The 71934-nt window shown below is 47.0% G+C and overlaps 1 protein-coding gene across 1 annotated transcript; it reads right to left on the reverse strand.

Moving 5' to 3' along the window:
• Window positions 1–43878: 43878 nt before the first annotated feature.
• On the reverse strand, window positions 43879–57750 carry ACKR3 (atypical chemokine receptor 3). The gene is made up of 2 exons (XM_036765753.1): window positions 57630–57750; window positions 43879–45773 (listed from the first exon to the last, which is right to left on the reverse strand). Exon 2 carries the CDS (start codon window positions 45745–45747, stop codon window positions 44659–44661), a length of 1089 nt encoding a protein of 362 aa, XP_036621648.1. The 5' UTR covers window positions 45748–45773; window positions 57630–57750; the 3' UTR covers window positions 43879–44658.
• Window positions 57751–71934: the final 14184 nt, after the last annotated feature.

Below are 71934 nucleotides of genomic sequence, written 5' to 3' on the forward strand. Positions count from 1 at the left end.
ATGAGCTAATGTGTAAAGCAAAGTTGTCAGACATATCAAGGCTGGTCTATAACACTCCACCTGCATGGGACACTCCCCAAAGGTTGCTCAAACCAGATTAAAATGTAATAGGGAAACATTTAAGCAGATAAATAAAAATACAATAAAATATAGATAATGTTAATATGTGACTTTCTAAGTCAATAGTGGCCTGCAAGGATCCTTAGGTACAGTTTTCTTTTCTATTTGAGTTTGACACCATTGCTGTAAAGTTTTTTTACAAACCATAAAGCTCTATGTAAATGTCAGCTAGCATTGGAGAGAACTCACCAGAATGGGGGCTGGAGTCAGCAGCATTGGAAATATATTGTAAACACTTCAGGGATATACCTAGAACCCTGAGGGAGAGATACAGCTAGGCATGCCTTTGGAGCCCCAACTGGTCAATATGAGTAGGGGCTGGGATAAGGACATTCTAGGTCTATAAGAGCTCCATGCATTTTTAAGTGAATGAGAAGAGGTCACTGAGAGAGACAGGAGATTCATGAGAAAGATGTGGCTTCTGTCGTGGTAAGGTTCTTGTAAAGCTGAAGCGGATGAGTCCAAAGGCACAGGTAGAGAACAGGAACAGAAATGCCTCTTTCACTAAGATGGAGGGGAGGAGAAAGGAAGAGATGATGCTAGGGAGCTCTGGAGACTAAAGGAAAGGAGTGAAATAAGTCTTTATGGATGGTCTTTACTTTCTCAGCACAGTTAGAGGCTAGGTCATCTATTGTAAGACTAAGGGGTGGCACTGTACCTATAATCTTGGGATTAAAGCACCTCTTAGCATTTGTCTTTTCCAACTCAGAGCTTTTTAAAATTTTCCTCTTGAATTGGCATGTTTCATGGGCTGCCAACCCAGCTCAAGAAGATAGACACACCCTGTGACAAAAAGAAGAGAAAAGAATAGACTTCAAGTAGAGTTACAAGTCATGGAATATTGGATGTTCTGGGCAATTCAAGGATGGGGTCATGTAAAGGGCAATGAGGAACCACACACTGGGTGTGAGCAAGCAGCAGTACATTACCAATGAAGAATTACACAAGTGGATGTAATCAGAGAGATTTATGAATGGAGAAGAGCATGGGCCAGTCATGGGGTGAAAGCAATGGGTAACTGATGAACAGCCCATGGGCTCCATCTGTAAACATTCTCCATGTGAAGAGATTTAAAGGCGTACTGCCTTGTGGAAGATTATGGGAAGATAAGAATTCAGGGAGCATGAATGGGCTGCCATCTTGATTGTTTGTGGGAAAGTGGCCCCATGGACATGCTCCCAAATCCATCCAAGTCTAAAAGCTTGACCGTCACTCCTGTGCTTCTGGCACAATGGAAAAGCCCTAGATGTGGAGTCAAACTTTCCCTCAACTTATTACTAGCTGAATCACACTAGATATTCCTTCCTCTCTCTCCTCTCTCTCTCTGCCTCTGCCACTGTCTCTGCCTCAGTTGCCTGATCTGTAAAATGAGAGATTTGCACTAGATCTAAACCTATGGTGAGAGGCTCATGGACTCAGAAGTGGAAGAGACCTTTGGGGCCATAGAAGCAAATCCCCTCATTTTGCAAGAAAAGTGACTTGTCCACAGTCACATAGGCAGTCAGTATCTGAAGGAGGATTTAATTCCCATTCTCTCTGGACTCCATGCCCAAATTTTGCATTATATTCACTAAACTGCACTTTCTGTAAAATGAGTGGGTTGGGCTAGGTTGGGGGGTCAGAGACTATGACCAGGAAGGGGCCCTAGACACCTTCTAGTCCAATCCTGCGGATGTGAAATGACCTTCCCGAGGGAGGGAGCACACGTCCATCCTCACGCACTGGCTCGGGTTCCTGATTTCTCAGCTGGGCCCATGGTCAGTTTCCTCTCTGTTTGTACCACCTTCCCTCCCCCCACCCACATGTGCCATTGGGCCTAACCACCCCATGCTTGGGCTACTCAGAGCAAGGCCAGCATCAGCTGCAGTGATTTAAGAGGGCATGAAGCCTGCCATTGTTTCTATCTCCAACACTCCCCCAGCAGTCCAGAGGGGCCCAGGCCCAAGAGTAACACAAATTAACCAAGGCCATGTCTTTCACAGCCCTAACAGAGTCCAGCCATCCCAGGCCAGGTCGGCTCTAAACACTGTCATTATTCAGTGGGACGGACTTCAAAAAGGAAGAATGTCATTCCAAGGCCCAAGGACTTCGACCGAGACTGGGGGGAGATAGACAGGGACGCTGAGGAACTTGACTGGAAACATATGATGGTGATAAATTGCGCTCTGGCCAAACTGCTGAAATGTTTGTAATGGAGAACACCAGGGCCTCTTAGCATCAGCAGGAGCTGGAGGAAAATCCAGCCCCAGCCCCTCCTCATCCCAGACTTCCCCTGCCTCCTTTCTCAGGGAGACGATTTCTGGAGGGGAGAGAGCGCTCCATCCAGGCTCCCATGGGGGCAGATGGGTTTGTCTTCTGTATGGCCATAATGTCTTTCTCCCTCGGTCTTGGTTAAGAAAAGCCCTCTATTCCAGAAACAGTTGGATTGTAATTTAGTTCAGGGAAGCGGATGCCAGGAGCTGAGATTCAGAAAGCAAATGGGCTGAGGGGGCAGGAGAATTACAAGGAGAACAGGACCCACAGCAACTGGGGACACCCAATTTGCATACAGTGATGGGGTCTGGGGTGGGAGGGAGAAGCAGGAATTAGCTGTGACTTGGAGGTGGAGGGAATTGGCAACCACCCTGTAGCTTATAGCTTTTGACTGATAGCTTGGGATGCTGAGAGATGAAGGAACTTTCCCAGGGTAACAGAGCCTGCATGTGTCAGAGGCTGCCACCAGGCCCAGGTCTTCCTGACTCTGAGGCCAGAGCGCTAACCATTTGAGCACTCTGTCTTACATCAGTTTGTCAGGTTAAAAATCACCTGACTAAATGCGTCCCTCAGTTCTTGGTCTCCATCTTTCCCTTTTCCTTCCTCTGCTTAGCCTCTTTGCTCTCGGTTCCCCTCGTGAGGCCAGCCTCAGAGTCAGGCAGACCTGAGTCCAAGACTCCTCTCTGACATACACTAGCTGTGTGATCTTTTCTCATCTGTAAGATGAGGGTGTCATACCCACCCCGCAAGGTTGCTGGAAGACCCAACCCAAATAGGATAAGCACTTGACAAACCTCAAAGCACCGTACAAAATTAGGCTATTGGTGTTTTATAAAGACTAGCATGCCGTGTAAATGTCAGGAAGAATTTATTCCTTTCTTTCTTGTCATCTGAAGCTGCATTTGGTCATGTTTCATGGACTCCCTTTCACTCTTCTCTCCCTCATCTTGTGTTCTGATGCTCCTTTTCCCTTCTTTTCCTGGAAATGGATCACAAGAATAGTGTAGGAGGTAAGTAGAGTCAAATAGCTTTAAGAGCTGTCCCCAGGGATTTGGCCCCAGGGGAGGCTAGGACAGGCTGGAGAAGAGGCAGATACCCTGGGATACTCATATGAAGCTGCTTCCGGGGAAACTGCCACAGCCTGGGGGAGCGAGGAGGAATTCACCCCCAATACACTAAAGACCTGGAAGTAATAATGTCGGTGCCCTAGGGCAAAGTCCCGTTTGCCTCACCCTAGTACCAAGTGTATCTCGAAAGGGCACAACATTGGACAGGGACTCAAGAAAATCCAGGTTGAGGATCCTGAGCCATTCTGGTCCTTCCTAGGTCTTCTTGAAGTCAAAGATTCATTGGACTGTGTCTTCTCACCCTTAGAAAGTCAGTGCCTGGAGATAACTAGTCTGATCCTCTCCTTCTCTGTCTAAAGGTGCTGAAATGACATGGACTGAGTGACCTACATGAGGAAAGCAAAAAAGGCAAGAGAGGTGGCCCCATGTGACGTCCAGAGGCGGGAAGGTGAAGGGCCGGGACCATGGAAGACTTCCCAGATGGGAGGCTTTGGGTCGGACTCTAAAAACCAGAGGAAGCCTACAGGCCAGGGGAGAGAGGGCGTTCTAAGCAGAGGCGGCAGCGTTCCCGGCCACGGGACATCCCCTTTGCTACGTCCCCAGCGCAATCCTTGGTCAACAACTTACAGCCTCCCGCTGCGTGCCCCTCCGTTGTCCTTTGGATGACTCGGCTTTAGTCCTTTGGAGACTGTCCGTCCATCATTTTTATTGGGAAAAAGATATAAAAGGCCAGTAAAAGCAGGCAAAGTTCAGAGAAATCGTGATGAGGGAATCCAGTGTTTGTCTTGGCACGTCTGCCGCTTGTCTCCTGCAGATGATGGTACCCATACGGGTACAAAGAACTTGGCTTGCTCAGATGCTGCTTATTCATCTTCATTTTTTCAAACATGCCTTGGCAAGTCTCTGAACAATGGCTTTAGGCTGGCCAGAGGGCACTGACCGTCTCAACTGTCATCGGTAACTTTATTGCAAACCCAGCTCTCTCTGCCTCATGGGGCCTCCTACATCTCTGACCTTTTAGAAGCTTGAATCCCACCCTTATTTCTACCCACCCCACCATCCCAGGCTGACCCCCTCCTCCCTTCCCCACCTGGATCCCTCGGTGAAGCCGCTCAAGCCTACACTGTCTTCTTGAGTCCCTGGTCCCCTTGCGCGATCACTGATCTTGCCTGGGTAAGCTCTGGCCTTGGATCCCTCCCATCACCCACCACCTTTGCCCCAACACACAGGCTGCAGAGAATCCCAAGGCAGTGCTGACTAGGTCTACCACAGATTTATGTCCCTAGCCTCCGCTGGGCCCGGCTGCTTCAAGGCAATCCTTTTACACCTCACTAATGGCCTGGCTCTCCCACTCACTTTTCCCAAACCTTTTTGTCGCTCCCCAAACCTCCCGTGGCTCTCCCCCCTTGCCCCCTTCTCGGCTGAGACTCTTGCTTCCTATTCACCGACACAGCGGTGGTCGTTCGCCTAACAGTCTCTCTCCCCTCCGCCTCCTCCTCCCATCCCTCCCATGCCCTCTTCCCCTCTCTCCTCCTTTGCCCTTGTGTTATGGGGCTGAGTCCTCCGTCTTCTTTCAGCTCACTCTTTCATTTGAGTTTGGGGCATTTAAATGGGGAATTCCTGAAAAGCTGGATTTCTTCTAGACAGAAATAAACAAACCATCCCATGAAGAGGTGGCCTTCTTCCTTGTCAAGGCTAGCCCGCCTGTTTGCACAAGTGAATTCCCATCCCATCCTTTCCTGTAGCTCACCACCTCAATCATCCCTTCTCTCCCTTGTCTTCAACCCTTCCCTGTCTCCCCCATCCTTTCTTACTGCCTACAAACATGCCCATGCCTCCCCCATCCTCAGAACCTCTCACTTGGCCCGTTCAGCCCCGCTGGCTATCTTCCCGAATCTCTCCTATCTTTGATGACTAAACCCCTTGGGAAGCGTGTCTACAGTGGATGGCTCCTTTCTCTTCTCACTCTCTAGAGGCAACTGCAAGTCACTTAAGCTCTGTCTGCCTCAGTGTCCTCAACTGTAAGATGCTCACCTCCCTCCCACGTCTGTTGTGAGGTTCAAAGGAGATAATATTCATAAAGTGCTTTGCACAGTGCCTGACACATAGTAGGCATTAATAAATGTTTATTGTTGATTGATTCATAAAAGCTAGTCGCCTTGACCTGACTCAGGCTAATATTAAATTCAGTTTGCATTCCCTGACCATGCATAAGTTAGATCCTGGTAGAGTGCTGAGAAATAGGGACAGAAGAGGGAAGCTGGGTGGTAACCCCAGACTAGGGGAGTCATCGAGAATAGTAACATTCCTATTCTCAACATGCTGTTGTCCACACAAGCCCGGATGTTGCAGTTATTTACTGACGTCTAATATGCCCAAGCCACGCTTGGCAGCCTAGCTGCCCCCTGCCCCCTCTCTCCAAAGAATCTGACTTTGTGGGTAAATCAATATTTACACATAGTTAGTAGCTGACTGTCTGAGTTCAAGAGGCTTCCTCAGCATGGACCCTTCTCCCTGCTTAAGGCAGGAAGCCTCAGTGAGCTTCTGCCATAAAACAAAGGTGGCCATCTCTGTGTACAGCTCTAGGAAGAGCCGATGTGGGGCACGACTGAGAATCATGGAACCACAGAAACGCCCAGGGAGGCTAAGCACCCTTCCCACAATGCAGCTGGCTTTGAGAAAGATGACTTCCCCACCCTGAGACCGTCCAGAAAGCCAGCCCAGATTCACCTCCTCCTCCAGCCTAGCGTAGGGCTGACGGAATTGGAATGGGCCAAGTCCTCGGGTGCTGTCAGGCTTTAATATGGGTGTCAGTGGATGGTAGCAGTCAGAGGTCAGCTCAGGTGACAGGGTCACCCCATGGATGACCAATGTCAGACCAAGGCTCGACCTCTCCAGCAGAGACAGATATGGGGAAGCAGCTAGCCAGGCATGTAAGAGCAACTACAATAATAGGGAGTATTTACACGGTACTTTAAGGTCTTCTTACAACAACCTTTGAAGACAAGAGCCATTGTGATCTCCATCTTACAGATGAGAAAACTGAGTCAGTGAGTGACTTACCCAAGTTACACCACTATTCAGCATCTGGGGCAGAATTTGAATTCAGGTCTTCCTGACCCCAGGCCCAGCCCTCTAGGCACTGTGCCCCTGAGCCACCGAAGAAGGTGAATAATAACGATGTCTAACACGTATGCATGCGGTGCTCACCGTGCCGCACTCTTCACAATCATCACCTCCTTGGAACCTCGCCGAAGTTCTGGGAGCTATTATCTGCATTGTACAGTCAGGGGTTAATGACCTGCCCAGAGTCACACAGCTAATAAGCTCTTGAGACTGGCCAGACTGGAGCTCTAGGCTCTAGGACCCGCACCAGGTAGGAAGGGGCAGTACAAAGCATCTGATGCCCAGACCTCATGCTGCTCAAGCCTCGTCCTGGGGTTTACCTGCAGCCTGATCTGCCATCTCCCCTCTGCTCTCCTTCCCCCACAGCCCTCTGCCATTTTCCCTCACAGCTGTCTCTACGGCTCCTCTGCTGGCACCTGCCAGGCCTCCTGGCCTCTTTCTCCTCCTGACCTCACACCCCATGGGGCCTTTATTTGTATATGCTCTTGCAGCTGCTGGGCCTTTTCAGACGGTGACCTCCAAGAAAGCTCCTGGCTCTCCTCCCAAACACCTCCTCCTTTAAGCTGGAGGCAGGGGGCTCCCCTGGGCTGCAGCAGGGTGTCCTGTGAGCTCAGGGAATCCACCAAAGAGCCCTGTGGGGAAAGCCCCCTCCCCCCAAAGCCACGGAGACTGAGGTCATTCAGTCCAACACTTTAGAGCTGGGGAAAGTGAGACCCACGAGGGGAAGTGAGTTTGCCAAGGGCCCACAGATGGGATCACAGACACAAACTGGATTAAAATGAATAGATGCCTGCATTTTACAGAAATGGAAACTGAGGCACACAGAAGAAGAAACGTACTCATATAGGATTATAGATTTAGGGAAGGAAGACTACTTAGAGTCCATCCAGGATAACTCTCTTGTTAGTAACTCAGCCTATGTCTATGTAGTGCTTCCTGTGTGCCAGGCACTGTGCTAATGCCTTATAATTCTGATCTCATTCAACCATCACAGTGACCCTAGGATATGTAGGTGCCACTATTATCCCCATTTTACAGATGGGGAAACGGAGGCAAGCAGGATTAAGTGACTTGCCCAGGATCACACAGGCTAACATCGGCAGAGCTGCTGACTCTGAACCAAGTGTTTGCTCCACCTCACCAGAGGGGCACAATTACCACGGTTGGGCTTGGTGCAAACCAGACTTAGGGAAGAACACGTCTCCAGTCCAATCTCTTCCCTTTGCTTCCATGATGACCACCCTGGTCCAGGTCCTCATCACTGCTCTCCAGGCTCTCACAGGAGCCTCCTAGCGGGTCTCCCTGACGCCAGCCTCAGCTCTCTCCCACCCAGTCATGATGAGGTTGGGCCTCGATGCCCTAAAATGGTGTCATCTGTGTGGAAGACTCTGGGTGGCTGCTCCCGTGAGACATCTGGATCTGGCCTAGAAGTGTGAGCCTATGGAACCTGAGCATCCAGGAATCCAGTCTATATACTGAAATAATCACATCCCCTCACCCTAGAAAGCAGAGTCAGGACCCCTTGCTAAATAATCCAGCATTGAATGTTTAGAGGGGTTAGTTACTGGGCCCAGTGGGGGCTGGGTCTGATGGCAAACAAGAGACAGCCCTGGGCTTGGAGAGCACAGAGACAGGCCAGTATAGCAGGGCTTGTCCTGAGCTGGCAGGGCCAGAGCCTCTGGGCCTTTCCCATGGGCCCCAAATCACCTTCCGTTGAACACCACAGTGACTCCCCATTATCCAGTCTAGTGGAGAAACTACACATCCCTTAATCTGGTATTTAAACCCATCCCACCTCGGCAGGGTATTTAGTCCTGAGTTTGGAGGCAGGGGAGACCTGGGTGCAAATCCTGCCCACCCCCAAGCCTCAGTTCATGAATCTTTAAAAGTGACGGTGGCGACTTCCAGGGTCCTCGTGGGGGTCAAATGCCAGAATGTCCACAAAACTCCAATGAGATGTCAGCCCCGATTATCAGCCCTGCTCCAGCCTCCCTCGCCATCGTCCTCCTTCCCGCATGCAGTGCCCCGGACAGACCAGACTGCTCCTGATCATCTAGGAATGAGCCCTGGACCCGGCCTGTCCTCCAGGCTCAGCTCAGAGGCCGCCTCTTACAGAAAGCTTTCCTTCCCCCAGCCTCCACCTCCTCCTGCTGCTCAGAAGGTTGTCTCTGCCTGCGCAGTGATTCCTCCTCTGCTCTCCTATAATCTGTATCCGAATAACTGTTCTGGTTCCCTCTCCCCCTCCCCCTCCCTTTCCCCCTCCAATGTGGTGGCACAGTGGACAGATGGCCAGCCTGGAGTCATCTTCCTGAGTTCAAAGCCGGTCTCAAATACTTACTAGCTGTGTGACCCTGGGCAAGTCACTTCACCCTGTTTGCCTCAGTTTCTCCTCTGTAAAATGAGCTAGAGAAGGAAATGACAAACCATACTGATATCTCTGCCAAGAAATCCCCAAATGGGGTCACAATGACTGAACAACAACCTGGTTCAAATGGAATGTCCTCCTTGAGGTCTGGCATGGCACCATTTGTATCTCTGTAACCCTGGCACCTTGTATACAACAGGTAATTAATAAATCTTTGCTGAATTGAAGAGTTTAAGTTAGATTTCTGGCACTTGGGAAATTCACTTAAACTCCCTGGGACTCAGTTTCTCCTCTGTAACATAAAGGAGTTGGACTAGAGAGACTCTGAGGTCCTAAAATCTACCACATTAAATACACCTTTGAGTATGCCGCAGAGAGGGGGCAGTGTGGCATCGTGAACAGAGAGCCAGCCTCAGAGTTAGGTGGACCTGAGTTCCAGTCTTATTATGACACAGACTGGCTAGATTACCCTTGGCAACTCATTTAACATCTCAATGTCCAAATCAACTCTGTGAAGGTATAAGTCCCAAAGGAGCTGGCAATCTGCATTGGGAGAGGGAGTTTCCTCTCCGGGAGTTCCCTATCCCCATGAAATCAGTGGTTTGGATAGGAAAAAAGGAGGGGATTCAAACCTGCCAAGCTTTTGGGTAAATAGAAAGTCCTACCAGCACTGTGGTTAGGGCTTGGGCCACCCCAGTTTCAGGGAACTCAAGTTACTTCAGTAACTTCCCCTGGATAAATGCCCGATGGGTATCAAGCCACTTACTCTGGATACATTCTTATGGATCAAAGTCCAGTGATGCTCCTGGTGCCGTCAGGGCTCAGCAACTGACTTCTGTCCTTAGACACAAGAACTACCCTTTGGCCTCTTCCTTCATACATGTAACAGCTCCTTGTCATGGGGTATGATTACATTTATGGCTCTGAAACTGGTTTTTTTTAATCTCCTGTTTAGAGTGGTCAGAGTCAGGTAGTTTTCTTATCTGCATAGATTCTGGGTGACTCTATCCTTATATGGCTCCACTTACCATGGCTGTCACTTCCCCAACCAAACCTCTCCCTGGCCACGGCTCTTCTATGTGTCGCGGTCTTTTTATTTTAGAGTGCAAGCAACTTGAGGGCAGGCCTTGTCTTCTCCTTCGTGCTTGCATATCCCCAGTACTTAGCATGCATTTAGTGCTTGGCATATAGCATGGGCTTAATAAATGCTTTTCCTTCCATTTATTAGTCAGTCAGTGAAGCATAAATTGTACTCTATGACCTTGGGGATTCTGGGAACTTCTGCCCAGTGCTCTCACCCAGACTTATCACACACCTATTTACAACTCCTGAGTTCAGATTAAAGTGTAACATGTTTGTAAATCTTTAACAAAATAAATAAAAAAAAAATAGAAAATGTCAGATGTGGTTTTCTAAGTCAATATTATGGTTTAATGCTTCCCCTTTCTATCTTGAAATAATGCTCTAACCTGTCAAGATTTTTTTATTTTGATTGCATTATCTACTGCAGGGCTGTCCAAAATGCAGCCCACAGTGCAATTTATGGGCCCGCCTACAAGCATAGAAATTTACATAAATGCCTTAGTAAAGGAAGCAGAGCTATGGCAGAACTCTCACTAAAATGGCAAATCAAAATATATTGTCTCTTGTTTCAGTAAAAACCTAAGCTTGGATAGCCCTGATCTAGTGTATTCATTAGGTCTCCCAGCGTTGGGCCTCTGCAAATTTGAAAAACTACAGAATGTTGGAAATGTCATTTAGTCCAACCCATACCAGAAAAAGAATATTTCTGCCACACACACACACACACACACACACACACACACACACTCATACATCTTTGGCCTTTGCTTAGGACTCCAATGAAAAGGAAATGCATTGAGCCAGACAACCTGGTCCATATCAGGACAGCTTTCATTGCCAGAAGGTTTGCCCTGACATCATGCCACCGGTGACGTCGTTATCCAAGTCACTGGTACAGGCATCCTTTGGTATTTTCGGTGAATGTCATAAATAGTCCACATATTAATAAACTCTGAAGAATTATGGTTAAGTGATGTGCATTAATCTCTATTCCTTGGAATCTGGAGCCAACCTAATTTACTGCCCTACAGGGTTACTGTGAGATCAAATGAGATAATGGATATACAGTATTTTGCAAGCCTTAAAGCCCCATATAAATGTCAGCTATTATTCATTTCCCCTGCTGCTTTGAGGCAGCCCTACTACCCTGCACTGAACTGTAAGATGAAATTGTCCAGTGACTTTCAAATGTCCATAGAACCAGACTTTCTGAAGGGGGATGTCATAGTGACGTCTCAAACAAGATATGCTTTCCCCTGGATTCCTCAATTTTTTTTTTCTAAAAGAATCTCTTAAGGAGAATCCATTGTGTTGATTTATTGAGGTCAATAAAAGTGTCCTTCACTCCCTACTGGGGTTTATCAGATATTCCTGGATTTTCCTAAAAGAATTCCAAAGAGAATCAGTGTCTGGTAGAAAAGGTCTGACCTCCTTGGCATCATCCACTTCACTGCCCCGCTCCTCCCTCCCCCTACATTTCCCATGATACTGTAGTTTTGAGAACCTGAATCATTAACTGCCTTCTCTCAGCTTCCATTTCAACACCTTAGAGTCTGAGAAAGAAAAGGCTGACCCCCTTTTTCTCACTCCTGTATAATTTCCAACAAGGTAACTTTGCCATTCTAGGTAGGGAGACTGAGGTGCCAGGCAAACCCATAGTGTAACCTCCAAGTGTAAAAGAATTCCAGAGAGAGGATGGTAGGGGGTGGGGGAGGGGTCAGGGCCACCACCAGGAGAGAAGGGAAGCCAATACTCAGACTGATAATTGTGAAAGGAATTGTATGTTAGCTCCCAGGAGTGCCTGTGAGTAAGCTTGATATGTGAAGACCACACATTATAGATGGGGGAGAAAAACACAGCAAAGGACGATGACTCCGAGTCACCCCGAAGTCCATGACTGCTCATTGTAAATCTCAGGTTGTAAGAGGGGCCAGATGGCTGGCCATGTGTTTCAGATGATAAAATTAACAGGATTAATAAAAACATACTTTCCACTGTGTTTTTCTTGGATTGATGCAAAAAAAAGAATTTTTTAAACCTCTGCCTTGCAGAACTTTGGGTCTTCTTGCAGTCTAAATGGCACTACCTCCCTGAGATGCCTTGAGACAACATGGTCTTGTGAATATATGGAGTTCTAGGATTAGAGTGGAAAAGATCTGAGATCAAATCCTGCCCCAGTTCTGAGGGGAAACTCTAAGCAAGTTATCTCAGTTCCTCTTCTATCCAGTGGGCTTACTAACACCTCCTTCACAGGGTTAGCACGAGTCTAAAATGAGACCCCATGCTTTGCAGATCTCAAAGCTATATCCCTGGCAGCTATGATCACTATGTGTCCCCTGGCATGTCTTGGAGCCCCTTCTGGGGTCAGTGACATGGAGCTAATGGTACTTATGTACCCACTCTCTCTCTCTCTCTCTCCATTTGTACCAATTATTGCATTACTAGTTAACTGTATCCTTTATAGAAGGAAGGAGATTGGTAATTGGGTGTGTGAGTGGGGTGTGGGGGAGTACTAAAATCCAAATCGCCTTTCTGAAGCTCCAGACCTGGCTTTAGATTTGGGATCCCCAATCTTGCTTTAGTAAAATGAAGCCCCTGAGCTGGTGCAGATGGGGCCAGGAGAGGGGGGTGAGGTTGGGAGCAGGTCCCCTCCCTGGGGACGGAAACAACTATAATTCTGCCTAAAGCCCACCTGGTGAGGCTTCTTTTACTAAAGCAACATTTCAGCCCATCTTTGCCTCCTGATGGCCAGATCAAGCCCTCCCCAGGAAGGGCTTAGGAAAAGAACCCTCAAGCCTTTTCCAGGCTGCTGAGCTCTACAAACAAGAAGAGATTCTTTTTGTTTGATCGGGAACTCACAAACAACAATGGGGGAGCGGGGATCATCCTGCTGTTCTCTCTATTCCCCTCCTTTTAAATTGCTGCCCAGGTGTAGTTTGCAATGGATTCCTCAGGATCTGAAGTTTACTTCTGGCTTACAGAAGGCACTCTGGCCCTGGCTTGGCCTGCTTTCCCTTGGGTGGTTCACAGAGGTAAGGGCTGATACCAGGAGACGGTTGTGATAAATCCCCTTTCTTAAAAAAGTAGAGATAATGGCTGGCATTCAGGGTGCTTTAAGGTTCACAGAGTGCTTTCCTCACTTCATCCTGTGGGGTACGTGCTATTTTTAACCCCATTTACAGGTAAAGAAATTCTCTCTCTCTCTCTCTGCCTCTCTCTCTCTCTCTGCGTCTCTCTCTCTCTGTCTCTCTCTCTCTCTGTCTCTCTCTCTCGCTCCCTCGCTCTATCTCTGTCTCTCTCTGTCTCTCACTTTGTCTCTCTCTGTGTCTGTCTCTCTCTGCCTCTGTCTCTCTCTCTCTCATAATTAGAATTATTATATTCATTTTATAGATGAGAAAACTGAGGCAAACGGAGATAAAGTGCCTTACCCAGCGTCACCTTTATCTTTTGCAGAATCGTAGACCTGGCTCTGGAGGCAGACAACTTCAAGTATCTGTGTGAGCCGGAACAGGTCATCAATCCTCCCTGGCCTTCACTTACTTCATCAGTTTAAGGCTGAGAAGACTGGACTAGATTCAATACACATTTATTAAGCGCCCCCTATGTGCCTGGAACTGTGCTAAGAACTGACAGCCTCTAAGGTCCCCTACATCCAGCTCTGGCTCTGTCGTTCCTGAGATCTTTATTAGGACAACTTCAGGTGCCCAAACTGGAAGACCTCAGCAGCCCGGGAGCCCAACCACAAATTGAAAAAAGAAATGGAATGTCTCTCCAGGCTCTGCTTGAAAGGTTCCAGGGAGAGAGAACTCACCATTTCTAGAAGCGGCAGGTTCCACTTTGAGGAAACCTATTGTTAGAAAGTTTTTCCTTCTAAAATCTGTCTTTAACACCCAGAGCATCCTCTTGGTGAATGAAGAAGGTGCCCATTCATTCAACCAAGTTCCTCCTATGCCAGGTGCTGGGAGAGAAGCTCACTGCCACAGAACTTCGGTGAACAAGACACAAACTCAGAGGAAGCCGATGCCAGGTCCAACGGCGGCTCCCCCAGCCAGTGGCTGAGTGCTGGGCATCTTGCTAAGGAGACTGTGGGGTGTTGTGAATCCAGCATTTAGCATTGGAAAGATACAGCTTTGAATTCCCAAGCTCAGAGGCTTTGGAGTGGGGTCTATGTGGGCAAGTCAGTGAACCTTCCTCTCTCAACCTCAATTCCTTCATCTCTTGAATGAGACTGAGAGCATCTACTTTATGGTTATTCTGAAGATCAAGTGATGTCGAGAATGGAAAGTGTTTTACTGCTAGGTAAATGTAAGCTAGTATCACTATAGTAAGAAAGAGTACCAAACGTGGAAGCCGAGGACCTGGCCTCCAATCCTGGGTCAACTTCTTTTTTCACTTCGAGATCTTGGCTTATTTACTTCACTTTCCCTGACCTCAGTTTCCCTATCTGCAAAATGAAGGGGTTGGACTGGATGACCTCTAACTTCCCATCTAGACATAAATCTGTGATCTCTTGATTCAGACTTTTCTTTCCTTCTCTGGGTCTCAGTTTCACCCCCGTATAAAACAAAAGAACTAAACTGAGTGGCCTCCGAGCTTCCTCACTCTCTGTTCCTCATCTAGAACTCTAGGACCCCATTTCTCTTGGGCCCCCAATGCCCGACTCTTTCTTATATTTACTGAAGGTGAATGAGCTACCCTGTGGAACCCACCTGGAAGCAGGGCCATGTTCTGGCTCTCATCCTCCTGCCACTTTACATTTAAGCATCTTAAGATTCCCTCTGGACCCACCTGGCCTGGGTTCCTCTGATGGAATTTCCGTGGCTGAGCCCACCAAGGGCACTAGGCTGAAGGCTGTTTTTACAGCATCTCCCGATGCCACTGTTTTTATTGGTTCAGCTGCTCCCCTCCCCCAGCTGCTTCTAGATGCCTGATGGGGGTGGGGGAGGACATGACATGGACAGAGATGAGACAGAAGCTAGATTCATTACCTCCAACTGTAAGAGCTTTTACAGAGGGTCTGGTTTTCTCATCTTGGGCCGGGTTTAACCCAGCTCTCACCCCCTCTGCAGATCAGTGTAGGCTGGAAGGCTTAGGGGCCCCAAGCCTAGGGCCAGCTAACAGACCCCTCTAGGGCAGTAGGACTCAGCCTTTGGGGCTCCAGAGATCTGGACTCAACCCAAACAGGCCCCAGAGGCCCATTGTAAAGAGATCCTGCTTGGTTTGCTTCCCCCGGAGGTCCCACAAAGCCAAGCTTTATTGACTTCAGGGAATGAAGCTCAAACTCTCTCCCTGCTGCAGAATTTGAGTCAACCTGGGTGTGGTAGACAAGCCCTTGTTTGGATCTTTCCTGGCTAATGGGTGGCGAGCCAGTGTTAGGCGTAGAAAGATTCTGGAACGCTGCGTGTGGATCCTCAGGGAGAGAGGTTTAAGCACATTTTCCACATGTTCTGCCCAGATTGCCTTTCCAAAGGGGAAATCATTGCTGTCTCCAGGAAAATCAGCAGTGGCCCCATTTAAATTTGTAAATGTTGTTTTTGCTCCAGGGAGCTTCTGCCCCAGGGCAGAGAAAGAGCTCCTAGGGAGGCAGGGTGGTTAGCGTGGACTCCCAGGACCTGGGTTCTGGCCTTGTTTTGCCACTATCTAATGTGATGGTCATTCTACCTCTCTAGGCCTCAGTTTCCTTCCCTGTAAAATGAGGGATTGGCCTCAGTGACCTACAAGGTTTCTTCCAGATCTAAAATCATGGTGTTGTTATTGTATGCCTCATAAAAAAAACCCAGCATGTGCAGCCAGCATTCTGGTTCAAAATTTGAGGGATGGTGCTCCAGGCCTTGCCAGGTAGAAGAGGAAACAGCTTCTAGCTTGAAGCTCCTTGATACAGCTCTCCGGGTGACAAGATGTGGTCTCATGAGGGGTAGGGAAGGGACATCACTCCTCTACCCCAACAAAATGAGGACAGGGGCTGCCACTCCCCTAGTTCGGATGGGTTTGCCTTGGCACCAAGCTGCCGTTGCCTCTCATGTGTTTTCTTCCTTTAGCATCAAAAAGTCTGGGCAAATGACAGCATGGGCATCTTCCACCAGTCAAGGGTTGGCAGTTGCATTCCCCAAAGAAGCACCAGCTAATGGCAGAAGGAAATACCTTCTATTTGATCACCACCAGAAAGAAGATTAAGATGAGTTGTGTGATCCCACAACGTCCAAAGGAGAGGTGAAATGTGAAATGGCTAATTTGCACAATGACAAAAAAGGCTTATCTAAGAGCCTTCTAGCAGATTGCAGCAGTGGTTGTAAGTAAGCTACTAGATTCTGTTCTAACCATTCTGTAGTGCATGCTATGATTGTCCCATGAGGTCATTGCTTTTTCTATGTGGGTATAAATTACCTGTTCCCTATCTGATATATGTCTGTGCAATGAACACCTTTAAAAACATTCCACCTTTCTGGGAAACCACTTGGATTTTAAACCCTAACAATGACTATCACATAATTAACAACTTTCTCCAGGACTAGGGACAGAGCGATGGGCCGGCAATCTAGGAGACCTGGGAGAAAGATGCTTCACTGCTTCCAGGGTGAGATGAGAGAGTCTATCTGTACTGTGCCTGGGTTGGCCTTCATCTGGAATATTGTGTTCACTGCATTTGGAGGCTATGCAGAGGATGGTAGCCACAATGGGCCATAATGATGTCTCCATGTGAGTCCACAGGAGGATCAGTTGCTTCAGCTGGGGGATGTTTGCCTGAAAAAAGACTAGGGGACAATGCAGTAGTGAGAAGATCCCTGACTTTGGAGTTAGAGCTGTCCTCCTCTCATGTTTATTCCCTGTGTGTCTATGCAATGCACTTAACTTTGCCTGAGTTTCATCATCTGTAGGATGAAGCTCCTCAGAGGACCCTTCCAGCTCTAGATCCAGGGTCCTTTAGAAGCTGCTTAATGAACACCTGTTCCCTGATTGATGGACCTGAAGATGGAGTACAGAAGGCCTGGACAGACCCTTGGCCCTCCCCATGCGTTAGGCAGCCATACTCCCACAGTGACAGAGAGGAAAATGGACAATAGAAAGAAGGCTGGGATTGGGGTAAGGAGAGACTTCGGACAATTGCTAAGTGGTCCTGAGAGAGTCACTTCTAATCCCTCAGCCTTGGTTTTCTCATTTGTAAAATGAGCATGTAAATTCTGGTACTTCTCACCTCCCACTTCATGGCACATTGGGAGGAAGGGTTTTTGCAAGTTTTGAAGTACCCCAGAAATGGAAATCATCGCGATTACCTTAGTTGTCTTTTTTAGGGGGAGTTTCTTTCATTTCATTTGAAATCCCAGGACCCATCACTGACCCTCTCTCCATGCACTCCATGCACATGTGAGATTTCTTGGCTGTCAGTGTTGACTCACTTGGGCTAGAAGTCAACCCAGATCTCCAAATCAGTCTCTTCCAATTAGTGCCAGGATGGGAAAGAATGGATGGCTCCCTCTCTGTGTCACTGGAGACAATCCCTTCATCCATTTGAGTGCATGGGAGTGCCAGAGGCAGGATTCACACAGTCTGCTTGACTCCAAGGAGAGCCCTTTCCATACTTCATTGCTGCCAGTAAGGTGCCCAGACAAGGGGTTTCTCCCAGGTCACGTTTGCAAACCTACCATCCCTCGACACTCAGGGTAACACTCCTTGAGTCTCAGCTCTCATCCTGACCAACAAGCAATCAATCTCTGTTTGTTGATTTTCTTTTGGGGAGCAGGGTGGCTAGACCTGTCATTCCAACCATGTAGGGGACTCTGCAGTGAGGATACTCTCTCTTCCAATGCAGATCAGCACCTGCTCTGCAACTTAGGTTTTAGACAATGGTCTGGGAAATTGACCAGGGGTCACACAGTCAGGCAGTCAGGCAGTAAGCATTCATTAAGTTCCTACTGTATTCCAGGAACTGTGCTGTGTGTATGGGATTCAAAGAAAGGCAAAGGACGGGCCCTTCCCTCAAGGAGCTCATAGCCTAATGGTCATATAGAGGACTAGAACTCAGGTCTCTGTCCATTAAGTTTCACAGCCTCTCTATTTGCAGATGGGGGCCTGACCCCTTGGGACCCTGCCCACATCCTCTCCACATTAGAGTAGGTCAGGTCCTAGGCAGGATTTGCTCTTGGCTGCTTCTGGGGCTGGGGAAAGGGCTCTCCTTGACACCCTTCCATCTGCCCCACCCCTCACTGTCACTCCCCAAAGCCAAAGGGCCTCAATCAGTATCAGGGCAGCTAGTCATTACTCCCTTAGTTCTTCTGAGGCAAGGGGACTTAATTTAGATCCTTGGTGCCCAAAGTGGATGTTCCCACCCCCTGGGGATGCTGGAACATTCCGGGGGACAGTAGTAGCTTTGGGTTCAATTGGGGGGTGTTGAATAAAAATAAGGGGGCAGTGGAAGCATAAGGAAGGAAGAGAAGAAAATTTTGAAAAACCATTTGTATGTGTTTCATTAGTTGTGTAACAGAGATAAAGTCATAGTGATTATGTTATTTTCCAAATACACACACAAAATGCAAGTTTTAACCAATCAGTGATCAAGTCCGCTGACAGATCTTAACAAGCAAGTGTTGGCAGGTAAACATGTTGTACATTGTTGGGAAGATGAATGCATCAGAAGGAATATGTGCTTGTAATGACTTGTTTGCAACATGATACTATATGGTTACATGTCGCAATATTGCATCATCAAAATTTCAGTGAAGGAAAAAAATGCACAAATTTACAACAAATTATTAAATTTAAGATGTGTCATTTTAAAAAGAACATTTTTGAAATGATGCAAATTTTTAAAAACCATTAAGGAGTTAAAGATTTCCAAGTGGGGCACTGATAATTTTTTTTTGAAAAGGGAGTCTCTGATTTAGACCAACGAAGATTTAGATACTGCCAACTCTAGGTAAAGAACTGTGATAGGAAGGTCTTACACACTGTGGACAGTGTCTGGCACCTAGCAGGTGCTTAATAAATGCTTGTGAATCCATTGACTTTGCACATTTGTAGAGGAAGCTGGGTACACAAGGGTAAGCAAAAGTTGCTCTTGATTTATGGGGTGTCCCAAAAGTCTTAAGCTATTAAAGCTTAAATTGATGCTGTTAGAATCCAAAAGGGTCCTGGGACTTTTGAGACCCCCAACAAGGACTGTAAGTTTGGTCACATGCTTGGCTACATGACTTTACTGGAGCCTCCCAAGGACCCTGTGAGATAGGTGCTATCATTAGCCCCCACACGAGTGAATTATTTTCTATATGAGAAAACTTGAGGCTTAATGAATTCAACTGATTTGTCCAGAGTCAATGTCTGAAGAGGGATTTGAACCCAGATCTTCCTGCTTCTTGAGTTACCATCACTCTATTAGCTCTCTCTGGAGCCCCAACACTCCCTCCCCCCAAATCTGTTGTCTCCTGAAAATTTCTCTACCACCGGCAAACAGGGTCCAAGGCATGACAGCCTCACAAAGAGGTGAGAGGTGCCATTGGGCCGAGGCTACAGTTAGTCAGTTAGATTTACAGAGTAGAAAGTTTGAATTTAGAACCAAAGAAAAAGGTTCCTATTTTCCGATGGTCTCTCTGACTGCCAGTCCGATATATTAGGAAGGCAGAATTTATGATTTCAAAGAGAATCTCATATGTGCCTAAAAGGTCTGGAACCGCAGGATATAACGAATTCTCTAGGCAGAAGGCAGGAGAACTAAAGCATGTATTTACACTCCACAGTAACAAGCCCACAAACCAGCGTCCCCATTTTGATATTTTCATCAAAAGCTTCCAGGCCCAATAAGTCCGCCTCACAAGCGTAACCAGGAGGCCACAGAGAAGCGAGATGGTATGAAGCAAAATCGTATACATGCTTCCCCTCTACGGTAAGAAGATTACCCACTGGCCTCCAGTCAGCTCTGCTACCGGCAGCTCAGCTTCGGCTGTAGGCGTCTCTGGCTCCAACCAGAAAAGGAAGAGAGGATTTTCAAGCTGTCCTCTCCCCTCTTATAGAGTTTTTGACATCATCAAGCGCCGCCTGAATGACCAGGGATGATTGGTTCTTGACTTGGCCCCTCCCCCTAGCGTAGACCAGGTTAACACACCTCCCCTCAGCCAGCCCCATGACTCATCACACAGGAAGTTCTCTGATTCCTGGCATGGTCGCTGGGCTTCCTGCCCCGGAAGAGCAAGCCCCAGTGTCCAGGGAAGCTCAATGAGGTAAGCTGAGTCATTCAAAGAAAACAAAGTCCATTCTGGTTACATCCGATCTGACCCTGTTTGGCCAGGGTAACTAAGACCCAGAGATGAGCACAGAAAGCATTCTAGTCCTGGGAGGCAGAGCCATGCAACGGCAGTTAGCCCACCTGAGGTGTCAGAACACCTAATCACATTCTGTAGGAGTGCAAGGGGAGAAGTCCCCAGGTTCCAAATGCTAATTTTGTAAAAGAAAAGACAAGTTCAGAGAGGTTTCCTGACTTGCCTAGGGCCCCGCCTGGATACACCTAATCACCGTATGAGACGATCCTGTCTTTAAGTGTGACATCAGCACCCTGCTTGGCCAGCTGCAAAGCATTACAGAGCAGTAACAACTTTCCTTAGGAGCAGGAAGCACAAGTCCCTTTGGCTGAGTCAGATGGGAGGCAGCTTCCCTGATCTTTCTGTCAATTTATCTGGGCTGACAGGGGGCTAGTTCAAGTCTCAACCCTGAATAACATGTAATTCACAAGATAAACATCGATCCAGTGGATGGAGCTGGAGCATGAACTGATAGAATCACCTTTGGCGCCACGGGTCGCTAGTCCACAGTCAACACATTCTAGCTCATGGGAGTGAATTCAATATCTGAGTGCTTCCATGTGCCATTCTTGTCATAATATAACCAAGGGTAGGAGCACTAACAGGTCCTCCTTTCAATTACGCAATTTCACTCTAAGCATTGGCCTCCATTCTGTTCAACAAGTTTTCACACTGACAACCTTGTACCTGGGGCTTTATACCCATTCCGGCTTTCAAATACAGAAGAGGGCATGGTATGGTGGGCCAGGGGCTCAATCTGGGGACAGAAGCCCTGGTCTCTGACCTCTGATACCTGTGCTACCTTGGCCAAGTCAATGGCCATCTCTCAGTCTCATTTTCATACTGTATAAAATAAAGGAATTGGATTCAGTGGCCTCTCAGGTGCCTTCCACCTCTATGATCCCATTGTGTTATTTTATTTTTTATCCTTTAGTCCAAGAAAAAAAAACAAAAATTGTTAGAAAGAGGGAGATGCTGAACGTGGTGCTATCCCCCCTTATAGAGTATGGGATTTGGAGCCGGAGGACCTGGATTGTATTGCCTGTGCTGTCCCTTGTTATTAGTGTGACTTCAGAACTCACACAAATTCTCTGAGCCTGACTTTGCTCCTCTTAAATGCGAGGGGGTTGGACTAGCTCCTCTCTAAATGTCTTTCTCTAAATCTAAAATCCTTTAATAATAATAAAGTGGGGGAGAGGACCAATAAGTATGATAGAGGAGAGGCTGAGAGCTGGGCAAAGGACTCTTACCAATCTGAGGGAGAGCAGAGACTGCATTTGTCGGGGAGCCTCCTGGAGGAGAAGATAGCAGTTACCAGCTATACCCACAGAGATCATGAAGAATCAGGTACAAGTCCTAACAGGACTCATTAATCCTGCTACCCAACCCTTAGGAGTTTGTTTCACTCGTTATTCATATTTTTTACAAGACTTTGGTCCCTCATCTCTTTTTTTTTTTTTTTTTTTTTGCAGTGGGAGGGTGGGAAAGAAAATAGATTCTTCTACTCGGAAAAAATTAATTAAACAAAAGAAAGGATAGACTTCCACATGTAGAGACTGGGGCCATTACACCCCAGGTTCTGGAGAAGAGTGTGAACATAAATGCCAAAAGGGCCACATAAAAGAGGGGTAGGAACAATACAATGAGTCCAGTCTAGCTGGAATATGGAAGACGCAATGAAATGCAGCTGACAAAGAAGGCTGAAGACAGTTCATGGAAAACCTTGGATGCCAAGTTTAGTAGCATCTACTTTATTCTGTAGACGGTGAGGAGCCCCTGGAGATTTGTGAGCGGAGGAAGACCTGTTCATTGAGCAGCAAGGCGACTGATGGCTTGGAGAGGAATGGATGCGGGGGCAGGAAGACCAAAGCAAGGTGATGACCATAGTCCAGGCAAGGGACAATGACATTGTGAACTAGAATTCAGCAATGGGGAAGGAAAAGAGCAGACAGATGGCAGAGAGCTATGACAGAAATAGAAGTGAAAGGAAGTGGCATCTAATTAGATCTGGGAGCCTGAGGGAGAGACAATCAAAGATGACTCAGAGCTTGGGTGATGGGAAGAAAGGGAGTAAGAGGACCAGAAATGAAAAATTAGGGGAAAGCTTAGAGTTAGTGATCCTCCCTGGTGCCCTCTGGGCGATCGTCTTTATAGTTCTTCAGAAATTGAAGGGTTCTGTGTCTCACAGGCACACTGGAAGTATGTTGGTGCTAAAGAAATGGGCTTGGATTTCTGGGAAAACTTTGGTGTTGTTAAGAAAATTGAGGAATTTCCCAAAGGCAATCCAATCTGCTCAGTCTGGCCAAGATGGGTCTACGTCAACAGACCAGATCACTGGCCATCCATTCAATGCGTGTCATGCTCTGGGCAGCTGGCGTTTTTATCCACTTATTTTTTCTAGATTAATAATAATAGTGAGCATTTACACAGTCATTTAAGGTACACAAAGCACTTCACACAGATTACCTCGCTTGACCCTCACAGCAACACTGAAGGTGGGTGCCATCATTGCCCCCGTTTTATACGTGAGGAAACAGAGGCAGACAGAAGTTAATTTACTTGCCCATGGTCACACAACAAATAAGTGCCTAAGGCAGGATTTGAACTCAGATCTTCTTAATGCTGAGTCCAGTGCTCTATTCACTATGCCACCTAGATGCTCAGGACAACCTTCTTTGAGTGATGAAAGATCTTCTCTTCCAGGAAGCTCCACAGCAATCCGGGTCTTGGCACAATGAACACAGTATCACTCACACGTAGGAGCACCTGGAGGACCTCACCATCCATAAGTAATTGTCCTTTCACTTGAACTCTGCATTGAATCCCCTCCATCATGGTGGCAAACTTCTTCAGGGAATCCATACCTCCCTTTTGATTCCTTTCCTGATGCCAGGGATCGCAGGGTAATGGTATAGAGTAATGATCTCTCTTTTAAAGAATGACAACAAAGAAATGCGTGCTTGATGATGAAGGTCACCAGTCACTGCCTAAAGTGAAGGATGGCCAATGGTCATCCTTGTGTTCCGCTGGTACCTTCTCAATGCCAGGAGAGATCAAAGGAAGCCTCCAGCAAGTAGCCTTGAGCCCCTTATGAGATGGATGAGTGGCACAGGGTAGGCAGGCATGGATGGGTGGTGCTCAGAGTCACTGGAGGAAATGCCCTCAGTGATGATGACAGACCCATGGCAGTTTTTGAGTATTGGAGGGATCACAGACCCAGATTCAGAATGAGGTCTCTGCTGTTTCTAAGAATCCCGTGGTCCCCTGAGTGTGTCATAGAAATTCTATTTTCAGTACCAACCCTTGCACATTCTTTTCTATGATTTTAATTTGCTTGTCTACAAGGAAAGCAGAATACACAAATTTCCCTATGACTGAGGACATTCAGAACTCACCATGATGTTGTACCATACAGTCTGCATAGCCAGCTGGGAGAGAGGAGGGAGAAAAGGATGGTGGAGGGAGACAGTAAAGGAGGAGAGAAGGGAAAGGAGTGGGAGAAGGGGAAGGGAGGAAGAGAGAAAGAGAGGAAGGAGGAGAAAGGGAAAGAGAGGGGGAGGGAGAGAGGGAGAGAGGGCAGGAGAGAGAGGGAGAGACAGAGACAGACAGAGAGATCAATGATCAAAATCCCTGAAAGTCTGCCTACTACTTGCAGTACAAATAGGTCATAAGTTCCTAGTTATGTGTCTTCCCCCTCAGACCCAAGACCATATATCCCAGATCCCCTACCAGGGGTAATGCAGCTTTCTCCTGAAAATCCTGCCAGAGGAAGGAGCCCCTCATTGCTCATCCTTCATTCTTGAAGAGGAGCAATGGCATCATGAGGGTGACGTCTTGATTGGCACATGAACTGGATTTAAGCGAGGCAGAGCTTCACAGCCTCACTGTCTCCTCCAGTCATAAAAGTCCAATGGCAAGACGAAAGCCAAGGTGACTGGCCATGGCCCAGGATGCATCCTATGGCCTTGGTCTTTGTAATGAAGGCCTCTCCCAGGCCTCAGGTTGCCTGAGGGATGCCTTTATATTTCATTAGAATATAAACTCCTTGAGGACAGGCATCCTGATTTCGCTTTCAGCTGTCTCACTGGTGTTTGGTTCAATGCCTCACCTGTAGTTAGGTGAAGCTTATGGACGAATTAAACTAGAGATCAGCAGCTAGGCAGAGCAGTAGGCAGAGTCGGAAAAACCTGAGTTCAAATCTGACCTCAGACACTTACTAGCTGGGTGATCATGGGTAAGCCAGTTAGCCCTGTTTGCCTCAGTTTCCTCATCTGTAAAATGAGCTGGAGAAGGGAATGACAAACCACTCCAGTAGCTTTGCTAAGAAAACCCCACAGAGATCATGAAGAATCAGACCCAATCAAACAAACCGGTAGAGAGAATTATCCTTGCACTGCCTTTCTAACTTGAAGGCTTGCTATGCGGAGAGATATTACCCTAAATTTAAGCCTGATGTAAAGAAATACGAGTGGTTGATGTCCTTACACCACCTCTTTTCCAGAAGTGGGATGGGGGTGGGGAGATTAAGGGAAGAGGGAGAGAGAAACATATCTAACCGACAAAGACGTCTTAGCCTAGCCTTGTAATTCATTTCAAAATTTTTTGGTCAAAAGACAATTCATGTTTTCTCCATTACTTCACACAGTCAGATGGGGTGGGGGTAGGAAGAGCACCCTCTGAAGGTTTGCTGAGTTGGCCAGATGCCCATGTTAATGAGGCTTTACAGAGGACAGTGTGCTTGTAATAGAAAGGATACTCTTTTCTGCAAATTGCCCCCACCCCTCCCCAGGCCTGCAGTCTGGGTCACGGAGATAGGTGAAGGAGAAAATCCCAGTCTCCAGTGAATCTCTCACTCCTCCCTTCTAGAGGACAAACAGCTCAAACGACATGCCCTCATTGACTGCCTGGCATATTGCTGCTTCCTCGTTTTCATGGGCTTTTCTCTCTGGAGTCCCTCACACTTGGGATCCTCCTTTTCCCAGAAAGCTCCTCCTAAAAGTTCGATCTTCATCAATGTTAATTCTGTGGTCGTGGGAGCAGTATCGGACTTAAATGTTTTACTGGGGAAACTGTGGCTGAGGCTGCTGGGAAAAGAATGCCCAGACAGGGCTTTAACACCTCCCTGGCCACAAGTTTGAGGAAAGTATGAAAACTAATCACTTTAGGCCCAGGCAAGAGGATTCTCAGACTGTAGGAAGCAACATGGCTTGAAGGATAGGGCGCCGGACTCAGCGTCAGGAAGACGGGGGCACAAACCCCACTTCTGACAGTTACCAGCTACAAGGCTTTGGGCAAGTTACTAACCTTCCTGAGGGTCAGCTTCCTCATCTATAAGATGGAGAAATTGGGGCTCCTACCTTCCAGGGAGCTATGAGGATCAGATGAGATGATGGCTGCTAAATGCTTCGCCAGGCTTAAAGGCGAAGACAAAGGCTGGATCTCCTTAAAGCATCATCAGTCCAGAACTAGAAGAGTCTTCAGACTTGTGAGCTGAGATCTGGAGCTGCTAGGAGGCACCTGGCCCAGCTCATGCTTTCTCCACCTCCATGGCCCAACTCAAATGCCACCTCCTCCATGAAGCCTTCCCAAGCCTTCTTCATTCTCAGGCTTTCCCGCTGTTGGTTATTTCCTACTTAAGCTGGGGAGAGCCCGATTTGCAGATTCGTCTGCATGTTGTCTCCCCCATTAGATTGCACACTCCCTAGGACAGGGGCTGTCTTTTGCCTTTTTTTATCCCCAGCATTTAGCACAGTGCCCAGCACATAGTAGAAACTTAGTAAATATTTGTTGAATTGAATTGAATTACAGATGAGGAAACTGAGGCCCAAGGAGGCGGGCAAAAAGCTCGGCTTCAACATAGGGTCTTTTGACTCAGCACGCAGCCAGATTCAATGAGAACCTAGGAAAACTTGTACTTTTTCAAGTCTGGCCTTTTTTCTTGCTACATTCTCTTCTCCTCTAAGAGTCCTTACCCTCTCTCAAATCTGCTTGGAATTGTTCTTTCCAGAAACCCCCCTCTCCAACACAAATCATTAATGGAGAGGTTATCGGCTGGGACCTCAGAGGAGGGAGGCAACAGAAAGAAGGTCCCAAGAACCGGTCACTCCCTGTGTGACCTGGGCCGGTTCACTCAAGCTCCTTGGGTGGCCTTGTTTTCATACTCTGTGAAAAGAGGAGCTTGAATTAAATGGCCTCCAATGTCCCCATGATTTGAAGTAAGATCTTGCCCCTTTACCCCCAGCTAGGCCTTCTACAACAGCACAGGACCAACCCTCATGGTGAGGGGTTCTATAGGGATAGGGAGAGCTTGGGAAATGATGCTCCATGCCTGAGGATGGTCCTTCCCAGGAGCATCATAGAGGGCTCCTCCTGGCTTGGTCTATGCCCATTGTGCTCAAGACTCTCTGGCAACATATCCCTTGCCTGAATATCCCAACTTCACTTCGGTGGAGTCCACCTCAGCCCTAACATGAGTGGTTGGTGTCCTGCCCTTGTGGTCAGCTCCTGCTCTAGTTTGGAAGACACATGGTGTCCTTGTCCCTCAGTGCTCATACCTCCCACTCCATGTTCCTTTGTGTGTCTCCAGATAAGCCATATAAACCAAGCCAAGTTAAAAGGTCAATGACTTTCAGCACTGACTGGCCCCTCTGACTCTTCATCAAAGCCCTTCCAAAAGCCCCAAGAAGAAATTCTAACCAGCTCTTTTCCCACAGTCAGCTCATGGAGCTATCGAGGGAGAAGGCCTGACAGCCACCTCCCTAACATCAGCCTGGGGAGCAACAGGGACTTCCCTGATCCTAAGTGAAAGGGGAACCAACTTCCACCTTCACTGTTCTCTAGGAGAACAGAATCCCAGGACCTTCTCTAGTGCAGATAGCACCCTCATTTCAGAGAAAAAAGGAAGAAGTACAGCAAGAGGCTGGCCATCATGCCACCAAGCTAACAAGGAGGTGGATCACTGAAACTGAAAAGCTGCTGGAGCAGCATGTTCAAGGATGTCCTCTTGTGCATTCTCCTGCCAAGAGACCCTCTGCCCATAGTTGGACAAAAGGAGGGGGCACTCTGAGAAGGCTTCAGCTGCTATTTCACCAAAGCTAATGTTCAGTGTAATGATTAAGAAGAAGTGGGTGGTGGTGATTAAGTGACCACTGGGCTCCGGGAGATGAGAGTCCATCCAAGGCCTGGCTGCTTTCCTTGGACGCGATACTTTCCAGAAACAATAGCAGTAGATGCAAGAACAGTCACAGAGGATGAGTGAAATCCGTTTGCTGCTGGGCTAGCAGTGAAGTTAATGATGAAATGAAAAAAAGAGAGAGGTGGAAACAAACAAAGTTCACAGAGGTTGGGGCCCAGGGACCCATTACAGGATACAACCTTGGTTTGGCCCTTCAGTACTGTGGAGATTGGTCAAAGAACACTGGGGTAATGATGAGGTTTGGCCAAGAGTCTTGGCCCAAGACCATCGAGACACAGTATTGTGCCACATGAATGGGGGCTTGAAATCAGGAGAGATCTGGGTTCAAATTCTGTGATAAAATCTCTATGACCATGGAGGAGTCACTTCAGTTCTCTTACCTTGTTTCCTCATCTCTAAAGTGGGGATCAAAATACCTTTCCCCACAGGGTTATCATGAGCCTCAAATGAAATAATGTAACTAAAGCACTTTACAAACGTTAATGTGCCTTGCAAATGTCCGATCATCCTGTGCAAGATGGGAGCTGTCACTGCCAGAGTCTCAAGTAGCAAGTGCTGGGCCTGGAGTCAGAGGGCTCAAGTTGGAAGCTTGGCTTTTCTACTGCTAACCTTTTCTCTGGCCTCATTCTCCCTGTGAATAAAGTGGAAGGATTAGAATAGATGGTCTCTCAGGTTTCTTCCAGCTCGACTTCTCTGGTCCTTGAATTCTGGTCCAGATTGGACTAGATGCCCATTGAGGTCCCTCCCAGCTCTGATCTATGTAAGATCCAATGATCTCACCCCAGAATTCCCATCACCTGTCATTGCTCAGGCAGATTGGCTCTTAAAGTTGGAAGGGATTGCCTAACTCCAATGCAGATGTGAAGCCCAAATCCTGTTACTGAGAAGAGGCCTTCTGATCTCTGCTTGAGGGTGGCCTCCAGAGATGGGGAGTTCACATGGTATTTTTAGGTGGCATCTTGAAGGGAGAGCCACATGGCTTACCTGCTGACACCCAGAGAAACATGGAGGGGAAGCAGAGACAACAGGTGGGTAGCATGACAGGACCAAAGGCAGCCCCATTGCTCTTGGAATAAATCCAAATGTTGGGAAAGTTTTCCTTACACTGAGTGATAATCTGCTTTCCCAGATCTTCTACCAATTTTTTTTAATTAAAGGGGCCATTTCTTGGCTCACTTCTTAAACAGCCTTAATCGCTGAATGGGTGTTGCCTCAGTCAAAGTGAGAACTTGGAAAAACCTTAGCTTAAAAAGGGCAAGGTCTCCCACTGCATCCTGGGCCATCTTCAGTCGTCCTGATTTATATCTTGTCACTGGATCCAGAGGGCTCTGGAGGACAGAGTAAGGCTGGAGACTTTGCACAGCCCTCCCTCCCTGAAATCCAATTCAGGTGCGAGTCAAGGCATCATCTTCCTGATGTCATGGTCCTCTTCAGGAATGAAGGACAAACAGCAACCCCAATTGACCCCTCTGGGGTAAAGCAAAACTGTTCAAACCACTGATCTATTTGACCACTCCTCTGATATCTTGAGACAACAGTTCAAGTCAAAGATATGAGGATTATATTGTCCCAACTCCTGGAGGAGTTTCTTAGTCAAGAGTATTATTTGTGAAGTAAATAGTCTCACCTTGACTGGTTGTTTTAGTAAACCCAGATTCTCAAACATTGGTTGACTTGGGAAGGGGTCCACCTATGGTAGGCTCCAATGTTCATTTATCATTCATTTTCCTTCAGTCACTTATTCTTTCCTTGCTATTCATGGGTCTGGCTTCACCTACACCCTACAGCAGCTATGTGTTGGCATGACCCCAGATGAGTGTCAGATCCTGAGGCAGGCTAGAGCATTGGGCTAAGTCTAATAAGGTGAAGTTCAACAGGGATAAATGTCATCTTTTACTTTGGTTCCAAAAATCAACTTCCCAAGTGCAAGATGAAGGAAGTGCATCAGAGGCCTCCATTTGTCTGAGAAAGTTCTGGAAGCTTCACTGGACACCAAGCTCAATGATTCAACAGTGTGACACAGCAGCCAAAGAGCTTCTCAATCATCAATCCATCATCAGGCATTTATTGCTTCTGCATGCTGGGCGCCAGGCAGGCAAAGCCAAACATGGAATCATCCCTGCTCTCTGGAGGCCTGAACTCCATCAGGGGAGACAATATGTCTGTATATAAATACACAAAATAAATACGAGGTCACGGCAAGGGGAGTCTTACAGCAAGGGATTCTGGAAAAGTGTCACATAGTAGGTAGTGCTAAGGTAAGGAGGGATGAAGTTAGCCTATGGAGGACATGGAGATGGGAGACGAAGTAGCATGTGTGAGGAACAACCAGATGACTTCTTTGTATGGACTATGGAGTTTAAGGGAAATGAAGCACAATAATGGTACAGTGGTAGGTTGGAGTGAAGCTGTGCAGGGCTCTACAAATATTAATTACATTTATATTTGACTCTAGGGATAATAGGGAACCACTGGAGTTCATTGAGTAAAGGAGTAACATGGTCAGGCTTTCACTTTAAGAAGATCACTTTGGCAGTTGAGTGGAGGATGGGCTGGAGAGGGAAGAAATCTGAGGCAGGGAGAACAACTCAGAGGCTATTTCAATAGTCTAGGTGAGAAGTGATGAGGGCTTGAGTCAGAGTGGTTGCTGTGTGAGTGGTGATGAGAAATTTGATGCTAGGGATGTGATATGGAAGCAGCAAGACTTGGCAACTGATTGTACTGTCCAGTGAGGGAGGGGTGTACCAACAATCCCGTTAACAGAGTCTGTGGGGGTGCAAGATCCACCGGCACCCAGAAAGCTGCCAATACAGGTCCTTTTAATCTGCTTTACTTAAGGAAAGCAACGTTACAGGGTTAACAATCTTACTTTAATCCAGCATACAAATATCATTTGCTTAGTTCAGGGGGAAAAACAGCATCCTGAATTACAGACCAAATACAATTCAACATCTGGGTGTATAGCCGGGGAGCTCATTAGAACGGCTGGCCCAGAGTCACGCACCACTCCTGCTGTGGCTCAGAGCTCCAAGCGAGAACATTAACCTTTGCACTTATATATCCTGTTCAGGGCCCAGAGGGCCCTGACCTCACCCAGACCGGGCAAGGGAAAGTTCCCCACCCCCAATAACACATCAGATACAAATCAATGGCTCCTAATTGTCTCAGTGCTGAGAAATACAAAAACATCCCACTCTATCTTCCCCATTCAAACAAAGGCCAGAATCATTAAAGGTCAACAGAAAAAGTCCCACCTTAATTACTATTACAAGGGGGAAGCATCAAGGATGACTCTGAGCCTACAAACCTTGAGGACTTGGAAGGATGGGGATACTCTCAACAGAAATGTGGAAGATCAGAAGAGGGGGTGGACAGATGGAGCAGGGGGACTTTAACAAATTCTGTATTGGTGGTGCTGAGTTCCAGATACTTCAGAAACATCCTGCTTGAGATGTCCAGGAAACAGCTACTGATACGGGCCTGAAGCTTAAGAGAGAGATGAGTACTGGATATAGGAATCTGGGACTGATATTCCCAGAAGTGATAATCGATGTCATGAAAGCTGATGAAGTTATTCAGAGAGAGAATCATTCCAAGAATAAGTATGTGATTCTCCCAGGGAAAGATGATATTTGTAACTCATGAGACCTTTCTCAGTATTAAGGTACTTGAATGGAACATACATACATAGATAGATAGATAGATAGATAGATAGATGGCACAGGGTGAGTTGAATATGAAGGGATGATATCTTAAAAAGATAAAATTAAGGGGTGAGAAAGGAATATATTGGGAGAAGGAGAAAGGGAGAGATAGAATGGGATAAATTATCTTGCACAAAAGTGGCAAGAAAAAGCTGTTATAATAGAAGGGAAGAGGGAGCAGGTGAAAGGGAATGAGTGAACCTTGCTCTCACCCAACTTGGCTTAAGGAGGGAATAACATACACACTCAATTGGGTATCTTACGCTACAGGAAAGTAGGGGGAAGGGGATAAGAGCACAGGGGATGATAGAAAGGATGCTAGATTGGGGTAGGAGGTAGGCAAAAGCAAACACTTTTGAAAAGGAATAAGGTCAAGGGAGAAAACTGAATAAAGGGGGATAGGATAGGATGGAGGAAAATATAGTTAGTCTTTCACAACATGACTACTATGGAAGTGCTTTGCATAATGATACATGTATAACTGATCTTGAATTACTTGCCTTCTCAAGGAGGATGGGTGGGGAGTGAGGAAGGGAGAGAATTTGGAACTCAAAGTTCTAAAAACAAACGTTCAAAAAATGTTTTTACATGCAACTGGGAAATAAGATATACAGGCAATGGGGTATAGAAATCTATCTTGCTTTACAAGAAAGTAAGGGGAACAGGGATTTGGGGGAGTGGGGTGATAGAAGGCAGGGCACACTGGGGAAAGGGGCAATCAGAATACATGACATCTTGGGGTGGGGAAGGGTAGAAATGGGGAGAAAATGTGTAGCTCAAAATCTTGTGGAAATCAATGTTGAAAACTAAAATATTAAATAATAAAAAATAAATTAAAAAAAGAATAAGTATGTGAGAATCCCACAGTCTTGTACCCTGGTCAGTACACATCTGTACTGTTGGGGTCAGTTCCAAGACTATCAGCAGAATATTGCTGATAAGCTGGAGAGTGACCAGTGTGGTGAAGAGCCTGGAGTTCCTATCATCTGAGAATCTGTTAAAGAAACTGGGCATATTTTGCTAGGAGAAAAGAAGATTTGGGAAGGAGATGACAGTCATGTTCAAGGATCTAAAAAGCAGTCATGTGTAGGTGGCATCAAGTTTGTTCTAGTTGGCCGCCCGGGGACAGAACCGGCAGCAATGAATGGGTGGAAGTTATGCAGAAGTCAATGTTAGGAAAACCTTACTAAATGATGAGAGTTGTCCTGAAGAGAATGGACTGCCTCCAAAGGGGGGAGATCCTTCTTCAAATAGAGGCTGAGGGATCACTTGTTGGTGATATTACAAAGGGAATTGCTGTGGAGATGGGAATGAACTGGACATCCCCTGGAAGCTCTGGGATTCTGTTGGGGGCAAACCTTGCCTTCTGTAAAAGGGGCAGACACCTGCATGGTGACTGGCAGATGGGCTATGCCCAGCTCACCCCTCTCTCACTGATTTTCCACAGCCCCATTTGTGGGTTTGCTTTTCTTATGTTTATCCACAGAGACCTCTCCAACTGAAATTCAAAATACTTGTCAGTCATGCTGGGCTGTCCTAAACATATGCTCTAACATGGAGATGATTTTTTTTCAAAAATAGCAACAAAACCCAGTTTGTTGCATCAAGCTGTGACTTCATCGATCATTCATCTTGATGCAGACAACATTCAGAGATGTCTGGGACATTCAAAGGGGTGGGGGGAATACAAGTTTTCATAGTCATTTCCGGAACTAAACTGATTAAGTGCATTTCCTAGGTGGGTCTGAATTCTTCTTTTAATGATTTTTGAAAAGGAAAACAAAAAAATTGTCCTTGCTGTAATGCCATTAAATCTGCTTGGATAACTCAGAATATTGGTTGGCAAGGCAACATCCACCCCCGTCCGCCACAGTAAACCTGCAGCATAGCAGGGTTCTTGCAGATGAAAAGGGGCTCGCGTTTCAGTCAATCTGGAGGCTTTGGCTTCCTTTCAGCCCCAAAATGGACAGTCTTGATGCTCGGTTTTTCCATCCTTAGTACAAGATGGCCCTCAAAGGGAAGAACCCACTGGAGGCTTCCTGGCTGTCACCCTTCTCAGGATCTGCTTTATGGAAGTGTCAGTTGGATTGTGGATTTGTCCAAGCGGCCTGATGCTTGGAGCCAGGAATGAGAGCACCCTAGGTAGTGTGAGGAAATGAGCATGGCAAGCTGTCAATTCCTCACCTACCGCACCCAAGCCAGAGTGAAGGAAAGTCTATGGAAAGGGGATTCTCCCGGGCACTCCTAGTAGCAACCACAGCCACCTAATGGTTCATTTTTCTGTGCCAAGGTTTCTTGTCATGAGATGAACTGCCTGTGAGATCCAAGGCAAGCCATCCAACCTCTAGTCCTTATCAGAAGTGGCCGTGACACAGTATGATCCCCAGGAATACTCCATGGGATGGCCATGGGGCTGAGGTTCTGATGATCTTCCAGGATGCTTCCTGCTCTAAATCTATGATCCCATTGTGACACTTCCCTCCAACTCTCTGGGGCCCAGTTTTCTCATTGGTAAAATAAGGGGATGGGACTAAATGCCCCCCAGGTCCTTTCCAACCCTACATCTATGATCCTCTGCAATCTACTTAACTGCTTTGGGCCTCTATTTCCTCCACTATTGAGTTCAAATCCAGTCTCAGACACATACTAGCTATGTGACCCTGGGCAAGTCACTTGATCCTGTTTGCCTCAGTTTCCTTATCTGTAGAATGAAATGGAGAAGGAAATGGCAAACTACTCCCATATCTTTGCCAAGAAAACACTAGATGGGGTCATGAAAGGTCAAATATGACTGAAACAAATGAAAACAAACAACACCTAGTGATGTGCTGGAGGTGGCTGAACCATTCTGAGAGCCAATTGCTAAATTTTCAGCATAAACATTTACACCTCAGAAATCAACAAGTGCCCCAGATCATAGCCTGATTTATTTTTGTTGATGGTGGTGATGTAGATTCGAGAAAGTGGTGATACAGAAAATGTTAAGAATGCTGATAGAACTTAAAAATGTCTACTGCATACATCTGTTTCCAGAAATCTGGTTGTTAAACGTGTACCAGCTTGTACCACATATTCATACTTCTACCACATCCCCTTCAGAATTATCATAAACAGCCTTGTTACAGAAGAATGCATGATAAACCTTACAGTGTTTGAGAAATGTGAGAGGGAGGAGGATGATGGTACAGGGCAGGGCTGTCCAACCTTAGGTTTTTACTGAAACAAAAGACAATATATTTCAATTTGCCATTTTAGTGAGAGCTCTGCAGCACCTCGGCTTCATTTACTAAAGCATTTATGTAAATTTCTATGCTTGTAGGCAGGCCAAATAAATCACACTGTGGGCCGCATTTTGGACAGCCCTGGCATAGTGTGATGGTTAGAGACCTGTTCTCAGAGGCAGGAAGGCAGGAATTCAAATGCTGACCCCCTCCACCAGTTGTTTTAGCCTTAGCAAATCATTTGTCCTCTCCAGTCCCTTTGGCATCTCTCTAACAGCATAAGCTGTGGGGATTTTGTGCCTGACCTTGGATCAGGAAGCCTTGGGTTCAGATCATATTTCTGATGCCTAGCAGCTGTTCGACAATAGGAAGCCTCTCTGAGCCTCAGTCTCTTTGTCTGTAAACAAAGGAGTTGGACTCAATGATCCTTGGGGTCCATTTCAGCTCTAAGTATATGATCCTCAGCTCGAACTGGATGTCCACTAGACATCTCAAACTCAACAAGACCAAACTCATTTTCTTTCCACCTAAACTCTCCCCGCTGCCATCTCTCCTGTTACTGTAGCAGGCACTCCCATCCTCCCTGTCCCCCAGGCTCACAACCTGGGAGTCATTGTATTCTCCTCACTAACTCTCCCTGACTACATCCAAGCTGTTACCAAGGACCTTCAACTTCACCCCCCCCCCTTGGTAGCATCTCTTGTCAATTTCACCACTTCAGCATCTCTAGTCAAGTTCACCCCTGTAGCATCTGCCACCTTCTCTCCTCTGATACTGCTCCCACCCTGGGACAGACCCTCAACACCTCACATCTAGACTGCTGGGGTGGGGGGTCTGCCTGTCTCAAGTCTCTTCCCATTCCAATCTATCTATCCTCCATTCAGACACTAAAATGGTTTTCCTAAAGCACAGGTCTGACCACATCACCCCATTACTCAATAAACTCCAGTGGCTTTCTATGGCCCCCGGGAGAAAATACAAAATCTTCTGTTTGACATTCAAATCCCTTTATAACACGCCCCCTCCTATTTTTCCAATTTTCTTAGACTTTACTCCCCAACATTTACTCTTTGATCCAGTGGCACCAGCATCCTAGCTGTTCCATGAGCAAGACCCTCCATCTCTGAGATCCAGGCATTTTCTCTGGCTGTCCCCCACACCTGAAATGCTCCCCCTTCTCGTGTACCTACTAATTCCATGGCTTCAAGTCCCAACTAAAATCCCATCTTCTAAAGGAAACCTACCCCAATCTCTCTTAATTCTAATTCCTTCTCATTTTAATTATTTCCTATTTAACCTGTTTATAGCTTGTTTGTACATGTTTGTTTTCTTGCTGTCTCCCCCATTAGAAAGAAAGATGAATACAAAGTAGGCCTCATGTATTCTAAGATTCTCAAGAGCCCCTATTCATGAAATACTTGGTGTCTGTGCAATAAACACATCTATTCACACTCTGGATTGGGGAAACAAAACCCTTTCTGTGGGCCACAGTTGTTAAAGTCACACTCAGTGTTCCAGAATGTAAAAAAAAATCCTCAATCCCCAGGCTGTGTTGTCACAAGGAAGGAAGGTGTGTCCCCAGGAGAAAGCTTATTTTGTTTAGGCTCCCATCATACCCCATTCTAGCAATTCTAGCAAAACTGAATGCAATTTTAATGAGATTGGTTTGGGGTTGTGAGAAGGACTCCAGAGGATACTTTTCTACATTGTGGTACCTGGCATTAAATAGCCAGGAGTTCTGTAAAGCACAATCTTGTTCCGGTAGGAGTTTGAATGAATGAATGAATGAATGAATGAATGAATGAATGAATACATGGTTATTTAACCATTACTGTGTGGAAAGCATGGACTTTTCTATGATCTTAGGATCATAGCTCTAAGTCTGGAAGAGACTTCAGCAGCCGTCCAGTCCAGAAGTATCAAACATAGGTTGAACCTAATTAAAATGAGTTCAAATCCCACCTCAAACTTAACTAGCTGTGGGACCCTGGACTTCTGCCTGCCTGTTTCCTCAACAGTGGAATGGAATAGCACCTACTGCCCAGGGTTGTTGTGAGGATCAAACGAGATGCTTGTAAGAAGCACTTAGCATAGTTCCTGGCACATAGTAGGTGCTTAAAAATTGTTTCCCTCCTTTCATTATGGTTTCCATTTCTTTGGGGGAGTGTAATAACTGACATCCCTTGCCTTACACAGTGGTTTAGAGGAACGTGCTTTGTAAACCTTAAAACACTAAAGAAATGTGTGTTGTTATTAATATCTGCAAAAAAGGTAATCTTGAAAAAATATAACTGGGAAATGTTTAACAAAATAAATAAGAATTCAGTAGAATATAGTTAATGTTTATATGGGGCTTTCTAAGTCAGAGATCTTAGATATAGTTTGGTGGCCTGTGACTACTGATCTAGTCCAACCTTCTCATATAAAAATGGGGAAAATGAAACCCAGAGAGGAGATTGCACTTGCCCAAAACCATATAGTTGGAAGGGAGCTGTGTTGTGATTGGAAGCCACACCTTGCAGTGCCATTTCCATCAGCTCCTCCTTTCCTTTCCTTTTCCTTCCTCTGTGTCTCTGCCTCCCTCCCTCTTTCCCTTTGTCTCATCCTCCCCTTCTCTCTCTTTCTACTGTCCACTTTGACTTCCTCTCTTTTGATCCCTTCTTTTCTATCTCCCTGTCTGTCCATCTCTATTTTTGTCTCTGTTTTTATCTCCAGAGCTCCTTCCTGAATCATTCTCTCTCCACCCCTCTCTTCCTTTCCTCCTCCTTCACTCTTTCTCAACATGTTATTTGCACAGATCCCCCCAAAACTATTGCCAAATGCCAGGCTCCAACGGAGGAAGTAACATTTGGAAGTGGTTACTGGATCCGGGGGTGCCTGGGGATCACTCTCGGCTATGCACAAAGGCAGAGGGAGATGTCACGAAGTCCAGGGGACTGTCTCGAATGACCTTAGGAGGCTGGGAATTTGGAGAATCTCAGTTCTTTTTGTGCCCAAGTGTTGAGTCTTTCTGTGTGGAGTTGGAGCCCAGAGAAGAAGGTTCCTGCCCCCTTCATCAATCACTGCCTATTTCCTCCCTCTCAGGAGTCTTGCTGATCCACAGAGATCATTCCACGTGCTGAGTAAAATCAACCACATGTGTGAGAGGCCTTGAACATATAATCAACAAATACAGGGCTGGCTATGTGGGACTGAAAATGGCCTTCAACTGAAGCTGAGGTCCGAATGTCAGCCTCCAAACTGGGGCAGGGGGAGGGCTGTGAACCTACCTGTGGGAATCAGAGGCACAGGGGGTGGGCCAAATTCATTACTAGCAGAAGCCTGGGCTTGGAGCCAAGAGACCTGAGTCTGAGTCCTGGCCTCAGCGCTTACTGCCTAAACAAGTTTGGTCAAGTTCCCTCATGTCTTCTAGCCTCAGTTTCCCCACTTGTAAAAAAGCACTAACAATCCTTTGTACTCCCTCTTCTCAAGGTTGTTATGAAGAAAGTACTTTGCACATCCTAAAACCCTACAGAACTAAAGGCATTCTCTCTTTCATCTTGTGGGCATTATTTTTCACTGGGCACTCAAGGTACAAGCAACTATGTTCTAAAAAACAAAAGGCAGGGTTCATCCATATGCCTGGAAATTACTTTTCACCAGAGTGGAAGGGGCTGAGGATGTGCTGGATGGAAAAGCCCCCATTGACAGGACCATCTCTGGCGTCACAGAGGATTAGCCTCAGGCAGTGAAGCTCTTTCATTCAATTACCAACAAAAAGCAGTCATTCCATCCACCTAGAAATAGGCCACCAAAGATTACGGCAGAAAAGAGTCGTGACTGGACACAACTTTCCCCACTTCTCTTTGTGTGAACTCCATCAAACATAAAGAAGAGAAGAATGAAAAAAACAATGGTGGTGGTGACAGCTGATGTTTCTATGCACTCTTGAAGGGTTGTGAAGAGATTTTAGGACATAATTTCCTTTTAGCCTGATAACAATCCTGTGAGGTAAGTTAGTCAGTCAACAAATCTTTTAATAAATAGCCACTTATTATTTTGTATCCTGGCACATAGTAGGTGGTTTAATAGCAGGAGGGGGCAGCCAGTGAGAAAAGGAGGAAGAGCAAGGAGGCCGGCATCACTGAACCAAAGATACTTGTGGGGAGCAAGATGTAAGGAGGGCCCAGGTTATGAAGAGCTCGAATATGCTAACAGAGAATTTTGTATTTGATCCTAGAGGCAATAGGGAGCCCCTGTAGTTTATGGAGTAAGGGGGTGACATGGCCAGGCTTGTGTTTTAGGAATATCACTGTGACAGCTGGCACGGGGAGAGACTTGGGGCAGGCAGGTCGACCAGCAGCTGGTGCCATAGTCCAGGTGTGAGTGATGAGGAAGTGCACAGGTGCGGGGTGGTGCCAGTGTTAGAGGGAAGAATGGGAAGTACATGAGATGTGTTACCAAGGTTAAAAAAAAAAGACAAGATTTGGCAACAGAGTGAATGCGGGTGGGGTGGAGTGGGGTGCGGTGGGGATAAACAGGATTCCAACAGATATGATTTTTCCCTCTCTACAAATGACAAAACTGAGGCTTCCAGAGGGGTGAAGTGTTTTGCCTACAGTTAGTTGGCTAGAAAGAGTTAAAAGCGACTCTAAACCTCCGGCTTGTAAACAGTAACCTAAACTGAGAAGTAGAGAGGTTCGTTCGGAGCTCATTCTCACACTGACTAATTGGGAAACCTAGAGAGAGTTACTAACTCTGGGGCGGCTGTGAAATGAGGAAGCAGGTCCTTTCCAGCTCTCAAACGGCCCCTAAGAAAGGCCGCTTTGCACATTGTGGGTGCCCCAGTTTAGCCCAGTGAGAAGCCCGGGATGATATATTAAAATAGCAGCCATCTGCTCCCGATTGGGCTGTCCCACATTGTTATTAAGGACATACATCTGCTTGGCTGACATGCATTTGACTCACCCTCCATCAGCGGGTGAAACGGGCATCAAGATCTCATGGCGGAAGGGCTGAGACCCCATCAAAGGGCGTGCTTTCAGAGCTTTGATATCGGGGGACCAAGGAATGGAGCAGGGCTCATTCAACAACCAGAGGCGCCGAGGGGGAGGATTCCTGATTTCTTTCCATCCCCTCACCTGTTGCCTGGCTGGGGCCCTTCTACACTCACACCTAGAGGGCTGCAGAGGTTCCCTGCCCCACCGTGCTGGCATTAAGTCTAGAGTAATTTCGCTGAAACCCCACCCTCCATCGAGTTACCCTTCCTTGCCCCCCACACTCCAATCACCGATTCTCCACTTGTCCAACCCATCCCAAATCAGAAGGAACACCTCCACAATTCCCGAAGAGGAAATGACAGTCCAGCCTTGGGCTTGAAAGAGGAAACTGAGGCTTCTTGAGGCAAACCATTGCGCCGTGGAACAGCTCCAACAGTGCTTAAGTTACACTATCTCATCAAGCTTACATTTACTTCTTTGCTATTTCTGCCCGGTTCTCCTAGCTCTCTTCTCTGGGGTCAAGGAGAATAAACCTAATCCAGAAATCCTTTCAGGGCTCCACCCTGCTAAAGTCCAAACTTCTTAGCACAGCGTTCAAGGCCCTTCATAATCTGGCCCCAACCAATCCCCCAACAAAGTTCTTGACTTTTCCCAAATTACCCACATCCTCTGTTCTAGGTAAATCAGCCTACTTATTAGCCCCAACGTTTCTTAGTTGTTTGCACCTTGGGGCTTTTGCTCTTACCCATAGGTCTGTCTGTTGATTTGAACTAAACAACCACCTTATCTTCCACTTTGCACTTACATAGGACCACCCATAATCTGGGCCCTACCACCAACGTTGGCATTGGAGCCCTGGGCATCTCTGGTAAGAGACTGACCAAAGTAAACATTTTGGAGAAGAGGTGGTGCCCAGGTATGTGAATGTTACATATAGCGCAGTATCTACTGCAGGGATGGAATCGATCTTCACCCAAAGTCTGCCCAAGAGAAGAAAGAGGGTGAGTGATAGAGGGCTACTTCCCTATCATTGGTATGAAGAAAAGAGCAGCTAAGTGGGCCAAAGGATGAGCATTTGAATGTTACCTTGGATGCCTATTACCTGCATGATCTTGGGCAGTCCCTGGACTTCTCTGGGACTCAGTTTCCTTCTGTGTAAAATGAAAGGAGATGACCTCTAAAGGACCTTCCAGATTGTGATCCTATTATTTCCTATTTCCAAAAACTGGTGGGTGGGGCACTTCATTCAGAGCCAGAAAAGTTGGGAAATAGGGGGTCTCCTGGGCCAGACAGCAGGCTTTGTGCCTTACGGCCAGCCTTGCAGCATCTCCTCTGCTCAGACCCAAGGCTTTGGTTCTCTTTACTCCCCAGGGCAGCCTCTTTAACAGCTTGTGTGAATTAACTCCCTCCAGCACTTTAGAACAGGACCCATATAGGGAAAATGTCACATCATCCATCTAAACTTAGATATGAGAACTGGAAAGTACCTTATACATCATTCCATCCAGTCCCCTAATTTTATGAGGGAGGAAACTGAGCCTTGATGAAGGAACTGCATTGAGTGATCACACAGGTATTTGCCAGCAGAGCTAGGACCAGAATTCAGGTCCTGGGACACAGATTTGTCTCCCCAGTCCTTGTTGATTGGCTGGCAGAGAAGAGACTTGCCTGAGGTCACACAGCCTATAAATGGCAGAACTGAAATTTTTTCTATCTTATGCCTCAGATCATCCAAGAGATCTCGGGGCTTTTAGCAGGAATGACAGTGCTTTGCTCATGCCCTTTCTGGCTGCTAGAGAAGGGTCAAGTGTCTTTCAGGGGCCAATCCTAGGAATTCTCTTGTCATCGAATGACCTTGAAAAAAGAAGATACCTTCAACCCAGGGAAGGACACAGCAGGGAAAGGAAGTGAGTCTGAGTTGAGATCCATGTTGTCTCTTGTGTCCAGAGGAGCATAGGATTGGGTTGGGGGTAGGGGCCAAATAAGTTTCCATAACCACAGGAGCTTAACAATACAAGAGAAAAGCCCAGGATAAAAGGGTTGGATTATGCTGACCCAGGAACAGGCCAAGAATATTATACCAGAAGATTGTTCTGACACATTTTTTTCCCAGCAAGCCCTCAGAGTTAGATATTTCCTCAATGACTCCAGCTTGAAAATTCATCAGAATGTTTGAACTGAAAGAGATCTTAGAATCGCTAGACTAGCCCCTTCATTTTTGAACAATATTTATTAAGTTTTATTGCATTTTGTTTTTATTTCATGATTATTCTCTCATGTGCCCTCCACCACCCAAATGAGCCCTTCCCTTGAAAATGAAAAATAATTCTGCAGAGCCAGTCATTTGGCGACCACAACTGGCGATGTATATAACATTCTACACCTTTCATCCCTCACCTCTCTATTACGAGGAAGGAGGTGCTCTCACATCTCTCCTCCAAGTCACGATTGGTCATTATAGTTATTCATAATTCAGTTTATTTCACTGTTTTTAAATTTTATATTATTGCAGTCAGTAGGTGATGCAAGAATGCATACAGGGTAGAGAACCAGCCTCTGGGTCAGGAGAACAATACAACTTTTCCTGCCCTCAGAAAGCTTCCATTCTACCTTCCTTCACCTCTTGCATCAGTTCACAAAAGCCTCCCCACCCCAACCCCCTAATTTTATAAATCAGGAACCTTAAGCTCAGAGGGGCTTAAAATAAGAGTGTTACCTGAGGTCATATCGTTAATAAGTAGCAAAACTGAGACTCGAATCCAAATCTTCCAGTTCCATCCAGGGACCTAGCTCCTCAGGATACAAAGCTACAATCATCAAGCTTGGCCCTAAATAAAAGTTATTAAATGTTACTTTCCCTCCAACCCCAGAGCAGGTGTGGGCATGGAGCATTGCATATAATGTCATATTTTCAACAACTGCCTAGACTGTTAGTGCTTATAACAGGGCCTGGCACATAGTAGGCACTTTATTGAATTGAGCTGAACATCCACCATTATCTTCATCTCTCCCGCCATTGCCACCTTGGACTTGGTCCTTTTGTCCACTTAGCTGACTGGGGAAGTTGTCACAGTGCCTTGGCCAAACCACATCTGTCCATCTTTACACCACAGGCCTCACCATCCCCTTCCTTTCTAGCTCCCCTCCAAGGGTTGTCTTCCCATCATTAGAGTGTAAATTCTGTGAGGACAGGCACTGTCTTATTGGCTTGCATATATGTCCAGTGCTTAGTACAGTGCCTGGCACATGGGAAATGCTTCAGCAAAGCTCTATCTTTCTATCTATCTGTTTTTGCCAAACTATTTCTTCTTCTCTCTACTGTGTGGGAGAGAAGAAATGTATGTGATACAGAAACAAATATTAATTTATTCAAAAATTTTAAAAGCACTCTTTATTATTGGGAGATGGAGAGATATAAGGTGAGATAAAAATAAAACATATCAATAAAATGTATTTTAAAAAAATAATCCAAGGAAAAAATAAAATATTAAATATTATCTGACCTCATTTCATCACTCTGCATGATCATGTTCAATTTCCCTGTCACATACCTACTGACCACTGGCTATTCATTAATATAAAGCAGTACTTCTCAAAATTTTTGGTTTTAGGACCCCTCTATACTCTTAAAAATTGAGACATCCCCCCAAGAGCATTTGAGTGGGTTATATCTAGTGGTGTTTACTATATTGGAAATTAAAATGTCAATATTTACTATGAAAGGAGTTTTGACCTTGTGGATCACCCCAAAAAAGTCTTGGGAACCCCTTGAAGGGGTCTCTGGACCATGCTTTGAGAATCACTGCTGTAAAGTATTCTCTATATGTCAGCTCCTTCCTTCCAAAAGTATAAGCCCCATTAAGAGCATGTGCCATGTCTGATTTCTTTACTGTCTCAGAGGCAGTAGAAAGCCATTAGTCTTAGAATCAACAGATCTGTGTTTGAATCCTGCCTCTGGGACTAACTATCTGGTAAATGATATCTTTCACCATGGCCAAACCACCTTGACCCAAAGGATTTCCTCAGGAAATAAAACAGGAGAGTTGCCTTCCATCTCTAAGGTTCTTTCCACACACTCTCACTCTCTCTCTCTCTCTTTCTCTCTCTCTCTCACACACACACACAAACACACACACACACACACACACACACACACACACACACACTCAAGGAATCAAGAAATGGAGAAGACCACTCTATGGGTTGTCTTCTTCTGGATCCTACAATGCAGGCTGACCCTTAGCTCTTATCACATGATGCAGTCTCTTTTTGTCCTTTTTAAAAACACTAGGCACAGGCTCAAGGAGTGTATGACAGCAACAGAGAGCAGGTGGGGACATTGGCATGGCTACATATGCAAAACTAAAAGCAAATAAAAATGAAGCCCAAGGCAGAGTTCAATCTTAATGTTTCTCAGGTGACTTGCTTTTCCAGTCTGTGTTCCCCAGTTCCCCCAAAGGATAAGCCAAAATCAGTAGATGCCTTTGGAACAAAGACTTTTATTTTAAAAAATAAGTTACAAATAGAACTTTCTGCAATAAGCCCTCTCTGTTCCTTCTGTGGATCTAGTAACCAACTGGATCCAAGGTCTTGTATTAACCCTAACTTTACAATACTGTTCATGCCACAGGCTATATTTTAAAGCAAACAGCTCATATTCCATGCCCCATGCTGGTGTGTACCACCATACATATATAAAGCTATTGTAAATAAAACATTTCAATCAAGACCAACATATATATAGATAGATAGATAGATATTTATATACATATATTTTCCATCCAGCTAACAATGAAAGTCATCCTTAGTCACAGAACAGTCAAAAACGATGCCATGCTAACATTTAAACTACAGCACTCTGGATACACAGGTCGGCTTTATGTTTCAAATAGGAGATAAAAATATATTTAACTTTCAAATGCAATGTATTAAGGTACACTGATAACCAGAAAATAAAAAAGTCTTCGGTCTTAAATACAATGTAGCATACAAAATATACAGTGAACTCTGAAGCTTTCTCACACAGCATCTTCAATCAATGCATGACATCTCCAACAGTGCACAGAGGCTTTGTAGAATACAAAGCTTTCCTTTTCCATGGTTGGGGCTGCCCATGTCCATAGGCACTGAGAAGAAACAAACAGATGACGCCATAGGAATGGTTCTATCCAACTGGAAGTTGGGTTAGCTTTCTTTTGTGCCCTGTGAAAATCAAGCACAGAAGTTCTAAAGGATGTCTCTGGGGATGGAAGTCCCTGGTCATTTGGCATTCTGCTCCAAGGCAGAGTACTCTGCTTCTGATACTCGGGAGGCATCTATAAGTTTGGTGAGACCCGTTTTGGCAGAGTACTTGAAGATGAAAGCTTTCATCAGCTCATACCGGTAGTTTCTGTTAATGAAGCTATAAAGTACTGGGTTGACACAGCAATGCACCAGGGACAAACACTGGGTGACATGGAGAGCTGTGTAGAGGAAGTTTTCCAGCTGACAGCTGAAAGGAATAAAGTGGAGGAAGGAGAAGATGTCCAGGAGCAACACAGCATGATAGGGCAGCCAGCAGATGAGGAAGACGATGACATAGGAGAAGATGATCTTCTGGTTGCTATGCTTCTCCTGGTCTCCCGAGGCTGAGATTGCTCTGGCCAGCAGGAAATAGAAGACAGCAATGATGGAGAAAGGGATGATAAAACCCAGGACCACGGAGAGCAGCTCCATGCCCAGCAGCCACTCCTTGATGCTGTGCTCTGGATAGATGGACCGGCAGTAGGTTTCATTGTTGGCAGCCAAGGTGACAGTTTTCAGATAGTAAGCATCTGGCAGTGACACACATATGGCTAGTAGCCACACGAGAATACAGATGAGCCGGCGGACAACCTTTTTCTTGTAGCTGCTGGTGTTAACAAAATAGGTCACAGAGAGATATCGGTCTACACTCATGCAGGTCAGGAAAAAGATACTACCAAAGAGGTTGATGGAAAAGATGAGATGAGCAACCTTACAGGTGAGTTCTCCCATGGGCCATTGGTTGTGTTGGACCAGGGAGACCACCCAGATGGGAATGGTGACAACCACACACAAGTCGGCAATGGCCAAATTTAAGATGTACAGGTGAGTTTCATAACCTGTTGTCTTGGCCTGGAGATTCACCCAGACCACCACGGAGTTGGCAATCATGCCAACTACAAAGATGAAAATATAAAAGATGGAGAGGGTATATGACAGGACATTTCGGCCTGTTGCACTAGGGCACATAATGGTGTCCACAGTGATGCAGTCTCCATTGGTGCATGTCCAGTTGAGGTCTGTGAAATTGCCTGGTTCTGAGTAATCAAAAGAGAATGGATCCATGACTGGTAAAGACCCAAATAAATGACCTGCAGGAGAGAAAAAAAAGAAGGAAACACTGATTAGGAGTCACTGACACTGATAACATGCTGTTCTTGCTCCTTCATTCAGATGCTCTTGGTACTTAGGTGGTCTTATGTAAGATTACCACAGAATCTTGGCATTGGAAGGAACATCAAAGACCATCTAGCCCTACCTGGACATGATCAAGAATGCTTTCTCTAACATCCCTGACAAAGGGAAGACCTTAGTAAGGGGGAACCCATTACCACTTACAAGCTGTATGAGCATATGCAAGTTATTTCCTCACTCTGGGCCTCAGTTTACTCATGTGTAAAAATGAGGGGGTTAGATTAGATGGGCTTTCAGATCTTAAACTATGGTCATATGACCTATAATTTCCTGAAGTAGCCTGTGCCCTTTCGGGGGGACTTTAATTATTTCAAAGTTTTCCTTATGTAGAACAAGAATCTTCTCCCTAGCTTCCCTACATATAGAAGTGAAAGGGACTACACAGAGGCATCTTTTAGTCCAACTCTCCCATTTTTCAGATAAAGAAATTGAAGCTAAAGTTCACTGACCAAGTGGGCAGTAGAGCCAGGATTAGCAACCTAGGTCTTCTCAAGACAACCCCAGCCCTTCTCCCAGTAATGATCCGCTTCTTCCACCTAATTTAGCCAACATTTACTAAGCATCTGCTGTGTGCCAGGGGCCAAGAAAAAGAGGAAAGAAGTAGGAAGTGGACCCTCAACTCAAGGGGGGAGGGGGCTTATATTCCAAAGTTTTCAAGGAATTTCAGGAAATTAATTAACAACCATTCATTAACCATGGGCTATGTGACAGAAACTATTACTATGCTGGGGTAGGGTTGGGGGGGGCCGAAGGAAGGAAGGGAGGGAGGAAGTAAGGAAGGAGGGAGAGAGGGAGGGAGGAAGGGAGGGAGGGAGAAAGGGAGGGAGGAGAAAAAGGGGGAGGAGGAAGAGGAGGAGGAGGAAGAGGAGGAGGAAGAGAGAGAGAGAGAGAGAGAGAGAGGGTGGGGGGTGGGGGAGGGAGAGAGAGAGAGAGAGAGAGAGAGAGAGAGAGAATTCTGCCCCCACAATTCAATGTTTCCAGGGTATTTTGGAGAATCAGTCCACAAAGAAATACCAGGTGTCTACTAGGTGCCAGGCACGCCCTAGGCTGGGCTGTATAAAGGCTCCCCCTACCACCACCAAAAAAGGAACAGTCTAGTTTCTTTAAGGAGTTTACATTTGTTTACTAAAATAAATAAACAAACAAATAGATAAAAGGTCTGAAGACTTACTTAGCCCTGGTCTGCAAACAAAAGGGGGTGGCAGAAAGCAGGCAAATTAAAGCTGGTCTAAATAGACATGACACTTAGCTGGGCCCAAATTCATCCATTCTCCCAAAATGAAACAGCCACTTGCTGCATGGGGGTTTTATTATCATTATTATTACAGCACGGTGTGTTTATGAGCTCATCAGGTTGGCTGTGATCCCTGGGTGTGAAATCAGCTGAGTACTCTGTGGGCCAAGGACCTCAAAGGCCCCCACTCTGCTTCTACAGCACAGATGATGACGTGATCTCTCTGCACAGGGGACCCCTTGGAGCTAGCTCATCTGCACTCCTGGAGGCGGGGAACAGCTTTGCTCCAGATTTCCATTGTACCCACCCAATAACAATCCTGACAAATTCCACCCTGATTTGCATTAAATAAAAAAGACAAGTGAAAGCCTCCAGCCCTGTATTCCCCATTCACATGGAAGCCCAAACCCTGGGCTCTGGGCCACCCTCGGTTTCTAATTAGGAAGAATCAAGGGAAAATGCTCAAAATGCAAGGAATGGTGAGAAGCCTTCCTTCTTAGTGCACACTTCTGGCTTTGGGGAGAGATGAGTGACTTCGGGAAGCCCTCCTGTTAGCCAGCTGCTGTCTGGGAGGGACAGTGTTCCCTCTGTTGCTCCATTTAAACAGTTGTTTTAAGGACCAAGTATCCAGGGACCAGCTGCTTAAATATGACACCTGTGGACACAGAGTCATTAACCTGGAAGAACCTTGGAAGCCACAGAGCCCAAGTCTCTTATTTCACAGAAGAGGCCCAGAAGGGGAAAGTGACTTTCTTTCCCAAGGTCACCATGGTAGAAGCCAGAAGAAGTGGGATTTGAACCCAGATCTTTCTAACATAGAAATGAGCCATTAATTTTATTAACTACCTCCTTGAAAAGCAGTCTGATTGTTCCAGTGTGGGAACTCCCTCCCCAAGGCGCTGTGGAGAGAATATGGGGTCTGGAGTCAAGAAGACCAAGGCTGGAATCCTGAGTCAGACACCTGGGCTGGGTACTTAACCTGCTCAATCTGCTGTTACATTCAATACAAATGATCATCTACCTCAAAGGCTTTGTGATGATAACAGTGCGGTAACAGATGCCATGATCATTACAGGCCTTCAAGTCTTAGAGAAATCTCAGCTTTTATCACCACCACTATTATCCCAGAGACCCTTAAAATAGTCCATCACCTTGAAACCCTGGCACAAGGCCTGGATCACAGTTGTTGTTCATTCGCTTCAGTCATGTCCAACTCTCCATGATCCCATTTGGGGTTTTCTTGGCAGAGATACTGGACTAGTTTGCTATTTCCTTCTCCAGCTCATTTGACAGATGAGGAAACTGAGGCAAACAGGTGAAATGATTTGCCCAAGGTCACACAGCTAGTAAATATCTGAGGCCAGATTTGAACTCAGGAACCAGAGTCTTCCAGACCTCGGGTCTAGCACTGGGTGCACTATGGCGCCACCTAGCTGCCCCTTGTCCACTTCGCTGACTAAGTCCAAATTCCATCTGGGACATGATGAAGGGGTTGGAATCAATGACTCTGCAGTCCCTTCCGAAGCTCCGGTCCATGACCCCATGACTCCCAAGTTCAGCCATCATTGTGCTCAGACCTCTCAGGACAGAGCTTGACTCATGAAGTCTCCCTAGGAAGATGAAGTAAATCCTGGGGCCTGGTTTGCCAACAGGGTCATTATCATAGGATAATTCAGTTCAGAACTGGCAATAGCCTTGTTTGTTATCTGGCCCCATCCCCTTATTTTCCTGAGGGAGAGTAAGTAGGACCTCAAGCTCCCAGGCAGGGAGCGCATGGCACGGGATCAGGAAAGAAGACATCTTAATGCTTTTTTTTTCCTTTTTTAAATAATTATGTTGGAAAGGCTCATTTCTGCCTTTTCTCCCCCCTCTCTCCCTCTCTGACATCCATAGTTTTGGGCTGCTGCCAGCTCTCTCTGGTCTCAAACCCCAGGGCACTGGGGAAGAAGGGACTTGGAGAACTGAGGAGTAATTGTTTTGTATTCTGCCTCTGCCCTCTGGGCAATGTTAATTTGATTTGGTAAATCACTGAATTCTGTGCCAAAAAAAATTATTTATGATGACAAGGAACACTTCCCTGCCCCCTCCTTCGCCTTCCCCTCCTTCAGCCTGGCTCTCTCCTCATTAAGTGTCTTCTGACCCAGTAGGGAGCCAGGCAGCAGGGTCCTGGGCCTGTTACAGGGCAAGAGGACAACTCTCCTGCTCCCCCTTTTCCACTCTGGTCTGGAGACTATTATCACTCCCACCAATGGCCTGAGTGATCCCATGGATGGGGTCCTTTCAGACTGCCCAGCAAGGTGGAGGGGGGAAAGAAGGGGAGGGAGGAGAGGGAAGAGAAGGGCAAGGGGAAAGGGAGGAGGGGGAGAGGGAGATAGGGAGAGACCTAAATAAAGAACCTAGTAATCAGATCTCCCACTCTCCTGTGCATTTGAAATAAAGGTCATCCAATATCTGAATCTTTTATCTTGGGGATATCGGTAAGATTCCTTTTGGAAATAAATGAAAAGCTGCCCTCAAAAAGCAAATTGGTTTTAATAATGGCAACCCTCTCTTTTAAAAGCACAGCCCCATTATATGGAGCATCCATAGTACGGCATTTTCCAAATGAAATGAATTTTCCAAATGTCCTCATAGGATCTTGTAAAGCTTAAATCTCATTTGAAAAGTCACTATCTTTTTAAAAGATTATTATTATTAAAATAATTTGGGACTTTGAGTATGATGAGGAAGCAGCTACAGAAGAAGTACATGTGAACATTCACACACACACACACACACACACACACACACACACACACAATGGCACAGACTCTGTCCTCAAGTAAAGCAGTCTAGTAGAATGAAAGCTCAGCTTTCCTGGGCTTCAGCTTCCCATCTGTAAATAGGAAATGGTCCTGAAGTGACATTGAGATGCCACTGGATGGTGCAGTGGAGAAAGTGGGAGGCTTGGAGGTAGAAAGACCTGTGTTCAAATCTTGCTTTAGAACCTTCCTCCTGTGTGACTGGGCAAGTGGCTAAAGCCTGCCCTGGCCTCACTTTCCTCCTCTGTATGAGGAGGAAAATGTAAGAGCATCTACCACCCAAGGCTGTTGTAAGGAGCAAATGAGATCATATTTACAAGGTGCTTTACAAACCTTGAAGCATTTTATAAATGTGACCTATGATTGATATGGCGCAGTAGATAGTTGGTTTTGCAATCAGGGGATTTAGATTCAAGTCCCAGCTCCATCACTGTGGTATTTGGACAAGTCACATAATGTGTCCCTGGGAGGCCAGATGAGATGTCCTCTCGAGTCCTTTCTAGCTACAAACCTGAGAAATGGGTCAGTCTCGGATAAAGAACTACTTCCTAATGCTTTGGGAAGAATCTGCTATACATTATGTTGTTCAGTTAAAGAATGCATTTGCAGAGAGAGACAGAGAGACTGAAACAGAGACAGAAAGAGACAGAGAGGGAGAGAGAGAGAAGGAGAGAGAGAGAGACAGAGACAGAGAAAGACAGAGAGAGAGACAGAGAGACTGAAACAGAGACAGAAAGAGACAGAGGGGAGAGAGAGAGAAGGAGAGAGAGAGAAAGAGAGAGAGAGAGAGAGAGAGAGAGAGAGAGAGAGAGAGAGAGAAGGAGGGAGAGGGAGACAGAGAGAGGAGAGGAGAGGAGAGGAGAGGAGAGGAGAGGAGATGGAGAGGAAAGGAAATGGAGAGACAGAGGGGGGGTGGGGAGAGAGACAGACAGGCAGACAGACAGACAGACACAGACACAGAGACAGAGACAGACAGAGTTAGGCAGGCAGAGGACTTTCAGGACTGCCCTGTCCATGCTGGAAGGAACACTGAATTGATCTAGAGTAGAGGTCTCCTTAGCAACATAGGCCTGGAGAGCTGGTCCGATCACCCTCTGCTGGAAGAAAGCAGTAATTCACTCCCCACTGGCCTCTTACTTGGGGTAGGGACTTGCCAGGCCAAAACCATCCAGCAGGTCCACCTTCCTGCCAGCCGGTTTGCTGCCCACTCCAAGGGAAGAGCAAATGAGGAAGAGCTCCAGTCTAGCAGGTGGGGTGAAAGGCTTCTCTGCCTTTGAAAGCCCCAGATCGGGGTAAGGAAGGGGGGAGAACCCAGGCCTTTTCCATCACTGAGATTTCATGAGCTCCACCAATCCTGAGGTGCAAAAGAGAGGAAGGAGGCCCTCAGACCTGTGAGGCCCCATAGCTCAGGAGGTGAACATCCTTGGTAACACAATAAAACATCAGAACAGCATCTGGGCCATGATAGGAAACAGAGTTCCTGATTCTAAGTATTCCCATTCCTGATTTAATCCATCCTGACCTACTGTTGGCATGTTGACAAGGAGCTGGCTTACCCTTCCCATGGTAGGCTTCCCATGGTTCCATTCACAACACTCTAGCACAGGGGGTCTTAAACTTTGGTGTGCCATGGGCTTCTTGGCAGTCTGGTGAAGCCTGTGGCCCTTTTTCTCATAAGAATGTTTAAAAATGCAAATAATAAAATACACATGATTTAAAAAGAAACCAAACTTACTAAAATTCAGTTATCACACTTTTTAACCCCTAAACCCCAGGTTAATAACCCCTGCTCCACCTCTCTTGAGTGAGCTCCAAGATGGCAAATCTACAGCTGGAAACCTAAGGTACTGAGATCACATGAATTAGAGCCAGAAGAGACTATAGAGGTCAGCAAATCCAACCCACACATTTTGCAGGGGAGCAACCAAAGGTACCCAAACAGGAATCTCCCTGCCCAAGGACACATGGGCACTAAGGAGCCAGGCTTCCTTCAAGATCCTGGATTGAGAGCTTCCAGGGACCTGGGAGGCAATCATCTACTTCAATCTTCCTCATTCAACAAAGGAGGAATTAGCTAGTAGTAGTAGTAGTAGTAGTAGTAGTAGTAGTAGTAGTAGTAGTAGTAGTAGTAGTAGCTAGTAAGTGGTAGAGTTGGAATTAAGACCCAGGTTCAAATCTTTGGGGATGAAGAGAAGGAGAAGATTGTTCACCCCTGCTTTAGAAGCTGCCCAGGATGGACTATTCAGGCACCCAACCATCGGCCCCTTCTCCTCTCCTTCCAGAGATCTTGACTGGTCCAAAGCACATTTATCAAACTGGGAAGAGGAGTGGGATCCCCCAAATGAAAGACCTCATGCCCCTGTGGTGGGTGCTACAAAAGGCCCAACACTTAACTTTAAAATCCATGCCCACACGCAAACGCCTATCTCCTCCTCTGATCTATGTGGTTCCATGATGGCAAGATGCAGTAAGATACAAGGAAAGAGCCCCAGATTTGGAACCGGGAAGATAAATGGGAATCCCCATTCCTCTGATAACCTGAGCGACTTTGAGCAAGCTACTTCTCCCTTACAGGCCTCAGTTTCTGTCATCTGTCAAATGAGTGGCTGGACTACTGTATGGATTATTTACATAAACACAATGACCACGATTTTCTTTTTCCAATCAACTCGAAGTTGTGGGTAGATGCAGGCAGCTGTCTGAAGGCAAGGCCCAGAATAGGATCCAGCCCTCATAGGTGATTAACACATCCTGTTGGTGAGTTGACTGTATCTCTACCACCTAAACTCAGCATTTGGTATGTAGCAGGAACCTTTGGGGACACCTGCCAAGCCCCCAGAAAGCTCCCAGGAGTAAATGCCCACTTTCATGAAGGAGAATGTGTTGGCACCTAAAAGTAAAGATTCCAAGGGCCATGTGCTCTGGAAGATGCCATAGGTATGGGAGGGGCTTCTCCTTTGGGGCCCCGCCCTGTCTGGCCCATCCTTACCACCCCTGCTCAGCCCACAAGCACTCCCAGGACTGCTCTGGGGCCAAAGTTCCCCCATCTGTGGTATCTCTAAATTTAAACACCAATAAGGTTAATGATGATTATGAAAAAAGCTGCAACTCATCAGGTTCTCCCCAGGTTAAGGGAGCCGCTTGTCTTTTGTGTCACAGCCAGTGTATGTTAAAGGCAGACCTTGAACCTGAGGTCTTCCTGACTAGGGACATGACTTTCTGTTCACTATCTAATTATTGGGAAGTTTTACTTTCCATAGAGCCCAAATTGACCTCTCTGCAACAGCTCCCTCCCTCCCCTTCCTCCCACCACCCCTGACTCCTAATTCTGCCTTCAGGGGCCAGGCAGAGGAAATCTAATTCCTAAATCTTCCCATGGCTCCACATTGCCTGAGAGGTAAAGTAGAGGTCTTTTAGCTTAACATTTTTAAAACTTCCCAAGCTGACCCCAGCCCATCTTTCCAATGAACCACCACAGTTCAGTACGTTTAAAAAGAATTCACAATTAGCATCAAAGGAGATAATATTTGTGAAGTCTTTGGCACACAGTGCCTGGCACATAGTAGGCACTTGATAAACATTCGTTTCCTTTCCTCCCATTCTTTTGTCTGTCTCCCCATGAGCTCAGGGCCTGGGAGACAGGTGTTTAATAACTGCATGCTGTAGAAGGAATGACTAGCCACACGCAAGGAGACAGGATCTGGGGCCAGACTCCAGGTTTCCCAAACCTGCTTGAAATCCATGCTCACAAATATGGCCCTGGCATAGAAGGTGCATCAGGCGGCCTTGGCCATCTGCTCCTGCAGCTCAAGCAGGGACAAGTGGTCTGTTTCCTTCCCTAGCCAACAATGCAGCCCTCCCACTGTATTCAGGAATGACCCAGGGTGAGCTTGTTTCATGCAAATCAGGGGCTGCCCGGGGACCACAGGGGCATAAATAAACCTTGACCCCTATTCACACGGAGCTAGCACACCCTCCTAACCCTGGGGCTTTAGAAACATTTCCCACAAACCTAGAGGATGCTGCTGCTGCCTGCCCTGCCTACCCCTGGTCCTTGGCCAGAGCATCATCAGATGAACACTCAGAAACCTGATCCACTCTATTGTGCTCAGACACCCACCACACTGCAGACATGGAGGAGGGGATGGAAGGGTGGGGTCTAGCTAGATCTGACAGCACTGAAAAGAAAGGCTGCTGTCCACTCTGGCAGGCCAGCCAGGGGATTCACTCCCACCCAGATTAGCCCAATGCTGGAAAAGACATTTTACTGGCTTGTACCTTTCCCCAGGCCACCCTCCAGAGCAGGGATTGGCTTTCTTTTTTTTTTTATTCCTATCCTCAGTGTTTAGCACAATGCCTAGCACATAGTAGGCGCTTAATAAACATCTAGTGACTATTGACTATTATGTTATCACTCGAGCCAGGATCAGAAATCTGGAGTTGAAAGGTACCTCAGAGGCAGTGTAATCCAATTGAGGCCACTCCAGGAGGGGGAAGGGCCTTGTCCAAGGTCACCTAGGCAGCAAGTAAAAGACACAGGTTTGGAACCCAGGTCCTCTGTTAAGAGCCCCTGAGCTCTCCCCACCGTAAGCACTGCCTCTGGCAAAAACTCTCAGGAAAGGTGTTTATATACAAGAGCAGGAGAGGAGGCAGACTCCGAGAGCCCAGCCACCTGGCTCCACTTCCTTATCAGAGGCTTACCCCACTGTGGTTTAGAGCTTCTGGGAGATAGCTTTGCAGCCTGAACTCCACCCAGTTAAGAACCTTTAACCAAAGCTCTGGGCCTCCCTTCCCTTCCACACTGGGGTCAACAAAGAGCTATTAACTATTAGACCGAGGTGTAAGAACATTCATTCTGCAATTCACTGTGGGAAGTCATTCTGGTATCCAGATAGCAGCAACTGGGTAATGGAGAAGTCATTCTAAATTATGCCTTTCAGGTAACAAAGGCGTCAAACATTCACAGCTTAACCCAGTTTTCAAAGCCAGGGAACTTTGCCCCTCCCTCCCCCATTCCCCATTTTTTATGCCTAAAAAGAGAGAGAGAAAGTATGTATCCTCAGGCTATACTTCTGACCTTTAAAATCCTTAATATAGAAACAGCCTTTGTCTTCTCAGTTATACCATTGAACATACGTGCAACTTAATCGCAAAGTCTTTTTTTTTTTAATCTTGTACAGAGGAGCGAAAATAAATTCCTTAAGGGTCCAGTCTAAAGTGTGGTCTAAAAGTTTACTGGCACTGCACATTGGCATCACAGATCACAGAGACCTGAAGGGGCCTTCAAAGTCAAGTCGTTCAACCCCCTAGAGGGAGGAAGAGACATCCCAGGGGAGTGAGTGACAAACAGTATTTGAACCCAGCTCCTATGGATGGAGGCTTACATGACTGCTAGTTATTTCTTTTAAAAGTAACTTAGAGTCAGAAATCGTCACTGTAACCCAGGCAAATCCCTGAGAAAGAGTTCAAGCCTTGTCTCTGCTTGGCCGGTCTCTGAAGCCTCTCTGAGACATTTTCACGGGCTTCCCCAGAGGCTAGCTGGAAACAGGAGCCTCCCTCCCCTCCCAGCTTACAATTGTCACACAAAACCCAACTGTTCCTGATTAGGGAGGGACTCTGCATCCAGAAAGCCCCAAGCTCTCTCCTCTCTCTCCCAAAGTTGGGCTTGATTAGTAGATCCTAATACCTTCTCATGTCTCTGAGGGCTGTTTCAAATAGAGGCAAAAGCCCAGCTCCGCATTCCTGGCTGACCCAGGTACACCGAGCTCTCTGGAATGCTGTGTGTGTGTATGTGTGTTTAAAGGTAGGAATGAATCTGTTTTTTATCAGTTTGGCAGCAAAATACAGGGATTGCTCCATTTCCTGGTGCCTTTTTTTTTGGCTCTTGGTTTCCAAGGCAGCTGCCTCAGCGTCATGCCCATACAATAGCTGTCCTGTCCACACAACCAAGTATTTATTTATAGGAGGGAAAATAAAAGGGTTAAGTTGTTTCAAAGACAGCACCCCCTACTACCCCCACCCCACCCCATGCCCACCCCCAAGCAGAGTCCCTCTTTGGAAGAGGGGAGAAAACCCCTTGAGCCACTTATTTAAGTCTCGGGGAACAGGAGGGGAGTTCATCCCTGGCTATGCTATAGAAAAGTGATCAGTGAAGCCAGCAGCCAGTTCTCCTTCCTTTTCTAGGCAAGACCATTTGATCTCCACATTTTCAAGGAATAAATAAAGGGGACACAAAGGCAGCCGCTGCACTTTTAGAGAAGAAAAAAACCCAAAGTTAGCCGAACTCCCTCTGCAAAGCTGAAGAAAGGAAGTTTCAGGGTCTGTCACCACAGCAAATATCTTCAAAGGACTATAAAGCTATTTAATGAGGCCCTCTCCCCCTTCTTAAAACCTAATTATCCCGTTGTGAGCCATTGAATGGGGAGGAGTTGGGGTGAAGAATACTTTTTACAGCTGCTCATTCTCCCCCAAAGTTACAAGGCACCCTTTTATTGCCCATCCATCCCTGACCTTCATTTCAAATGTCTGACTCCACAGTATCCCTGGGCTAGCCTAGGCACACAAACTTGGAGAAAGCTTAATGGGACTGAGTCTTCTTCCACTTCTGCACAAACATTTTTAACGCATTTACAACTGGGGTTAGACAGTCCTAAGAAAAGGGTAACCACTCAAAACAGATGCAGCCAAGAGATGGGGTGGGGGTGGGGCTGGGTAGTGGTTACCATTCCCACTTATACCTTCTTTAATTAAAAGATCTCGAACTCCAAAGCAATGAATTGAACTATGTTCCAGACCCACTGAAGCCTTGAATGCAAGTCTCAGCTTAAGAGAGTCCCCAGATACTGCCCTGGGCTCTAGTAAATTACTGGGTGCCAAGTGTGGGGCAGTAGAAAGCTTTGTAATTAGAGGCCCTGAGTTCAAATCTCACCTCTGTCGATTACCAGCTGTGTGACCCTGGGCAAGTAACTTACCTTCGTGGGCCTCGGTTTCCACCACTGTAAAATGTTGGGGAGGAGTAGCCTCTATGGCCACTGGGGTCCATCCCTCCTAGCTATAGATGACCCTACTAAGACCCGAATCCAGGCTGGTTTGCAGGCTGTGGTCATTTCCCTGTCTGAAATTGGCAAGTCCCACGGGAGTTCGGAGGCGGGCGCAAGAAAGGAGGTACTGGTCTGAGCCCGGGCATCCTTAGGTCCCATAGTAGGATGGGGGCAGGCTACTTTAGGCTTTCTTCCCGCCTGCCCCCTTGGGGCTCACCTTTGTCCCCAGTCCTCTGCTCCGGAATCTCCGGTGGACTCCGCTCAGGAGTCAGCGCCCACCTTGGCAGATCTAGCAGCAGCAGGCACGCCCCACAAAGATTGGAACAAAGAGGGGAAAACAACTTCGTGGAGTTCCCTGTCCCCAAGTGACTGCCGAAAGGTCCCCGCTGGGAGCGGGAACCAGGGAAGGAGAAGGGGTGGGGGGTGTGCACGGGAGGGAAGAGCTTCCTTCTCCAGGCCCCAGCCAGAGAGGATAGGGGGAATGGGGCTATTCAGAGGGGGATGGGGGGACAGGCCAGTCAGGCGGGACGGGGGTCGGCGACAGGGACAGAGCACGCGATCCCCCGGAAAGACTCGTCAGAGCAAGGGGCAGAGGGCTGGCTGCCTCGCCGCCCACCCGTTTGCTTGCCCACCGACCCCAGCGAGCGAGCGGAGAGAGGACCAGAAGCCTAGCCTTACCTGGGAGGCGCAGGCGGGCTGGGGCTGAGACTGAGACAGGCTGGAGCTGGGGCTGGAGCTGGAGCTGGGACTGGGCTGTCCGTCCTCCTGGATTCTGACCCTGGCTGCTGGGCAGCTCCAAGAGACTGAGAGCTCGGCCGGGTAGCCGCTGTCTTTATACAGCCTGCTTGGCCGCCCGCCCTCCTTCCTCTGCGGGAGGGGAGACAGCACCTCCAGCCGGCCACTTCGCAGATCGCTGCCGGGTGCACCGGCGCACGGGAACACACACAGGCTCACACACACACACCCGCACGCACGCACATACACGCACACTCACGAATGCGCTACACACAGACACGCACATACACAAGCTCGCGTGCCCCAACACACGCACGCCCAAGCAGACGTGCGCACACATGCATGCTCGTGCATGACACACACATATGCAGCAATGCACGCTCACGAACCCACGTGCAATCGAATACCCTATATGCACTCCCACACACACAGAAACACACAAGAGCACTCATGGACCCTCTTTCTGAGCTCATACCCTGATACATTCCCAGGAACATCAGCTCCTGGAGGGAGGACCTCCCTCACTTGGGTTCTTGTATCCCCAGGGCCTGGCACCCAGTAATGAGAGAGCCCTGAGGCCATCTAGTTCAGCCCTTTCATTTTACAGATGGGGAACCTGAGGGCCAGAGCGGTAAGTGGCCTGTCCAGAGTCCTGTGTGTAGTAAATGACAGTGCTAGGCTTTGAACCTGGAGCCTCTGATTCCAAAAACCCTTTGTCCTGAACCTCTAAGGCATTTTCCATTTGAGGAAACTGAGACATAGAGACAGGAAAGCAAAATGCCCTAAAGTCATGCATAGATTTAGAGCTGGCAGTCCAATCCCATCCTTCTACAGAGGAGGGCATTGAGGACCCAGGTGGTGAAGTCTCTTGCCTAAGGTAAGAAGGATTTCAATCCAGACCCTCTAACTCCTGAGCCAGGGTCCTGTCCATTGCTACACTGCTTCCTAATAAACACTCCTTAACTGCCTGCTGATTAATTGATTGGTTGACACATACACGCCCACTGCCACTCAGCACCCGAAGCCTGCTTGTCCATCCTCGGGGGTCTCCCTGACTAGGAGGATGAGGACAGCATGCTCCCCAAAGCCCTCCAGTTTACCTTGCCGAGGAAGATACCAGACCGGCCACCGTCTCAGGTGCACGATCACTAAGCCCCTTAGCACATTCAGGTCCTGTCAGCACCTGGGCCGCTGGCCACTTCTCTCTGAGCTGAGGAGGCTAATTAATTACTGCCTTCCTCTAGCCTTCTGCACCAGGGTTTGCTTTAAGCTTATCGGGCATGATCCCATTAAGATCTATTGAACAAGAAAACAAAACTCCTGATTCTTTTCCAGCAGAAGTAACAGTTGGGCTATTTGCAATGAATGGGCACTGGAGGAAGTGAATACGGGCCAAGGGGGGTTGGGGGGAGGACCAATTTCCACAATCCATTTCCTCAGTCAAGCATAGAATTCCAAGTTCACGTTCCCCTTCGAGTCAGTCCACACAGATACGCCCCTCCATGAATCTGTCCACAGACTAATGCTTTCCGTCCATTTCATCCCTCCCTGACTCTCCAGTCCATGGGCCTCAGAGGGAGTGGAACTTGAACAAGATGCCATCGGACATTCTTGGACGAAGAAGGAACGAGTTTGGGGAGTTACGTCATAACTCCAGAGAGACTGTATTTGGGGAGGAAGAAAAAAAGGCAGCCCAGAGCCTCCTGAACCAGCCCTTTAAAAAGGAGGCCAGGCCCCTAGGCCACGTGGTGCTGGAGTTAAAGACCTAGCCCGGCTCCTCCTTAAAAGCAGGGCTGGACTGGGGCTCTCCCCAAGGGCTTTGCAGGTTTTTGTTTTCCCTTTTCCGGTTTCTATTATCTGGGGGGTCCTGCGAGGGCTGGCGGCTTAAAGGGGATTGCTGGTTAGCCTGAACCACTCTGCCCTTTCCTGATAACATATAGAAAGAGTTGTGCAAACCTTACACTGCTGTCTAACTGCTAGCTATAAAATCTTTGCACGCAGCCCTTCCTTCGCTATTTATTTAATGTCTCACATTTTGGCTTCTCTGTGAATCTGCCGCCTCTCCCCGTAGGCTATCAGCTTCTCAAGGGCAGGGAAGATGCCAGTGTGCTCTTTGTATCCCAGCCTAGCACAATGCCTGGCACATAGGAGTTGTCAATAAACACTTGTTCAATCGATTCATTAAGAAGTATGTATTAAGCACCCACTGCTTGCCCAAAAAGCAACAGCCCTTGGCTTTGTTGATTGATCGGACGAAATGGAGAATTCCATTGGATGGGCTCTCAGTGCCTAACTCACAAATGGTAGTGATGGATTGTTAATGATGTCATTGGTCAGAACCCCTTACTAAAGAGATCCTAGGTCTATTTGAGCTTTTGGAGTATTTGGGTATGTGCCTGTCACTGAACTAGGTGCTGGGAGTACAAATAACCAAAAATTAATGGGTGCCTAATTCCAAGGAGCTTCTGTTCCATCGGGGGAAGGAATGGTTACACTTGGATTAAAGAAAACTGGGTTCAAATCTCCTCTCTGACACTTAATGTGACCACTTCATCTCTCAGCCTCAGTTTCTTCATCTGTAAAATTGGAATAAAATGCCCCTCCCTCATAGGATTGTAGTGAGGCTTGTGAGATAATAATGTCTGTAAAGGGCTTTGTGAGATGCAAGCTATCGTATGGCAGAGGGGTATTGAGGTGTTTGTAGTGGCAAGAACAAAGCCAGAAAGGTTCAAATTTCCCTTCCGATACTGCTCTGTAGCCTGATCATTTAAGTCATTGAAGCTCACTAAACTACTCCCTGAAGAAACTATTCATTTCTTCATCTGAAAGGAAGATAATTGGTGCAGAGCCTACCTCATGGGCCATCCTCATGTGCTTCAAATGAGAAAAGATCTTTGGGTCCAGCCTTTGGAAACGTTGAAATAGGATCGTAAGAGCAAAGATTTAGAGCTGGAAAGAACCTTCGTGACCATGAAGTGAAATCCTTTCATTTTACAGATGAGGGAGAGGAGGCTGGGCTCCCCCAGAGCTGACACATGTTAAAGGGAGAATTGAAATCCAGGGCGTCCCGGCCTCAATGGAACTCCCCTTCCCGAAGCTATTATTATTAGAAAGCTTTGGGCCTCAGAAGGCTCTTCGCAGAATAACATTTTGGTGTTTAAAGAAAGCCTGAAGTATTCATTGCAGAGTTCCTCACCACCCTGCCCTGGCACACAGCTGATCACCCCCAAGAAGCTGGCATTCGCCCCTCTCCCAGCTTTCCCTCCCAGCTTTCCTTCCCAGCTTTCCCTATTATTAAAGCAAGGAAACTGTATTATTATAGTGACCCATGGAAGCCAATGGTCTCATTTCCCACTGGCCACACTGAACAGACTGGGGAAAAAACACCCACTGTTTACAAACCCTGGGATTCTAGAAATAGCCTTTCAAAAATAGCCAGGAGTCAAAGTCCGGGCTATAGCTTGTCTTGCTGGGTTCCCCTCCCCCTCCTCCTCCCCTTTCCCCTTCCCCTCCCCCATGCCGTCCTGGGGCAAGTGAGAAGCTACCTGAGTGAGATGGAAAGTGACCCTCCAGCAAAGTAGTGCTCTCTCCCCTGAATCGAAAGCTCGTTCTAAGTGTGCAGAGAACATTTACGATCTTTTTTCCAGATCTGGGTAACAGATTAAAGGGTGCTAATTGCTCAGAATCAGTCACTGAACTCAGAATGCCCTCCCTGAAGGAGAAGATGCACCGAAGAGAAACCGGTAACAGGATGTGTACTCTCACCCAATGAGGAGAAGAAGGGCGATCGAAGCTCTTGGAGTGGAGAGAAATGACTGTTCACTGTCGAACAGCCTTCCTGCCAGACGCTCTGTCCCCTCACTACCTGGGTGACTGACTACCTGGGGCCACTCACTTGCCTCTGCAAATGTCAGGGCCTCTGAGGTCCCTCCCAGTCCCAAACCTGGGATCCTGTGAGCCCGTGTTAATAACCATGAAAACAGTGATAATGGCTAACATTTATGTAGTGCTTACTGCTCACAACAACCCAGGGAGAGAGAAAGATAGTATTATCTCTATTTTACAGAGAATGAAACTGAAGCAGACAAAGGTTAAATGACTCTCCCAGGGTCACACAGATAAAAAGTGTCTGAGGTTGGATCTGAACTCAGGTCTTCCTGATCTTAGCTCAGCTATCTATCCACTTGAATGACCTTTGGAAGGGGAGTTCAGAGGACCTTTGAGGTTACTGAGTTCTCATTTTACAGATCAGGAAACTGAGGCACAAAGAAGTACAGAGACCTATGCCGGGTCACAGTAAATGAGGCAGGATTCCCACCCACATCTTCATAACTCCACATCCAACACCCTGTGCATTGTCACCCCTGCAGCAGTTAGCGTCATGTGTTCTCTGAAGGCCAGTCCCAGTGAGTAGGAAGAAGCTGACCCTGGCAGGTGAGCAGGGAAGTGGTGATTTCTTTAGCCTTCATGGGATGTCTGCCTCTGTCCTTCTGTTAGATTCCTAACATTATTGAGCTCTTAGAGCCCTGCGTGTGGGCACCCTGAGGCTGGCGACTTCGTTTTCTGTCTCCTCTCTGCTACATATTTCCTGTGTGAGCTGGAGTAGGCCATCCCTCTTACCTGGACCTCAGTAAAATAGGTAGGGAGGTGGGTTAATCGACTTCTCAGGTCCTTTCCGGATCTAAATCAGCCAGTTAATTCACTTCACAGGGGGAAGACTCAAGTCTTTCACCCCAAATTTGAAGGTTTCTTGAACCACTGACCAGCAGTGCCCAGAGCAGCCCCAAAAGCTGCTGAAAAAGTATTTGGGACCCAACACAATGGTATTAAATGACAGGAGCTCAAGTTTCCAAAACCTTTATAATTTACAAAGTGGCTTCCTTCTCATGACCCTGTGCAATACGGAGAGTATTATTATAAATGATAATACTCAAGTCGCATTCATTCCTCCTGCTCAAGAAGCTTCCATAGCTCCCTATGGCCTCGAGGATCAAACGCAAATGTCTCTGTTTGGCATTTAAACCCTTCCACACTGGCAGCTAGGTGGCACATTGATTAGACTGCCAGGCCTGGAGTAAGGAGGACCTGAGCTCAAATGTGTCCTCAGATATTTACTAGCTTTGTGGCCCTGGACAAGTCACTTCAACCTGTTGACTCAGTATCTTCATCTGTAAAATGAGCTGGAGATGAAAATGGCAAATTATTCTGGTATCTTTTCAAAGAAAAGCCCATGTGGGGTCATGGAGAGTCAGACACTGAAAACCGACTAAATGACAACGCGTTCCATATTGCGCCTTACACACTACTTAATCTTAGCCAGACTGGCCCATTCCCTGTTCCTCCTTCCATGACATTCCTCCTGCCTGAATCCTTGTCTCATCTTTGGAGGGCTCCCTCCTTCTTCCCCCAGTTGTCCCGGCCTCCCCCTCCCCCTCCCCCTCCCTCCTCCTACCTCCAGTGTATTGATTTTGTCAATGACCTGAATTTGCTTCTCTGTAAACACAGAGTCCCCTTTGGTAGCTGTAAGCTCCCTGAGGGCTGGGACTGTCTCACTTTTGCATTTTAGCCCCATAGTATAACATACACAATGCCTGGTACACAAGAGGAGCTTAACAAATGTTTGTTGATTGATTATTTCTATTTGGCCCCGGAGGGGGAAAAGACAACACCAAGAACTTGAATCCACAGACAGTAAACCTGGGGAGGGGCGTGTTGGGGCAAATCTGCTGCTCCTTCCGCCACCCCCGCCAAAGATTATAGCATCACAGCTGTGGGCCTGAAAGGGACCTTCGGGGCCATCTAGAGCCACCCCTTCATTTTACAGATGGGTAAGCTGAGGTACAGATGAGTATCCCGAGGCCCTGGGAAGTTATGTGACTTGCCCGAGATCTGACCAAATCGGGAGACCTACGTGGGCCTCAGTTTCCTTCTTCGCAAAATGGAAGGTTTGGATCGGTGAGCAGTAACCAAACAAACAAGCAACCGTCTCCCTTCCTGCTGAGTGCTGAGCTCTGTGCTAAGAGCAGCCCTCCAGAAGCTCACGTTCGAACGGGGAGACGCAGCATGTTCCCAGATAAGGCAGTGGAGGCCATATACAACCCAAATCCACGGGGAAGGGGACGGGAGGATTGATGGCTGGGGATGTCAAGAAAGGCCTCTCGTGTGAAGGGGCAGATAGGCTGAGCCTTGGACCGAGGAATGATTTCCAAAACGCAAAGGGACGAGCCCATTCCCGAGATGCGCCTGAGCCTGAGCAAAGGTTGTGTCTCAAGTTCTCTGCAGCTGTGATTCTGTGAAGGACCATGCCCCGAGTTCTGCCTCTACAGCCCCACAGCAGCATTGTGCCAGGCGGCACAGAGACGATCCCAGGGCTGTGCCCTGGTACACACCATCTCCACTCCTCCTAGTGAATATCAGGCCACTGGACCCAGATGGCCCTGGAGGAGAAAGTGAGGCTGGTGACCTTGCACAGCCCTTCCTTATTCAAAACAAAGTCAACTGCAAGTCATGTCATCATTTGGCCGATGTCATGGTCCTCTTCGAGAACGAAGGACAGACTCAAGCCCTGGATACACTCGCTGCCCTGCAGCATCCAAGGGGTTAATATCAAGGCTCTGGTACTCAGAAGGCGGAGGGGCTTAGGCGGTTCCATTAGGGGAAAGAACGTGGGGGGTGCGAATCGGGGCTTTCTGTAAAGTCTCAGTTAGGGCACCTTGCTGACTCCCCCCTCCGGGGGCCTAAATATAGACGCTCCCCCCTCTCCGCCCTCAGACCTCGGGGAAGGGGGGAAGGGAGGAAGGGAGGGAGCAACAACTTTTTGTTACTTGGCTTCGCAGGTTGGTTGGTGGCGCGTCAGTGTCAGCTCGGGCTGGGCTTTGTCGCTTTCTCCTGTTCTGAGGCTTCTCTCTACCGGGCAGGACGTGGAGGGGGCTGGATGCGCGCTCTCCAAGCGCTCTTTCTAGGCGTTTCTTATCTTGTTCTCACCGGGAGCGGCATTCCTAAGCCCGTCTCCCGGGGGATCCCAGGTTGTGCCCCACCCAGGTGCAGGACGGCGACCCCGGGCTGGCCGCGGGCTTTCACTCCCTCCCCCGCCTTCCCTTCCCCCTGGTTCATATTCCTGTCCTTCAGATCCTTCATGAGCAAGCATTTATTAACCACCTACTATGTGCCAGGCCCTGGTGATACCAAGACAGAAAAAAAAGAAGAAAAAGAACAATCCGTACCTTCTCGTAGGAGTTTGTATTTTAGGAGTCCAAGCAGGAGGCCAAGGAAGGTCGTCTAAAGTAGTCAAGTATTGATGAGGCCTGCTTTAAGATGTTGACCGTGGCAGGCCGCTTGGCCACGAGGGATGTTGAGGAGGCAGAAACAGCAAGATTTGGCAACTGAACACATCTGGGACTGAAGGAGAGCGGAGGACGGTCTCCTATTCAGTGTTCCGCGAAGAAGTGAGCAGTCAGTCAGACACCGGTTATGCCTCTGCTCGTTGTGCTAAACTCAGGGGATACAAAGAAAGGCAAAAGGCAGTCCCTTCTCTCCTGGTGTTCACCAGCCAGTTCGGGAGACAGTATGCAAGGAGTGTCCTGGGTCAGGGGCCTAGTCCTTTGGGGCCAGAACTGGCGCAAAATGAGACACTCACAGGTCCTTCAACAGACACAAAAGGAGGCTTACTTAGCTGTAGTAGAGGATGGACATCCCCCCAGGATACTGAGTGAGGACATGATGATTGATCTGAGCCCAGCTTCCCCTGTTGGTCCAGGGTCAGAAGTCTTAGAGAGGGAGCTGGAGTGTCTCCTGGTCTTTCAGACCAGGAAGTCACATCACCAACCTGAGCCAATCCAGGCTTCCTTACACTGATCCCTACTGAGTGTCATCTTCTTAGATTTTGGCCAGTTCTCTAAGATCTCTGTGGATCCTGACTACCAGCATCCTAGCTATCTCTTCCAGCTTGGTGTCATCTGCAAATTTGATGGGCTTAACATCAATGCCTTTTGCCCAAATCTCTGAGGCAAATGTTATATAGCTCTGGGCCCAACGCAGATCCCTGGGCCCTCCACTGAAGACCTCCTGCCACATTGACATTGAGCCTGGCCCTCCAAGCAGCTCTTTGTGTCTAGTCTACTATCTCTCCACATTCTCCACAAGAGTAACGTGAGATATTCAGCAAAATCTTCAGTAAATCCAAAGCATGCTTATTCTGTTCCCCTTGCCTGCTCGTATAGTAATCATCTTTTAAAAGAGGGAATAAGGTTAGCTTTATTTTCCTATATTCACCTTATATTATTATGCTACCACCCTCCCCGCCCCCTGCACCTGCATAACCTTTCTTCTTTCAACTCCTTCCTCATCTCCAGAAGAAGGGAATTTGATCTACCTTCAAGGCCCAGCTCAGCTGCCACCCCTTTTGTGAAGCTTGCCTTGATTTCCCCAGCTGGCCTTCTCAAATTGCAGAGTACCAATTGGTGTACCTCTCCTTTCGTACATCCCATATTTGAGTCAATCACTTTATCCTCTCAGTTCCTCACCTCAGTTCCCTCAGTTTCCTCAACTGTAAACTTGAAATAATCATACCAGGATCAGACAGGAGAGATCACATCTGCACATTAAAATTCCATAGAAATAGCTACACCCTCTTTATCTCCCTGATAGACCATCAGCCCTTCCAGGGCAGGGACTGTCTGTCTGTATAATTCCAGCCCCTGGCATGCCTTAGAACTACAGATCACAGGCTAGTCTTTTTAATCCAATTACAAAGGAGGAAGCTGAGACTTTGGGAAGCAAAGTCAGAGTTCCAGTGCTCTAGCCTGTCAAGACTTTTCTGTACCCTGACTCTACCACCCAGAGTTAGCCAACAGGTAGTGAGCAAGCAGCAGAGCTGGGATTCAAGCCTGGGTCCTCTGTCTCCCCACTGAACGCTCCTGCTGTACTGTGTGTACTGCTGATGTCCAGACCTCTGCCCTGTCCCAGCATCCCAGACCCCACCTTCACAGATCCTGGGTTTCCCCAACCAGAAGGGATTGAGGCATCTGGTCCCAAAGGAAGAAGATGAAAGCAGGAGGAAGTGGGGGGTCCGGAGGTCACCACCATTGCTACATAATTTGGGCATCACTGTCAGCTAGCAGAGAACAGCATCCTCCGAGAAAAAGCATCATCATTTTCCTGTCAGACTAATACGATTACTCAGCCAATATTTATTGCCCTGATGAAATGAGCGCTTCCTCGGTGTTTGCAATTTCCCTCTGAGTGTGGGCCAGCTGTGAGGATGAAGAAAACCAAAGATCCCAAGCTGGAAGGGACCCTCGAAATGACCTCATCCAGTCCTCTCTACACACAAAGCAAATGAGGCCCAGAGAGGGGAGGGGGATTCATCCAAAAGCCCACAGGTACTAAAAAGCAGAGCCTGGATCTGGTCCCAGGTCCACCAACCCCAAGCTCGGTGTACTACCTACTATGCCACCCTTCCTCCTCGATCACTCAGAAGTCTTCAGTGACTCCCTATTATGTGCTGAGTAAAGGCAAACTCCTTGTCCTAGTGTTCAAGGCCCATCACCATCTGGCACCAGCTCTGTCTACATGACTCTCTCCAGGCAATCTTGGCATCGTGTCTCCCTCAGTGCCTAGCACAGAGCACTGTATATGTTGATATTTGACAAATGCTTGTTGGCTTGATTTGATACAAGTGAGTGTTTAATCCCTGCAGTATTCCTAACTCTGTTCACCTCACCTCTCTTGTCTCCATCATCTTCACTGCCTCCATCATCCTACCCATCTCTCTAAACCTTGCTCACCTGAAGCCCTCCTCCGGGAAGCCACTCCGGCTTTCTCCTTCCACTGCTTTGGATGCATTTCCTTTAACAATTACTGTGTGTGATCATCCGTCAGCTAACCAACACAGAAGTTATGGATGATGTACAGAGAAAAGTCTTCTTCAGCCTTTCGAGGGTCAGTGTGAATGTATCTGCTGAGACACCTCACTGTGGTTCTAGTGTCCGACGTAGAATTACCCTCTGCCCAGGCTTTGGGCTCCAGGCCCAGAACCCCGTCTCTGTTCCTTTCCAAGGCACACAGCATGACAGATATGCCACAGATTCCCCAGGACACAGTAGGGCATGGCCATTGGCATTAATATCATGGCAGCGCATGATACATGCTTAATAAACATAGAAAGCATTAGCGAACTTGTGAGGTGCTTTGAAAACCATGTTCCATGTGAACCAGGCCAGAGGACGTCCTTCTGTCTCTTGTTTCTTGCAAGAATTTGGATGTTGTTTCCCTCCTCCAGCCTCAATTTCCCTTTTTGTAAAATGAGTGGGTTGTCCCTCATCTTTGCAAAGGTGGGGTACTATGGGTGTGGAACAGTGAATACAGTGTCACGTGAGTTTTAGTTTTTATTCTAATGGACGGTTCTCACAGACTGGAGGAAGGATACATTGGAGAAAGTAGGTGATGTGAACAAAGATCTCATTAAACATTTCTTTTAAATGAAGGAACTGTACTAGGTGACTTCTGGGGCTCTGCCCAGCTCCAAATCCTATGTTCAGTCACACAACACTCTCATTTGACAATGAAGGAAACAAGTGCTCTGCTCCCACTTTGGAGCCCAGAGGACCTGGGTTCGAATCATCCTTCTGCCACTTCCTTCCCGTTCCTGGCTCCATTTCCTCATCTGTACAGCCAAGGGATGGTTTCTAAGGGACCTTCCAGCTCTTACTGTTTTTTGGTGAATGAATTCAGGGATCAGGGACAATGGGCTAAGAAACGATAAAAGCTGAAGCTTTGCATTGACTCACAATCAGAGAACAGCCGCTGCCAACAGACTGAGCTTGGGAGGAGCACAAGAGGGCAAGCCAGGAGACCTACAGAAGCAGATCCTTCCATTGTCCTTTCAAAGAAACTAAGGACCCGGAGACAAGGCTAGGACGATTTCTCCACCAGCCATCCAAGTGCCCCCAGAATTCGTTGTGGTCCTTCACAATAAAAGAGGACCAAAAGGACATCACGATGTTGGGATCAACTTACAGTGTGTCTGACCCCCAGAAATAATTATATTGGACATGGAAACCCTAATGCTCCCAGGTTATCAGTGGATAGAGATCACCGGTCCTGGAGCCAAGAGAGACCTGGGTTCAAATCCTGCTTCTCCAGCTTATGAACTGGATGACCTTGGGTGTTTTACCTTACTTCTCTGAGCCTCAGTTTCCTTATCTGTAAATTGGGGGAATGGGTAGGAGAGTCAGATAGCCTCTGAGATCCTTTCCAACTCTACATCTGTGATCCAATGACTTTTCCTGGACAGTGAGGAAGAGGAGTCCATCCCCTAAATGGAGGTCATCCCTCAGAACTGAGTTTCTCAAGTCCTGTGTCACAGAAGTCGGCTGGACCGCCAGGGGTGTCGGACCTTGACTTGGCCTTTGGGTGGAGGTAACTTTCTGTTCCAGTCATCTAACACTCTTCTTGGGGACCAGGGCTTCCTAAGAAGGTTTGCACTCCATTCCTGCAGAAGATTCTTTTGGCAGCTCAGGGCATCGGGAAGCTTATAGCATTTAAGGTCCCTGGAGTTTCTGGTGTACCACATTTATGCTAAATATAATCTTGCCCTAAAACCTCACTTACTCGATAGCCTTATCTATATAGAACTCAGAAAAAGGACCAGAAAAAAGTTGAGAACTCTAGTAGCCAAACATCACAAAGATGATAAACTTTCCACATAAAAAGAATCCCTTCAACCTTCGTTTAGATTCTAAATTTCAGAGCTTATTTGCTCTTACCTTATGCACAATTCTTACTGGCTTAGTATTATGGTTTCTGAACTGGCAAATTAAAAAGGGCAGAGAGGGAGGGTTCCTGGAGACAGTACACTTTTATGAGCTCAAGAACTGACCACTGGCAGCCTGAGGGAAAAAGGAAGAGACTGAGACATTATGAACCACAGATTAAAGACCTCAAGTGTGGCAGTAGGGCCCTCAAAGGTTGTGAAGCCACAGCCTTACATCCTTCAGCTTCCCCTGGGAGCCAAGTGGTGCAATTCTTTATGTTCCTAGTGATGACCTGGAGTCACAAAGGAAGGGTAAATTATGTACAGTCCACTCCATTTAGGAAGCATGCTGCAGAGAAAGGTTAATGAAGAGGGTGTGGTCTAAGGATACTTCAGCAGAAGCTGGAAGTTGGAAGGGATGCAGGGGCCATCAAGTCCAACCCAAGCCCGAGCAGGAGTCACCTCTATACCAGACCTGATCCGTGCTTCTCTGCTCGGACACGTCCAGTGGGGCGGACCACCTACCCCTCATCCACTGAGACTGCAGATCCTTTCACCTTTGACCAACCCTCATTGTTAGGAAGTTTTCCCTTGAATCCGGCCTAAAATTACTTTTCATGAACTTCCATCCATTGTTCCTGCCTCTTCCCTCTGGGACCCAAAAGAACAGGAACCACGAACAACAGCTCTCTCCCACATTTCATTCTTTCAGATGCTCGAAGACAGCCAACGTCCTTCCCCTCCCCAGCCCCCACGGAGCCCTCTCTTCTCCAATCTAAGCCTCTAGAATTCCCTTAACTGATTCTCATATGCTATGGTATGATATGTGATACAGCTAGATTTGAATTCAAGTCCTCTGGCTATCGTCTCTCATTCTTTCCACTAGGTACCAGGCTTCCTGCCTCAGTTTCTCCATCTGTAAAAGGAGAGAACTAGATTCATTGACCTCTGAGTTTCTTGTGCCAAATGAATTGTTACCCACTAAGCTAAAATTAGGTTGTTTTTAAAATAATAATAATGGTTTTTATTATTTGCATCTATATAGTGCCCTAAGGTGTGCAAAGCTCTTCACATATGATATTCATTTGACACCTAATCAGTAAACATTTATTAAGTTCCTATTTCATTCCAGGAACTGCACTAATGCTGGAACAAAAGGCAGTCTCTTCTCTCACGTGCTCACAGTCTAATGGGAGAGACATCACAAAGAGCCAGGTACAAGCAAGCTCTGTACAGGATAAACTGGAGGTGATCAACACAGAGAAGGTGCTAGTATTAAGGGGGCTTGTGAGAGACTTTCTGGAAAAGGTGGGATGCTATCTGGGACTTGAGGGAAGCCAGGAGTCAGAGACAAAATATCCGGACCACCCATGAGGGAGCTGCCCTTACTGTCTCTGTTTTATAAATGAGGGATCTGAGGCTGAATGAGGTCACACAGCCAGTTATGATCAGGGGCAGAAATTGATCTCAGTTCTTTCTGACTCTCTATAAGCCCTTGGAAAACTCAGAGTGATCCATCCCTGCAGAAAGAGTCACAGGGTAGCAAATTTAGATCCTGTGGCAAGCTTCATAAAATGGGTCATTGAAAGAACGCAACACAAATTCAGTTGGAATTTAGAAGCAGAGATCCTGAGATGATGCCTCAAGGTGGAGAAAGAGACCCTCACCCTTCCACAACCACCCCTAAGACACTGGGGCCCTGTGGGTGTCTAATTTGGTCAATTCAATACAATATGCACAGGAGGCAATGTGGTCCAGTGGAAGGTACCCAGACACTGGAGTAAGAAGATATGGGTTTGAAACTCAACTATGCAATTGTGAACAAGGCATCTAGCCTCTCTGGGCCTCATTTCCTCATCTGTAAAATCATAGGGTTGGAATCAGTGACATCTAAGGTCCCTTCCATCCCTAAATCTATGATCCTTTGATCCAAATATGATATTAGGCTGATCTGATCCAATCAAGCTTATTTAAAACCAAACAAACAAATTATAGACTCAACTTACTTTGCTTAAATTCGATCAGTCAACTTTATTAAATGCCTACTATGTGTCAGGCACCAAAGAGCCCAAGACAAAAGTGAAACCAGGAGCTAGCGTTCTAACAAGGAAGTTGATACTGACAGAATATTTACAAAATACATTTCAGGTAGTTTGGGATTGAAAGTTTTTAGGGTTTTTGTTTTTGTTTTTACACAAATTGTAGTTCATTATGGGGGCTGGTCCATATTTACCCATGTGCCCCAAGGCCAAGGAGCAGTGGCCTGTTGAATGAGTATAAATCAGTGCTCAATAAATAGCCCACCAGGCTCAAACACTAACATCTGAAACTCTCATCAGACAATGCCCAGCATGTTCTGCCTGTGCATGAGTCATTTGCAGCCCCATTCATACAGCCAGCATCCATTCTTGCTCAATAGGTTTCCCGTTTCCTCTCCCCAATGGCCTTTTCCTATGCTGGTTTGTTTGTGAAAGCTCTAAGTCTGTGCACTTGATG

This window comes from Trichosurus vulpecula, chromosome 7, assembly GCF_011100635.1.
Source record: "Trichosurus vulpecula isolate mTriVul1 chromosome 7, mTriVul1.pri, whole genome shotgun sequence".
Lineage (NCBI taxonomy): Eukaryota > Metazoa > Chordata > Mammalia > Diprotodontia > Phalangeridae > Trichosurus > Trichosurus vulpecula.

Coding starts and splice junctions, on each gene's coding strand:
- ACKR3 (XM_036765753.1), bottom strand. CDS start 45,747: ATGGATCCATTCTCTTTTGATTACTCAGAACCAGGCAATTTCACAGAC.